General features: G+C 36.4%; 5 protein-coding genes across 10 annotated transcripts in view; 3 read left to right on the top strand and 2 right to left on the bottom strand.

Annotated features, from left to right (window-relative positions):
- Nucleotides 1-7,743: 7,743 nt before the first annotated feature.
- LOC110736836 (dormancy-associated protein homolog 3-like) lies at nucleotides 7,744-9,818 on the top strand. 4 transcript variants are annotated; one of them, XM_021917155.1, is made up of 3 exons: nucleotides 7,744-7,962; nucleotides 8,124-8,325; nucleotides 9,334-9,818. In XM_021917155.1, the coding sequence occupies exons 1-3, from the start codon at nucleotides 7,848-7,850 to the stop codon at nucleotides 9,428-9,430; spliced, it is 414 nt and encodes a 137-aa protein (XP_021772847.1). In that variant the 5' UTR covers nucleotides 7,744-7,847; the 3' UTR covers nucleotides 9,431-9,818. The 4 variants fall into 4 exon arrangements, with proteins under 4 accessions (XP_021772847.1, XP_021772849.1, XP_021772846.1 ...); XM_021917157.1 differs by having other exon boundaries at nucleotides 9,327-9,818; XM_021917154.1 differs by having other exon boundaries at nucleotides 7,746-7,962; nucleotides 8,124-8,309.
- Nucleotides 9,819-12,167: 2,349 nt separating this feature from the next.
- LOC110736834 lies at nucleotides 12,168-28,055 on the top strand. Of its 2 annotated transcripts, none has more exons than XM_021917152.1 (4): nucleotides 12,168-12,434; nucleotides 25,500-25,858; nucleotides 26,109-26,443; nucleotides 27,756-28,055. In XM_021917152.1, exons 1-4 carry the CDS (start codon nucleotides 12,365-12,367, stop codon nucleotides 27,886-27,888), a joined length of 897 nt encoding a protein of 298 aa, XP_021772844.1. In that variant the 5' UTR covers nucleotides 12,168-12,364; the 3' UTR covers nucleotides 27,889-28,055. The 2 variants fall into 2 exon arrangements, with proteins under 2 accessions (XP_021772844.1, XP_021772845.1); XM_021917153.1 differs by having other exon boundaries at nucleotides 12,169-12,434; nucleotides 25,512-25,858.
- A 499-nt stretch (nucleotides 28,056-28,554) lies between these two features.
- On the bottom strand, nucleotides 28,555-31,694 carry LOC110736833 (serine/threonine-protein phosphatase PP1 isozyme 9). Its single transcript, XM_021917151.1, has 4 exons — nucleotides 31,181-31,694; nucleotides 29,802-30,361; nucleotides 29,368-29,553; nucleotides 28,555-29,043 (listed from the first exon to the last, which is right to left on the bottom strand). The coding sequence occupies exons 1-4, from the start codon at nucleotides 31,371-31,373 to the stop codon at nucleotides 29,020-29,022; spliced, it is 963 nt and encodes a 320-aa protein (XP_021772843.1). The 5' UTR covers nucleotides 31,374-31,694; the 3' UTR covers nucleotides 28,555-29,019.
- Nucleotides 31,695-40,307: 8,613 nt separating this feature from the next.
- LOC110736832 (bidirectional sugar transporter SWEET17-like) lies at nucleotides 40,308-43,714 on the bottom strand. Its single transcript, XM_021917150.1, has 6 exons — nucleotides 43,464-43,714; nucleotides 43,312-43,348; nucleotides 42,094-42,304; nucleotides 41,704-41,868; nucleotides 41,010-41,129; nucleotides 40,308-40,618 (listed from the first exon to the last, which is right to left on the bottom strand). Exons 1-6 carry the CDS (start codon nucleotides 43,609-43,611, stop codon nucleotides 40,514-40,516), a joined length of 786 nt encoding a protein of 261 aa, XP_021772842.1. The 5' UTR covers nucleotides 43,612-43,714; the 3' UTR covers nucleotides 40,308-40,513.
- Nucleotides 43,715-58,929: 15,215 nt separating this feature from the next.
- LOC110736830 (malignant T-cell-amplified sequence 1 homolog) overlaps nucleotides 58,930-64,376 on the top strand; it is a 5,873-nt gene continuing 426 nt past the window's right edge. Inside the window, exons 1-7 of one of the 2 annotated variants that reach the window (XM_021917148.1) lie at nucleotides 58,930-59,110; nucleotides 61,672-61,753; nucleotides 61,883-61,950; nucleotides 62,047-62,144; nucleotides 62,784-62,920; nucleotides 63,055-63,122; nucleotides 63,619-63,682. In XM_021917148.1, the coding sequence (XP_021772840.1) occupies nucleotides 59,100-59,110; nucleotides 61,672-61,753; nucleotides 61,883-61,950; nucleotides 62,047-62,144; nucleotides 62,784-62,920; nucleotides 63,055-63,122; nucleotides 63,619-63,682 (528 nt within the window). In that variant the 5' untranslated portion in view covers nucleotides 58,930-59,099. Of the gene's footprint in view, nucleotides 59,111-61,660; nucleotides 61,754-61,882; nucleotides 61,951-62,046; nucleotides 62,145-62,783; nucleotides 62,921-63,054; nucleotides 63,123-63,618; nucleotides 63,683-64,376 lie in introns of those variants that run through there. The other variant, XM_021917149.1, reaches the window with a different exon arrangement.

The raw sequence follows: 64,376 nt of genomic DNA, 5'->3' as shown, positions 1-64,376 counted from the left end.
AAGGGTCGGAACGTTTACTTGCCTAATCTAGTGCAGTCCATTATGCCTAAAAGTACTATGTGGTAATGGGACATATAGAAGTTACGATATATTTATTACACCTGATTTTCACTTAAGTAAATATATTACAATACTATAGATTTTATAGTGTAAATAGAACCTAATTAATTTGAAAATTCAACTTGAATATTCTTTATTAAATTTTATTAGAACTTATTAAAATATATTGAAAAAATGGAAACTAATAATCTCACTTTTAGTGGGTCTTTCCATAAACAGTCCCACATTTTTAAATTCCAGAAACAATTCCACCTTTGACAAGGATCTTCCACTAACGATCCCTTTGACCTACAACCAGTTAAACAGGTTTTTTTTTTTTTCCTTTTTTAACTAAATCTCTTCTCCGACCACCAATCCACCATCATGGCCACCCCATTCTCACCCTTTACCTCCACCACCGAACTCTCCAACCACGCCAGAAAACCCTATAACCACCCCCAAAACCCAACCCCCCAACCACCCAGCCTGAAAACTCAACCCTCAGCCCGCCATGCTCCACCACAGTCCACAACCTAAAAACTCCACCCACAGTCCTGAAAAATCCTCCGTCTCTGAAAACTCAACCCTCGGCCCCAAATACTCCACCCTAATCCCGAAAAACCCCCACCTAGCTGGCTAGCCCTGAAAACTCAACCCATAGACAGAACGACGACGTTTCAAATCAAAATTGGGGTCAAATTATGCTCGCCATTGAAAAGCGACTCCCAGAATCAAAATACAGAAGAATTAACGACTATTTCCACTCGTAAACGACGTCGTACGTTCGGAATCTGCAGTATTTCACCAATACACTTTGAATAACACCGGAATTTCTGTAATTGAAGGTGTCGCCGGGAAGAGGAGAGAGCTTGACGACAATATAGGGCAGTGACGACGGCGGTTTTCTAGAACACCCGGCGGCTATTGTTGTTGGGTTGCCGAGGAGAGGTAGTTGCCAAGGAGAGGTAGTTTACGGGGAAAAGCAAGGCGGGGACGGGGACGGGGACGGGGAGGGGAATGCAGTGGCGGGGCTGGGGGTTTTTTTTTTCTATTTAATTTTTTATTTATTAGTTTTGTATTTTTTAATAATTAAAAATTAGAATAAACCTATTGAATTCCGACACGTGTCTTATAACCTAAGAAATCGGTTACCAAAACAAACCAACCGGCCAGGGATCGTTAATGGAAGATCCATGTCAAAGGTAGGATTGTTTATGGAATTTCAAAAGGTGGGATTGTTTATGGAAGACCCACTAAAGGTAGGATTATAGTTTCCATTTTTTCAAATATATTTTCCTGAAGTTATTAACCCTTATTTCCATTTATTTTCCTAAAATTAGTGAAAGGTAAACAAACCTACCTTAGTTTTAAACTGTTTAACCATAACGCTCCAAATCTCGATCATAAAATAAAATATAACTTTCTTTTTGAATAAATACTCTGCATATATCCTGTGCATTAACATGAATACAATTATACATTTAACAAAAAAAGGGAAATTCTCAATGGTGCTCATCAGTTTTTTATTTTTCTCAATGGTGAACAGCGAAAATTTCGATTATGTTTGGTACTCATATATTATTAGTATATATTAACATAACATTAATAATATATTTTGGTAAATATATTTACTATGATTGGTTTCATTATTATTTTTTAATAATTAAATAATTTTAATTAAAAAGAAAATCACCTCATCCCCACCAGTCACCCCCGCCCTTCTGTATTTTGATTAGCAGTGAAGAAGTGGGAGCTCCAGTTGGGAGTTTTGGGGAAGGGGTTGGGTGGTTATGGGGGAAGGGAGATGCGGCAGGGGGATAGTGGATGGCCGGCGCCGGGGGGGGGAGGGTCGTGAAGGGCGGGGGTAGTTGGTGGGGATGAGGTGGTTTTTTTTTTAATTATTTTAAAATTAATTAATTATTAAAAAATAATAATAAAACCAACCCTAGTTAAATATTTTAATCAAAATATTTATTAATGCTATTGTTAATATATACTAATAATACATAAGTACTAAAGATAATAAAAAAATTTGTTGTTCACCATTGAAAAAATAAAAAATTGATAAGTACCATTGAGAATTTCCCTAAAAAAAGACACTACTAGAAAATAGGCCATTTTCGACGAAAAAATTCCACCGGAAATACCCTGAATTCCGTCGGAAAACCTGTTTCCAACGGAAATTCCGTCGAAACTGGTTGTCGGAAAAGATTTTGTAAGAAAAACGACATTCCGACGAAATTCCTTCGTCGGAAGAGATTTTCCGACCCCGGAAAAGTCTGTCGGAAAATGCTTCAATGAAATTAAAAAACAACACGCCGCACCACCACCGGCACGGCGTATCACCACCTCCAACCCCTAACTAACCCTAACCCCAACATTAGACCACCACCGCCACTACCCCCCACATCAGACCACCACCAACCCCTAACTAACCCTAACCCAAAGCCTAGATCGCCACTCCCCCAAACTAACCCTAAGCCCAGATCTAAACTATACCCACCCTAACCCTAAACCCACCTAAGTCCACAGCCACCACAAACCTGCGCCACCCACCACACGGACACACATCACACACACACACACATTAACCACACCCACCACCACCGAAAATCCTAACCCAGATCCGCACCCACCACAACCCACAACGACCCACAACCCACCTTATTTCACCACCTCATCCCTTCCACCCAACACCAGACCCACCACGACCACAACCCAAATTTTTTTTTAAAAAAACACAACAAAAACAAAAGAAAAAATTAAAAACACGAAAACATACCTTAAAATTGAAATAGGCTACGAATTTAACCTCAATTTGGTTTAATAAGGCCAAATTCGATCATTAAAAGTCTAGATCTAGACTTTTCAAGGTTGAATTTGACCTAAAAACCTTAAAAAAAAAAAAATCAAAATCATGTAGAATCGGGCCGGCATTAAGCGGTAAGGGACTTGTCGGCGTGTTTATCGTCGTCATCGGGGTTAAAATTCGTGGAAACAATGGATCGGAACCCAGGAAGCTCCGTAGAGAGGAACACCGTATCTTTGGGTGTTGGGAAAATCGGCGGAAAAAGAGAAGAGAGGACGAGAAAGAAGAGAATGGGCGAAGGAGAAAAAGAGAAGAAGAAGAAGGAAGAACAGAGGAGGACAGAGAAGGGGAGAAAGGAGAGAGAAGAGAGGAAATGAGGAGAAGAGAGAGAAAGAAGAGATAGTGAAAAGAAGGGGGCGGCTGATACTCTATTAGGGTTTTGTGGGTTTTATTTTATTTTTTTAAAAAATAAAAATTCCGTCAGAAATTATTTATTTTTCGACGGACAAATCCGTAGGAAATTTCCTACGGAATAAAATTTGTCAAAAATTAAGCTTTTTCCGATGGATTTAAATTCCGTCGGAAAATTTCCAACGGAATTTCTAAATTTGTCGGAAATTTCCTACGGATTTTAAATCCGTCGGAAATTTAGTATTTTCCGACGGATTTTCGTGTCCGTCGAAAATTGGCCTATTTCTTGTAGTGAGATATTGTTAATTTTTAGATTTAAAGAGCTAATTTTTAGTAATTGTTTTAAGGGGTAGATGAATCTAGACGATTTGCTGGCCAGCTAAGTAAGTGTAAGAGAATCTAAAACATGGGGCAGATTTTGCAAGATTAGTATATTTATAAGGGGACACGTAAATTAATAATCTATTCCCTTCACAACAGTAGGTTATAACATCTCATAAATCACAATCTTCCTTTATTATTTTATTGTTTTATTTCGGACATTTGATGATCTTACTTTGTAGTTTGTACTAGTCATACATTTTATTTTGTAATTCCCTAGTTCGCCCCCCTCATTACGACATGGACAGTAGTAGTGTCGATTTGATAATTGATTTGATTAGTTTAAATTGTGGAGGTCAATTATTGATTTCAAATCATGGGAAGAACATGCTATAATAAAGGAACAACAAACAAGTGGGTGATAAAGACTCATAAAGAGGATTGAATTGAACTAATGATCGATGTTCTTCATAAAAGGTTTGTCCATTGGGGGTTGTCTTTTCTTTCTTTTTGTTAGAAGTGTTTGAAAGAGTCATAATGTTACTAGGTGGCTTTGTCAACAAAGTTAATTACTACTTCGTATATATCTCTCCTGTTAGTTTCGAGATGTACTGTCATGATAAAATTTTCACCTATCCATTGAACATTTAGTTATCAATTTGAGCTGACGTGGCTCATAAAAGGTGAAAAATATATAAATTGATCACTTATCGGCTTGTATGTATATCATATTAATACGAAGTACGTTATTTACAATAAAAATATTATATTCTAGCTTGTTCAGTTTATTATATTAATTAATTAATAAGGTTTTTTTTTTTAGTAAGCTTATAAATTTTGTCCTATGAAATCATCAATAGAGTTCATGGTAAGCAATTATCACCAATAATTATTGCCCTTGAATCTTTGATTGTCATGTGATTCATGTCAAAGGTGCCACCTTAATTTGGTGCTTTTCTTATTGACCTTTTGTGGGAGTTGTAAATTGCATGGACTATGGAAGGTACACCTACGAATTACGAAAATTCAATTACTTAACATGGAATAATAAACTATTTTACATTGATAAAATAATTTGTATTTTTATCTCATTGGGTAATTGAAGCATAAATTACTATGCAATACCAATCCAAAGACACCAATCAATTACAGTGTATACCCAATAAAAACATATCCTCAATTTCATACGTAAGTAGTATTTTCTTTCATTCTAGCTGTATCCTCATCAAGCCTCTTATCGATCTAGGGTATTTTGGCCTTTTATTAATTAGTGTAATTGGATTTTGTTGGATATTTCACTATCGAAAATTGAGTGAAAAGTCTTCCTTCAAAAATGGAAGATAATGTCTTTTTATGTTTACACGTATATAGCTACATAATACTCGTACACATGCTGTTGATGAATAGGTGACTCGTACTAGTGCAGCCTTCCACTGCTCGATCGGGCATGCCTTGCCCGGTCAGACCGGGCGGTGATAGGTGTGGCACAGGATCTTGCAATCCCCACTGCCCAATCGGACATGCCTGGCTCGGTCAGACCGGGCGGTGAGGGTAAGCATTGTAAAGTGTCTCGTATGGATGTTACTTCTCGCGCCCGACCGGGCATGACATGTCCGGTCTGACCTGGCGGAAGAGGAGTACGATAGAGACGCGTTTTTTGCGGTGGTTTTTAGAGTTATCTTTTATTATTTTGAAGCCCAAGTATCTTTTAATTGGGGATAATATAAAAACTTCCTGATATTAGTGCTAGGGTTACGAGAGACAGAGAGAGAGCCATTCTTGAGAAAGACTTGATTCATCTTTGTAATTCTTTGCAGTTTATAGTGAAATCATTGATCTCGGTGCCCGTGGACGTAGCTATCACATTGATAGTGAACCACGTTAATTCTTGGTGTGTTGCTCTTATTGTTTGCATTGAATTTCTTTGTTGTTTTCTTTATTGTTTTCGATCTTTGCTTCCGCTGTCGCACAACACATGCACTACACAACTCTTCTTTTATGTGTGAAAATGTTTCAAGTCAATTATTGCTTTATTGGTTGTATAAGCATGTAGGGTAGTTAAAGTAATACATACTTTTGTAGTTCCGTTTCATAATACACACAACAATATGATTTGTAACATTTTAAGAAATTTAACAATTCACTTTAAAGAAAAAAGGTAGAAACAAAATGAGTGTAAATTCCATCTTGTGAGTGATATTGCAATTAATTTGGAATGTAACGTAAAAGTAATAGTGCAAGTATTAGATTTATGAGAAAAGAAAGGAAAGATAATTTTGTATTACTTATTTGGGTTACTAAGAGATGACGTGTTGTATTGATCCATTGGTTTGACTAATCGGTACATTAGATGTACAATATGACTACTTGGTTGTATTAGTTGTTTGTAGAAATGCACACTAGAAGGTGACAGTAAACTAAAATGGTAGAAATGTAAGTTATTTTTAAAGAGTAAAACTCCTGTTTTCAAATGATCTTCTTGCTTTGATGGCAGTTCTCTCATCAAAATTAGTTATATATATATATATATATATATATATATATATATATATATATATATATATATATATATATATATATATATTATAAAATTAAAAAAAAAAAAAAAAAAACATTTAGAAATACAGAGATTAGTAACTTCTGGACAAAGTTGGTATTTAGCTAACTTTCATTACCAATTAATGTAAAGGTTAAAATTCCTAATTTTAGACCAGTTAAACACACTTGGCTCATTATCATATACGAGTAGAATTTAAAATAGTGAACATATAGTCATCTTAAATTAGGAGTAGTATCAGGGGCAGAGCTGCAAGGGGGGCTGGCAGGGGCCTGGCCCCGTAGCCTAGCCCCGCGGCCCATAACTTTTTTAACTTGACCCCTGCAGATTTATTGTATATGTATTATTAAGTAAAAATTAATAACACATAAATAGTCTTGCTTTAGTGGTGAAAAGGTGTTACATGATACCACAAGGTCACAAGTTCTATTCTTCTAACTCTCCCACTTTGTTTGTTGTTTTTTTTAATCTTTTATTTATCTTTTTATGATCCCACTTCTTTCTTTCTTTGTTATTTTTTTTTTCTTGTATAAGTTGTTAAATGAAGATTCAATGCTTCAAATTCAAAATACTTTGTCTAATTTTGATTAATTGATGACCATCATGATTTTGCCTTTATATGATGTTGTGACATATATTAAAAAAACGCATAACTTTTTAAAATCTAAATGTTGTATATTGCTAGTTTATCTTTTTTTTTTTTTGTTTTTTGTTCTTTTTTTTTTTTTTTTTTTTAATTTCAAATTATTTGGAGTAGAGTTTGCCTTGATATGATGTCGTGACTAAAACAAAATACATAAGTTTCTACATTTTACATGTTGTATATTATTAGTTTATGTTTCTCTTTATTTTAATTATTTGTTACCGATTTAGAGTAGTTTTTAACTTTTTCTGTGAAGTACTTTATATTTGTCTTGTGATTTGTTATAATATTAAGGTAAAATGATGAACTCTGTAAAAAAAAAAAAAAAAAAAAAAAAGGTAAAATTATTAACTTTGAATTTTGTATAGAAAAATTTTCATTGTTAATGCTAACACGAAAGTATTTTAGCCCTTGAAAAGATAATAGCCTTGGCCCGTTAGCTTTTAATTACTGGCTACACCCCCTGAATAGTATTATGGAGTTTTTTTTTAAAAAACTCTTTTTACCAAACAATCTGCAACTTTAGCACATCACCATATATAGGATTCAGAGACTCTCGAATTTTCCATTACAAGTGTTGTACGATCTATGCCATCACGTTTGTAATATTCTCAAATCCCAATCCTCTGCAAAAAAAAAAAAAATCCCAAAAAAAATCATTCAAAAAGCGGCAAAATTAATCACTGTATAAAAATCTCAACTTCTGACAGTGGCAACCACCGTAATTATCCACAAACCCAACCCCAAAGCAATAAACCCAATCAAATCCAAGGGCAAATCCGTCATTCCACCTCCAACAAACCCGGCCCAAACTCACGTGACTACCACACCAATCCCTCACTCACCCTTTCTCTCTCCTCCAAACCTTATCTACTCATTTCTCTCTCTTACGTCACCATCTCCTAAATCAACGGCCACGATCTTCTCACTCCATCTATAAATACCACTCTTCCCACATCACGATTCTCTTCCCCAATAACAGAGCCACCGTTTCGCACTAACGTTTCGCAAGTCTGGTAATACCGTTTCTTTTCCTATTTCGAAAAAAACGCCGTTTTTTTTAATTAATGGGTCTTTTGGAGAAGCTTTGGGATGACACTCTCGCCGGACCTCAACCGGATTCCGGCCTTGGACGTCTTCGCAAATTCAATACTTTCCATTCCCGCTCCACCCCTTCCAAGGGTATACCCCGACACCCCGTCATTTCGACTATTATCATATATTATTGCAAATCAAGTTCCGCCAAAGCGAAAACATAACTGATGATTAATTTATTAAAAGTACTAATACTCGACTAATCTTGTCCGCCAAAGTAATAATGCTAAATTTTTGTTGATTAACAGAGATGGAGGGAGGGAGTAGTGTTGGAAGATCGTACGGTGGAGAAGTGATATCAGGAGCGGATAATCCGGAAGAAGTGAAAGTTTCAAGGAAAATAATGATAGTGAAGCCACCGGGGTATACTCAGGGAGCTGGATCAGCTCCGGCGAGTCCCGCCGGATCTACGCCGCCGTCTTCGCCGTTTTCCGGTGACTTTTCTTACTCGTACTGATTTTTTACTTAAATACCCTTTGCATGTGTTTTTTTCCAGTAAAGTTGGAAGAGTGACTAGAGTGAACTGTGAAGTGAGGTTGGGATCTGGAAAAGTCTAGGGAGGGTATTTTGGTCATTTTATAATATTTGGTGGTCTGATACTCTGATTATGACTTGTCGTAGAGTGGTTAATTTTTCTTTTTGTTTCATAATTTTATTATTTTGTTATTATATTAGTAGGACCAATTATAGTATTATCCATTGAAAATTCCGCCCATTTTTTGGCTTTATATTATACTGCTTAATTTTTATAATTAATTAAAATATTGATGATTAATAAGGTTGTATTTTTCTGATTTAATTTTGGGTAGATGATGGTACCAAGAAAGTTAGGTAAAGTGTTACTTTCATTTAAAGTCTAAGATCTTTTCCAATACGGCATTAGTCTCATTGACGTTATTAGTAATACATTAATACTAAATCAATTGCTTAAGGTTGGTTATCCTAATTTATGATGTAGACGTTTATATGATCATAATTTCTTAATGCAGAATGTCGCCGATCTTTCAGCTACGAGGTTGAGACTTCGATTTTTGTTTGACGTGTCTAGTCAAATTTAACATACATGTGTTTGATTGTTCATGTAACCCAAAAAAAAAAAAAAAAAAAAAGGGTCGAATTTTTTCATGTTATAGTTATAGATATGTATGACGCTGTAGATTTAAGTGTCAATATATCGAATTAGGTGACCTCTTTATAGTGTTGTAAGAAAGAACAAATCTATCATTGTAGATAGATCAATTATCAATTAATTGGAGAAAATAATGTTAGGTGCTAACTGTCAAGGTAGTTAGAAGTTACAAAGTTATGGCAAGCAATGTGATACTCTTTTCTAGTTAGGCTACTATATTTAGCAGTGTAGCATTCTTTTTTAAGTAATTTTAATCTCTTTGTACTTTGATTGATAATGACCTAGTTAGCTAACAAATTGGCAATTCTAATTGCTTGGTTAGGAAACAGATCAGGAGCGTTCAGGTTTCGGAGGAGATCTACGTCGGACTCGAATGAGAAGGCAACGAACGAGGACAGAACCTGCGGAAGCGCTCCTTCTTCTTAAGATGTCTGATATCTAAGGTCGAAGCAACGATGCTCGACTAATCTCCCACCCGACCCTGCTTTGCTAAGGGTGTCGTTGAGGCTTCACTAATACCAGCCTTATGTCCATGTATCATATAAGTATCACTTGTAAACTGTGACTAGCAGCTTGCTTGTGGTATGTAAATATTTGGTGTATGGACCTTTTGTTCTTAGAGTTTCTTCTAAGCTTTCATGTGAAATATAGTGTTTACACCTTGTAAAATATGCAATGTCAAATAGTTTGTAGTATGAGTCGTGATTATGGTGATGTAACACGACGTTTTCGATCTGCTTTGCAGTTCCGCTCTTCCTTTTGTAATGTTTGCTCTTCCGAATGAAGCAATGATCAGCAGAGTTTCGTTTTTGTACTGCCTTGTCTTGCCTTTGCCTTGTCGCAAATTTGTGCAATATTCTCCTGCCTGAATCAATTCACATCGACATAGTGTACTTTCACTAAGTAATAATACAATTAATTTAGACAGAAACATTCTTTACACTAAGATTTAGAACGACATTGCAAGTCATTTGTGATTTGCCTGATGAATTAACATGGCGAAATTTTATGATTAGTAAGAAACGAATTCTAAGGAGTGGTTTTTTCTTAGGGTATATGGTCCGTACTACACAGTGAGTTAGGTCATATGTCACATTTTTGTTGCAAGATCCAATAAGGTAGTCTAATTAACATTATTATTTGTAATACAAATTGTGGATTACTGCATTTTTGGACATCATCCGATCCTATGCTGTGATGTAGACATACATATGAATATGATAGTAGTGTCCTTCGTCTCCCATTTCCTGTCTAAAGGCAAACACATTCGTGTTGTAGATTAGGTTATTGTCAACTTGTCGTTGAGTTTGTTAGTATTTATAAATTATAATAAGCCCGGAGAATGAATGTAGTTATATAGTTACAACACTTACAAATAGAATTTGATCTAATAATGTAATAAACTGGTTAGATCTCATTACGAAACAAGAATACAAGATGGATTAGAAATATGGTCATTAATAAAATTTATTCAAAGGCTTATTATAAAATTAATAAAGAAAAGCTTTTTTGTATCGAATTAAACTCTTATGTAGTGTAGTAGTCTCTCTTCTGTAAGACCCCTTCGAAGCCTTCTTTGATGCTTGGTCTTCTACTCCTCTAGGCAAACTTTTTCTAGCTTTTAACAAATATACATGCTCAACGTTGTGATTTTGACATCGTTAATTAATACTAGGTATACTTATATCATGATTGCAATCAAGCTATGGACTATCTTTTGTTGTCATACAAATAGACACCAGAATATCGATCCTTTGGCAACGAATTTGCTAATTTCGTTAAATCAGTAAAGTTAGGATAGACCATATTCTATCGATTAATTTTGGAGTGTCTTGACTTAAAATACTCATTCTATTTTTCAAGTCTCGTCAAGGGTTTCATACTTTCCTTCTGTGCTAAGTCATTCCATCTTTACCAAAGATTTCCTGAATAAGTGGTCCTTTGGTTCAATTCCATAGCTAGTTTGGTAGTATTTGTTTGTGTTAAGAACCTTAACAACAAATGGTGGCAAATAAGCTAATACAGATGCTACAAATAATACCAATTACCCCTTCTCCAAAAGCCAAACTAGCCCATATCTTGTCGTTTGGTTGCTTGAAAAGGTAGGTACATTGTTATGAAGAAAATCGGTGAAGAAAATACAATGAGCAAATTCATATTTCAGAATAACTTTGATTAATTTCATGTTTATATTGACATAACTTTGATGATGCCCTCTTAAGCTGCCAATACTCATGCGGTCATGCCCCTTCTCTTTGAGGTTTCTTCAAAGACCAATGTCAAAACCTTGTCTTAGTTTCCTAATGTCTTCTTATTAACTCTGTTTTCCTGGTTTCCTTCCATTTACCCAATTATCTTTGTTATTGTAGTTTCACAACTATAGTTGGCTAAAGCCTCTAGGGTAGTACATTAAACTTGGGATCAAATTATGTCTACATAACATCATTGTCTTTTGTGACTCTCTCTACATAAAATAAAAATAAAAAAAAATCTTGATATTTCGTTCATTAAATTGGTTCTAAACTCACTACTTGAAGCTATTTCTAACCTTCTACTACTTTTATTTACTTATTTTCCACTTGATTCACTCCATTTTCTCATATAAGTAATTCACATAAGTAAACTTACTCCATTTGCCAATGACCGTAAGACGTAAGACGTAACCCCTATAATTTATTATAATAATTAGCTTATATGTGAAATCGTCACATCATGTAACCATATACAAGTAAAAAAATTTGTTAATCTTTACTCCACATTTCTAATTCTTAATTAAAACCAAATAAAAATGGGATGAGTTTAGACAAAAATAAGGAAAAGGGTCTGTTTAGTTCACCTTATTTTTGTTTATCTAATTTGATCTGAATTTTTTTTCTCTGATTTTATCTAAACTTATTTTATTTGATCTGATTAGATTGTCTGATTTGACTCAACTTTGACCTTATTCGTAATAATGAGTATTTTATCAATAAGTAATTTTTATAATTTTTTTTCATTATAAAATTAAAGATACCTACAGAGTAATATAATGTTAAAAAAGGACACACAAAACAAATAAATATGTCTATTTTTTCTGATCTAATTTAAAATATGTAAAAATAAGGTGAACTACCCATAACCTAAATCCAATTCAACTTACACTCGAATTTCGCATACCCGTCTTTAGACGTTACACTTTCGACAATAGACCAATCGAACAAAGTTTTGCCATAGAATTCCCTCTCCTGTTCTTCTACATTACTCAGAAAAGCCCTTCAATCAAAATCCCCAAAATTGGCAAGAAAAGTCTACTGGAATACTGAACATCTAAACATGTCTCCCAAAATTTGACGATTGATTATTCCCCTCAAAGAGTAAAAGATGAAACAAGATCACTTCTTTGTTTTATTACTGCTTCTCCTCTCCAATCTTCTTCTTCAATCTCTCTCTGGTACTTTCTATCTCTCTTTCCATTTAATGGGTTATTATAATTGATGGGTATTATTCATTTTTGGTCAACATTATTAAAATTAGCTTAGTTAATCATCATGGTACTTTTAATTTAGGTAAAATACTTACATTTTCAAACAAATTGATCATATGTTTAGTAATTTCTTGGGTTTTGTTGCTCTATTATATAAAGTTGAATACTTTCATCAGTCTGTATATTCTTCTTGATGATTTAATGATGTATGATAGAAGAAATAATGGATTTGTTATTGTATAATTTGATGACAACCGAGGAACTTCATACATGTCCAAAACATTTGTGGGGTTAGGGATTAGATTATTTTCTATTGTCGAATTCAAAGCATTAGATTGATTTTTGCTAAATGTAGATGTTGCAATTAGTAAGGGATCCATTTGGTTACGAATCGCGTTGAACCCGGGTTATATTATGATCATTGCCATCCTCATAATCAATATGGCTAGACAATTAGAGCTGCTGTTGGATTCAAGTATTATTTCCCCCCTGTAATAGCTTATTGGATGTGGGCATAGGGTCTTTATTGTTGCAAAAATAAGGTTGTATATACGGCCTAGGGAACACGTTCTTTCAAGGCATTGGGATTATGCAATTGCTGTTGTAAACTTGTAATCACATTACCAATTGCCAAGTATAAGCCTACATATTGGATCTAAGAAGTAGTTTTGTTTCCCATTATGCAGTTTATTGGATGTGGGAATAGGTTATTTGCATTCAGAGGGTCGATTAAAACATTGGCTAACAATACGGCCTAAGGAGGAGGTTCTTTTAAGGCATTGGGATTATGTTATTATTGTTGTGATCACAATGCCGATTGCCAAAAATTGCTATTTTTTAGAGGCATTGGTATTATGTTGAGGAACCACAATGTCAATAATCTCTCTTATTCTTAAAATCCTGAGTTGGATCCAATTCCAAAAATGTTGACTGGGAGGGAATAAAAGGCTTAGTATTTGACTAGTTCCAAGTAGATAAAATCTGGCAGCCAATGGTCTCTGAAAAATTATCACCTGTCAAGTTTATTGGTGATCTCTAGTCTGAACTAATGATTAGAAAGTATATTGTAACCCACCTTCTATATTAATGTGCCTTGCTCTCCTCACTTTTCGATATGTGTGTGCGAAGGAGGGGGGGAGGGGTGAGGGGGTTACTTTACTCATGTATTTGGTGGTCTGGCAGTATGTCAATGGTATTGAAAACACCTATGAACCTAGTTAGTTAGCTACTCCTAAATGTTAGAAAATACTATGCAAATTCCCTTTAGAATCAGATTAGTGGGAATAAAAAATATATAGGAATAATACAAATAAATGAACAAATATTTGTGTCTCTAGTTATGCTGCAAAATTTATTGAAAAAAATAAATAATACACAAGTGTTCAGAACACTTATTATAACTCACAACCATATGCACCCCAATCACACCCGAGAATTTTCTCTAAAAAATTCTCTTAAAGCTTCTCTCTCTGCTTTATATTTTCTTTTGTTTTTGGGATGAATATAACAAATCATAACTTAAGTTTATATAGATCCTATATTTCTAAATATGACTTCTTAAATTTAGAAAACTATTTTCTCCTTCACATTTCGTAGGAAATCATTCACGTATTGCTAAGAAATTTTAAGGCTTATATTTGTTTTCCTTTTTTAAATTGTGGTGATCTTAACAATCTCCCACGTGAAGACTAATTTTAATTTGTCTTCACACCTTACTTCATGCAGCTCAACTTTCTCGTATGTTACTTATGTAGGCCAACTAAAGCTGAACACAACTTCAGTTTGTCAATAGTCACCGTCTTTGTTAACATATCTGCCGGATTCTCAGTTCCTTTAATTTTCTCTAGTTTTAACACTTCATCTTCTAATAGAGATCTTATGAAATGATAGCGAAGTCCAATATGCTTAGTTCTAGAATGAAATGCTAAATTCTTTGCCAAGTGTATTGCACTTTGACTGTCACTGTACAATACATTATTCTCTTGCTTGAATCCCAACCCTGAAGCCATATCATCTCCTTACTAGCTTCGGTTACCGCTACATATTCAGCCTCCGTAGTGGATAGAGCAACAATCTTTTGTAGTTGCAACATCCAACTAACCGTTGTATTTCCAACCGTGAATATATATCCTGTGGTGCTTTTACAACGATCGACTTCTCCTCCAAAGTCTGCATCGACATAACCTTGTACTGTTAAATCACCTTTACCAAAGTATTAGCACTTTTCTGTAGTACCTCGTAGATACCTCAAAATCCACTTCACTGCTTCCCAATGTTTTTCGTGGATTTGACATAAACCTGCTAATAACTCCCATTGTGTTGATAAGTATTAGGTGACTCGTACTTCGTAGCTTTGTCCGCCCGATCGGGCGGACATTGCCCGGTCTGACCGGGCGGTGGGGGTTGGATACGTTGAAGCATTCGTATGGAGTTTTCTTCTCGCGCCCGATCGGGCAGACCTTGCCCGGTCTGACCGGGCGGAGAAGGAAAAATGCGGAGACGCGGATTTTACGATTTAAAGTTATCTTTTATGTTATCTTTTTGCCCAAGTATCTTTTATTTTAGGGATTAATATAAAACCTCCCTAATATTAGTATAAGGGTTAAGAGAGAGAGAGTGAGAGCCGTTCTTGAGAAATACAAGAATCATCTTTGTAATCTTTGCAGTTTATAGTGAAATCATTCGATCTCGGTGCCCGTGGACGTAGCTATCACATCGATAGTGAACCACGTAAATTCTTGGTGTTGTTCTTATTGTTTGCATTGAATTTCTTTATTGTTTTCTTGTTTGTTTTCGACCTTTGCTTCCGCTGTCGCACAACAATTGGTATCAAGAGCTCAGGTTCAATCCTTGGAGAGTTTCTTGAAGATAACAATGGCAGGAGATTCAACAATAAGAATTGAGAAGTTTACCGGGAAAAATAGTTTCGGGCTATGGCAAATTAAGATGAAGGCTCTGTTAAAACAACAGCAGATATGGCGTCCGTTGGCTCCAAAGAGTACTACTTCGGAGTCAGAAGATGGACCGACTGACCCGCAGTTAGAAGTTATGGAAGAGAAGGCACACTCTACCATATTACTTAGTCTTGATGATCAAATCATCACGGAGGTGGCTGATCAGGAAACGGCGGCTGGATTGTGGCTGAAGCTGGAGTCATTGTATATGACTAAGTCGTTGACCAACAAATTATTACTGAAACAGCGGTTGTTTAGCCTCCGGATGCAGTCAGGTACTTCCTTACGGGAACATCTAGAAAAACTTAACTCTATTTTGCTTGATTTACGTAATTTAGATGTTAAAATTGATGATGAGGATGCTGCGTTGATTTTACTTGTATCTCTACCGTCTAGCTTTGAGAATTTTGTAGAGTCTTTTGTTGTTGGTAAGGATTCTATAACCTTAGAAGAAGTGAAGGCAGCACTTCATACTAGGGAACTCAGAATGAAAGCTACGAGTGATAATGGGGATAATGGTAGTGGGTTGTTTGTTAAGTCCGGAAAGTCTAAAAAGAATAAGGGGTTTAACAAGGGGAACAATGCTGGGTCGGGTGCTGGAAACGGCAAGGATGGATCTAGTAAAACTACTACTAAAACATGTTATTACTGTAAAGAACCGGGTCACTTTAGGAATAATTGTCCGGTGAGGAAAAACAAGTCCCAGGCTGCTGTAGTTGAAGAGAAACCGAATGAGAGCTATAATTCAGAGGAAGATTTAGCATTAGTCAGTTCTGCTAGGTCTGATGATTTATCTGATAACTGGGTTCTAGATTCGGGGTGTTCGTTCCATATGTGTCCACGTCGAGATTGGTTTGATACATATGAACCTCGCAATGGGGGTATGGTTATAGTCGGTAACAATGCTCCATGTAAGGTCACAGGTATTGGTTCCATGAGGTTGAGGACTGTTGATGGGCGGAGGTTAACTTTGACTAATGTACGGCATGTTCCTGCTTTAGGAAAGAATCTGATTTCATTGGGTACCCTGGATGACTTGGGGTACAATGGTGTGTTTTCAGATGGGGAGTTGTGTATTTTCAGAGGTTCTGAGTTGGTACTTAAGGGTATCAAAAGGAACACCCTCTATGTTTTTGAGGGTGTTACACTGCCTAGTTCTGCGGTTTGCGCATCTGTATCTCACCAGGAGATGACTAAGATTTGGCACATGAGGCTTGGTCATATGGGGGAGAAGGGGATGCAGCTATTGTCCAAGAGGGGTCTTCTATCCGGGGTCAAGGTTGCCAACCTTGAATTTTGTGAGCATTGTGTGTTTGGTAAGAAACACAGGTCAAAGTTCAGCAAGGGTGCTCACATTACTGATGCAGTGCTCGATTACATCCATTCAGATTGCTGGGGTCCATCTAGAGTTGAAGGTATGGGAGGTTACCACTATTTTGTGTCATTTGTTGATGACAAGTCCCGATACACATGGCTTAGGTTGCTTAAGTCAAAGGATGAGGCCTTCAAAGTTTTCAAGCAATGGAAAGCTTTGGTGGAAAATCGACAAGGAAGGAAGATCAAGAAGCTACGAACGGACAATGGGCTAGAGTTTTGCAAAGACGAGTTTAATCAGTTCTGTGCAGATGAGGGTATAGGTCGGCATCATACTGTCAGGAAGACACCACAGCAGAACGGTGTAGCAGAACGGGTTAATCAGACACTGCTAGAGAGAGTTCGATGCATGCTCTCTAATGCAGGGCTTGGGAGGAGGTACTGGAGTGAAGCTGTGTTAACAGCTTGTTATGTCATTAATAGGGGTCCTCATTCTGGAATTGATTCCAAAATTCCGTTTGAGATCTGGAGTGGTAAGTTGCCTAATTTTTCGAATTTGAAGATTTTTGGTTGTGTTGCTTATTATCATGTTATTGAGGGTAAGCTGGATCCACGAGCCAAGAAGGGGTGTTTTGTTGGGTACGGGGATGGTGTGAAGGGGTTTAGAATTTTTTCACCTTCGGAGGGTCGGGTCATTCTTAGTAGGGATGTTACTTTCGATGAAAACACCATGTATTCAATTAAAAATGCAGAGATTTCAGATTTGAGAAGGGAAGGAGACAATTTATTACAGACAGATGGGGTACTTGAGGTACATCAGTCTACCATTGCTGATTTACCTCGGGTACAATATATTGATGATGATGCTGATGTTCCAGTGCCGGGTACTCCTGAATCTGAGATTACTCCTACTCATTCTAACTCTGGGGATGAGGTGGAGCAATCTAATCAGGGGTCATCTAGTCAACCTGACACCATTCTTGAGATGCCTAAACGAGTTATCAAGAAGCCTGTTAGATTGATTGAAGAGATGGAGGGAAGAAATTGCTGTGTTGATGCGATGACAGGTTATGCATTGAGTGTAGCTGATGATGTAGAGTCATTTGAACCTGCCACATATAAACAAGCAATTAGTTGTAGTGAGTCTGCGCAATGGCTTGCCGCAATGGGTGAAGAGATGCAGTCTCTTTACAAGAACAGAGTGTGGGAACTGGTAAAGGTACCGGAAGGGAGGAAGCTTGTGGGTTGTAAATGGATTTACAAGAAGAAAGAAGGGTTGTCGGAAACTGAGCAAATACGTTTTAAGGCTAGGCTAGTTGCTAAGGGGTTCAGTCAGGTAGAAGGGGTTGATTTTGTTGAGATATTCTCACCTGTGGTTCGACATACTTCTATCCGTGTGTTATTGTCAATTGTAGCACATTTTGATCTTGAGCTGGAGCAGTTGGATGTTAAAACGGCTTTCCTTCATGGCGATTTGGAGGAGGAGATTCTGATGAAGCAGCCCGAAGGATTCGAAGTTCCTGGAAAGGAACACTATGCCTGCAGATTGCTAAAGTCATTGTATGGACTTAAGCAATCCCCCCGACAGTGGTACAAAAGGTTTGATTCTTTTATGGTTTCACAAGGTTTTGACAGGAATTCATATGATTGCTGTGTGTATCATAGTAAGCTGGATAATGGTTCCATGATTTATCTTTTGTTATATGTTGATGACATGTTGGTTGCCACAAAGAATAAATCTGATATTGCTAGATTAAAGGAGATGCTTAACTCGGAGTTTGACATGAAAGACTTGGGTGCAGCTAGGAAGATTTTGGGTATGGAGATCTACAGGGATCGGGCTAGAGGTAAGCTTTTCTTGACTCAGAAAAGCTACATTGAAAAGATTTTGTCTCGTTTTGGGATGGAAAAATCGAAGCCTATAAGTACGCCAACTACTGTTAGTTGTAAGTTGTCTTTGTCTATGTCACCTCAATCAGAGGAGGAGTTGTCTTATATGTCTAGAGTTCCATATGCAAACGCGGTTGGTTGTTTGATGTATGCTATGGTCTGTACTAGGCCGGATATTGCGCATGCTGTTAGTGTTGTAAGCAGGTTTATGGCTCGACCTGGGAGGGAACACTGGCAAGGGGTGAAAAGGATTTTTCGCTACCTGAGAGGGACAACTGATATTGGTCTTGTGTACGGGAATGGTAGGGAATGCTTGGTCACTGGGTACAGTGATTCTGATTATGCAGCTGATGTGGATACCAGGAGGTCTGTGACTGGTTATGTGTTCACTTTGGGTGGTTCTGTGGTTAGTTGGAAGTCTACATTGCAGTCATCAGTTACGTTGTCAACTACTGAAGCTGAGTATATGGCTTTAACTTCTGCAGCTAAGGAGTCTATTTGGCTCAAAGGCCTAGTAGGTGAACTGGGTATTGCACAGGATTTTGCTACAGTGTATTGTGATAGTCTAAGTGCGATTTGCTTAGCTAAAGATCAAGTACACCATGATCGGACGAAGCACATTGATGTCAGGTATCATTTCTTGCGTACTGACAAGAGGATTAAGGTGAAGAAGATTGGGACTGCTGACAACCCGGCTGATTTCTTCACTAAGCCTGTTCCGTTTAGCAAGTTTAAACATTGCTTAGACTTGCTAAATATTGATTACTACGTGATGTAGTAGGCCCTGAGGGGCGAAGTTGGGGAGCTCCTGGTGTAGGTGTGTTGGCCTTAAGGTGGAGCTTGCCCGGGGCTTGTGATGCAGGTGGAGCATTATGAGTTGTTATACTTGGAGACGAGTATGTGATGGGTCTTGGTTGAAGACTTATCGGGATGTATGGCTTATGCATGAGTCTTGCATCGGGTTTGGCTTGAGATGTTTTTCCACTATGTCTTGATGGGGTCGTTTGCTGACTACGAGTTCTCGTCAAGGTGGAGATTGTTGATAAGTATTAGGTGACTCGTACTTCGTAGCTTTGTCCGCCCGATCGGGCGGACATTGCCCGGTCTGACCGGGCGGTGGGGGTTGGATACGTTGAAGCATTCGTATGGAGTTTTCTTCTCGCGCCCGATCGGGCAGACCTTGCCCGGTCTGACCGGGCGGAGAAGGAAAAATGCGGAGACGCGGATTTTACGATTTAAAGTTATCTTTTATGTTATCTTTTTGCCCAAGTATCTTTTATTTTAGGGATTAATATAAAACCTCCCTAATATTAGTATAAGGGTTAAGAGAGAGAGAGTGAGAGCCGTTCTTGAGAAATACAAGAATCATCTTTGTAATCTTTGCAGTTTATAGTGAAATCATTCGATCTCGGTGCCCGTGGACGTAGCTATCACATCGATAGTGAACCACGTAAATTCTTGGTGTTGTTCTTATTGTTTGCATTGAATTTCTTTATTGTTTTCTTGTTTGTTTTCGACCTTTGCTTCCGCTGTCGCACAACACATTGCATGTCCAATATCCGGTCTTGTATAAACCATTGCATACATCAAACTACCAATGGCCGAGGCATATGGAACCTTAGCCATATAATCTTTATCTACTCCATTTGAGGAAATTGATCCTTGGATAATCGAAAGTGACTTGCCAAGGGTGTACTAACTGGCTTGGCATCACTCATATTAAATCTCTGTAAAACACGTTTGATGTATTCTGATTGAGATAATTGCAAAGTACCTTTATGCTTATCCCTTGTAATTTGCATTCCAAGAATTTTCTTTGCTTGACCCAAGTCCTTCATGTCAAATTCCTTTGACAATTGCTCCTTTAGCCTTCTTATATCATCCATATTTGAACCTGCTACTAACATATCATCGACATAAAGTAGTAGAATGATATAACTGGATTGATATCTCTTGATGTAGCAACAGTGATCAGCATTGCACTTCTGGAAATCTTCCTTATGCATAAAGTTATCAAACTTTTTGTACCACTGTCTCGGGGCTTGTTTTAGGCCATACAAACTTTTCTTAAGTTTGCACACCATATTTTTTTTTCCCACTTTCTAAGAAACCTTCTGGTTCATGCATGTAAATCTCCTCATCTAGATCTCCACGAAGAAATACAGTCTTCACATCTAAGTGCTCAAGATGAAGATTTTCAAGGCAACAATACTAAAACACTGTTCTAATGGTATTAAGTTTCACAACAGGTGCAAAAATCTCATTATAGTCAACTCCTTCTTTTTGTTGGAATCCTTTAACTACTAATTGAGCTTTGTATCTCTTAGAACCATCATGCTTCTTTTTCACTCGATATACCCATTTGTTGTGAAGTGCCTTTTTACCCAAAAAGAATTCATCTCATCTTTCATTGCAAGCTCCCACTTCCTAGCATCACTTACCTGTCATGCTTCATTATAGCATTATAGCATTCAGGTTCCCCTTCATCAGTCAATAACAGATAATTCACGTATTTTGTTTGGTACATGTGGACGAGTAGTCCTTCTCAATACTGGTGCTAGACTAGAAGTTTGTGGCATGTTGGACTGTGGTGTAAGGATTTGTCCAACAGATTCTTCTTGTTGAGGTTCTCTTACAGGTGAGTCTTTCACCATACTATCGAGGATATAATCTTCATCTACAAAGGCCCACTCTGCATTGAGTCGCTAGTTTCAATTTTGTGTCTATCCTTGTACATGACTCTTTCATTGAAAATCACATCTCAAGTACGGATCACCTTTCTATTTCAATCATCCCATACGCGGTATCTAAACTCATCCCCGCCATAGCCTAGAAAGTACATTTCTTAGATTAAGGATCAAGCTTATTCCTGCCTTGATCACTAATATTACGCAACCAAAAACCTTTAACTGAGACAAATATATATCTTTTTCAATCCATACCTCCTCTAGTATTTTATAGTCTAATGAAGTCGATGGTCCTCGGTTGATCAAGTAAGTTGCTATGTTGACTGCTTCCGCCCAGAATTGCTTCGGTAAATTTGACTGTATACGAGTGCTTCTAGCTCTTTCTGTCAACATTCGGTTCATACGCTCAGCTACACCATTATGTTGTGGTGTACCCGGCACTGTTCTCTCCATCTTGATCCCATGCTTGTAGCAAAACTTCTTGAATGTGGTGTCTTCATATTCACCACCATTGTCGGTTCTGAACTTTTTAATCTTAAGACCTGTTTCATTTTCCACCATAGCTTTCCATCGCTTGAAAGTTTCAACACTTCAGATTTTTGTTTTAGGAAGTAAACCCATACCTTCCGAGAGATCATCAATAAAAGTGACAAAGTAGTGTTTTCCAATGAAGTAGTTGTTGGACCCCAAACATCGGAGTGAACAAGCTCCAACTTTTTCCTTCTTTGGGGTTCTACCACTAGTTTGAAAGCTTACCCTCTTCAGCTTTCCAAGTATGCATTCTTCACACATGTCCATATCAATAGATTCAAGACTTAGGAATTTCCCTTTAGAATGCATTAGTTTCATCCCTTTCTCACTCATGTGGCCAAGTCTTTGGTGCCACAATTTGGAATTTTCATTTCCTACTGCAACTGAAATTGAACAACACGCCCCTGATGTCATGTAAAGAGTACCACTCTTATTACCATGAGCAATTGTCATTGCTCCATTTCAAATCTTCCAATTGTCATCTTGGAAGTTTGTAGTGTAGCCTTCGGTGGCCAACTGCCCTACTGAAATCAAGTTCTTTCTTAGGTCGGGAATATGCCTAACATTCTTCAGCTCCCAAACTGACCCATTTAACTTTATAATATCACATGGTCATCTCCAAGGTATACTTTTCTAAGGTTTCCATAGACATACTTTTCAAAGAATTCTTTCTTTGAAGTAGCGTGGAATGATGCTCCAAAATCTAACACCCAAGATTCTTCCTTGCTCTCTAAAGAGCATATCAATGCATCATCTCTTTCTACGGTAGAAGTAACGTTTGCCTCTGCCTTTACTTCTTGGTTTTTTGGTGTACTCCTGCACTGATTTTTATAATGCATTGTCTTCCCACAATTCTAACACTCAATAGACTTCGAGTTCTGGGAATTATTGGGAGTCCTTGATTTTGATCTCCTATCTCTGGATTTACCTCGATAGCTTGATCTTCCACGTTCGTTTCTTTTGGTTGAATTTCTTCCTCTTAACTCTGTATGTAAAACTGAAGAGGTTTATGATTCACCCGAGTCTCTCTGTCGGATCTCTTCACTAAGAACCAGGTCATGAACATCGTCAAATTTCAATTTATTGCTTCCTAACGAGCTACTCACAGCTGTGACTGTAGCATTCCAGTTATCTGGTAATGAAGACAAATGTATCAACGCTCGAACTTCATCTTCAAAATCAATTTTGACTGAACTCAATTGGGTTGTGATTGAATTGAGTTCATTAAGATGTTGAGCTACCGACCCGCCATCTGTCATCCGCAAATTGAATAACCGCCTCAGTAAATAAACTTTATTAGAAGTCGATGGCTTCTCATACATACTAGAGAGAGCTTTCATCAAACCTGTCGTGGTCTTTTCCTTTGCTATATTAAAAGCAACATTGCGTGATAAAGTTAGCCGAATAACTCCAAGGGCTTGTCTATCTAGAAGATTCCAATCTTCATCTTTCATATCCTTTGGCTTTTTTCCAAAAGAGGTTCATAAAGCTTATTCTGGTATAAATAATCTTCAATCTGCATCTTCCAAAACCCGAAATCTGCACCATCGAATTTTTCGAGTCTTACCTTTCCGTCGTTTGCAGCCATTGCTCCCACTCAAATCTGACTTCTTAGGATCGTTTCTAACGATTTCTATCTAAATGACAGAATATCAACTCGGCTCTGATACCAGTTGTTAGGAAATACTATGCAAATTCCCTTTAGAATCAGATTAGTGGGAATAAAAAATATATATGAATAATACATATAAATGAACAAATATTTGTATCTCTAATTAAGCTGCAAAATTTATTGAAAAAGATAAATAATACACAAGTGTTCACAACACTTATTATAACTCACAACCATATGCACCCCAATCACATCCGAGAATTTTCTCTAAAAAATTCTCTTAAAACTTCTCTCTCTGCTTTATGTTTTCTTTTGTTTTTGAGATGAATATAACAAATCATAACTTAAGTTTATATAGATCCTATATTTCTAAATATTACTTCTTAAATTTAGAAAACTATTTTCTCCTTCACATTTCGTAGGAAATCATTCACGTATTGCTAAGTAATTCTAAGGCTTATATGTCCTTTTTTAAATTGTGGTGATCTTAACACTAAATTGTCTATTTGGTAGGAATAGAACCTTAATTGGGGGCTTGGGATTGGATTAGCCTACTACTGCTGACATCAATGGAGTATTCACAAACTCGTGATTCAAACATAAGCTGCTGCAGATAGCCTCGAGCATGTAGAAGCTACTGTAGTACTTCATTTATGATTAATAGATATTGATGTGAAGCCTCATGCTCATTACTTGGTTAACTTGGATCAGTATCTATAAAATTGTAGTCTCTGAGGAGCTAGCTATGCCCTGGATCAATGTACTTTTTCCGTTCTTTTATGTTTGCCTCATAGCATATATTTCACTTTTTCAAAGGGTTGGGCAAATGCTGTACAAGTGGGGTAGTGGTTTTGTTCTTTTCCTACATTATTTAATACTTACTTGAGTACAATGGAAAAATAAGTGGAAACAACATACCTAAAGTATTATGCGGCAAACCAAAAGGGAAACCAGGGCAAACATAAAGAGACGGAGGGGGTATGTACCTAACTTCGGGAAATTCATGATAAGTTTATAGTTTCATACATTGTAGGAATCTTGTGACTCACTTTGAACTGTCTGCCCTTGGCAAGGAACCATATACTATTAAGTTATTTAGAGTTATTCTGATACCCTGTCAGGCATCTCTACAAATAGAATTACATATAGACTAGGAAGTGGTATTCGTGCTGGTTGATGGTGAAAGGTATCCAACTTCATATGCATTGTTGATTGTACTAGAAAGAAGCCTCAGACACTGCAAAGGTTGAAAAAAAGCCAAGAGTTTTCTATTGCAGATGTGCAGGTGCAGAGCATTTGCCAATTTAATTTAACTCACATCCTTCTCACAAAAGAACATGAGGTTCGATAAACTCGTGAGTAGCAAGCCATGGGAATTAAGAAATTCCGGCTCATTCAGGTTTTACTGTTTCAATATATAGACAACAGATCTGGAAAATAAGTTAGTAAAGACTGTCTATATATTCTACCAAAAAAAAAAGACTGTCTATATTAGTTTAATGGATGCATAAAAAATCATATTAGAAGTTTCCTTGGGACTTCATAAGGCTAGTAATGTGAACTTATGAAGGGCTGGGGTTGAATTCATGATGGAGTTTGACATGTTTGAAGCTACTTAGTAATTTGTATTTTGGATGGATCTCAGGCAGGTGTATATTAAATTTTCTGTGGATTCCTATGGTGCCTAACTTTATAAGAAGATGAATCAATGTGCTTTAGGATAAGTTGTATCAAATAGTAAGCTATAATTTTTTAGTAATCCATGACCATCAAGTTTAAAAGATCTCTGTTAAGGGATACAAGCTTTGTTTGTCCTCTTCTTCCTAAGAAGGAAAAAGTTTCTGGTTCATTCAAAGTAGCCACAACTTAAGTAATGTCTTATTACTCTTATATAGCTATGCGAATAGAACGTCTTGTTTGAAATTTGGGTGATAAATTATGTTATTCAGGCAAGATTACAAGTAAATGCATTGTAGTTTTAGTTGCAACACTTTTTATTGAATTTTCTTACTCACTCCTGTGGCTTAGTTCTAACTGATTTTAGTTATTAATGTAGAAAAATCAAATGGGGTCTGTGTTTCTCCTGGAGGTCGTTTCCGCCCATTCTCATCAGAAGGGAAACCTCCTAGAAGCTTTAGAGATTTAACACTATGCAGAATGTTTCGAAGAAACACCTGCTGTGATGCGACGCACACACATTCTGCTTTTATCTCTATACGGAAGTTGGCAACAACAGGGGAAGCAAACCAAGAGTGCTTGCACTTATGGGAGATGCTGGAGTGCTCTCTTTGTGATCCAGATGTTGGTGTTAATCCGGGTCCTCCTTTGATATGTGCCTCTTTTTGTGAAAAACTGTTCCAGGCTTGTTCTGATGCATATCTCTCTATGGATGCTATAACACAGGTTTGTTCTTTAGATTGATTGATTTTGGATAGGAACAATAGTTATAAATAGTCATAGCGTGAAAAACTTTAAAATGGTTTTTCCTTTTATATGTAGTAGGTTAAGACCTATTTCTTTCAATTTGTTAAACCTGTAACTAGTTTATGTGTATTACATTGTATATGCTGACAGATTCGTTGTGCGTGATATTGATTCATACAGTATGCTTTAAAGTTTTTCTGGAGTTTCCTGATCAGTCATTTTGTCCCAGGTTCTTGCACCCTGTGGAGTAGGAGACTTTGTATGTGGTAGGGCCTCTGAGTGGATCTCTAATGGTACAGAACTTTGCCGTGCAGCAGGTTTTGCTGTCACGCCATTGAGTGATTCAGGCCTTACTGTTGAGGAAACATCTTGCTATGGTGGGAAAGCAAGTCTAGACTCCATTGCAGAGTCGTGGAAGAGGCCACAAACCAGCAACTTTCAGAAAGATGGGCACAATGGATTGTTTGAAGATTTCCAGCAGTGGATGAAAGAAATGCCATTTGCTGAACGAGTTTCCTGGGCAGTGGGAGGGTTGGTGCTTACTGCTGGACTCTTTTTTATGAGGTCGGTCTTTTTCAATAAGTAACTCCTACCTGCCTAACTTTATTAATTTAATCTTTCTATTTTATGATGTGTAATTTGATCTCTTATTTTCTTTTTTGGGGTTAGGTCATCTTGAGATTAGATGCTTTCTTGTGCATTACATCCTTAGACCATTTACATTCTCTTGACCGAAATGGACCTATTCTTGAAATTAGTCGTAATTTGTTGATGCTAAAGGTTGATGTGTGTGTATCTTTGCGTGTGTGTCTTGTGTGTTAAAACATCTGATACACTGTTTTTCTTAAAGTTTTTAACAAATTATTTGTGTACACTGAGGATTTCTTTATAGCAATTAGGATTTAGGACTTTCTTCACTAAGCCTGCATTGTTTGGTTGGTATGGTCTTCAGATAAGACTACTACCTTTGTTTCCTGATGAGATCAAAATAAATCTAGCAGTTGTACAGTAACATACTTATTTAAGCCATTCCTGCTATGTCCTGTATCCTGGCACCTGCCTATTTACAAAGATGTGTCACATTCTTGCTTCTGGTGATTGGGAAGAATCATTTTCCCTTTGCTGCTAATGTCCCGATTATAAAATTGACAAGAAAACAAACAGAAACCTAGCTGTTTGAAATGTTTTGGCCTTATATATATTAATGGATGAGTTGGGGTTTAGGCTAGAAAAGAGTTGATGCATGTTATCAGCTCAAAGTCTTAAAATGACACATTTTGTTAAAGTCTTGGCAAGCTACGTTACTCTTACTGATGTCAGACACTGGCATGTTATTATCAGCAAGAAACTTGTGCATCAATATGTTGAAAAAAAGAAATGTATGTATTGCTCGTCTGTTAAGCAGTCTTAATTCCAAACACAAAAGAAGCAGACACTTATTTCGTTTTATCATTTATACTTATTTGACTTTGTTCACTCTTTGCAACACTAAAGGCCTCGTTCTTTTACTTGATAACCCTTATCTAAATTTTTCTGGACTTTATGAAATGAACAAAATTTATACTCTCAAGCTTTTCTGAACTTTTTTGAAATGAAATAAAATTATTAGCCCTTATATGAAGTTGCTTGAGCACATCTGTACGTGTTCCTTGAAACTAATTATATCCAAATGTGGAACAAGGCCGTAAGTCCCGCAAAATTTTATGGAAGTATTAATGCCAAAGTTCCTGTAACATAGCAACCATTATTTGATATTGAAGGCGTTTTAATGCAGCTATCTTGGTAAAAAAAATGATTGGTATTTATGCTAGCTTTGCTGTTTTTATCTGCTAATTCTCCGATATGCTTTTAGCCTTACATTTTGCATGCAATGCAGTAAGAGGAAGAGCTACAGCCAACAGCAGAAGCATGCTGCAATTATTCGTGCTGCTAGGATTAGGCACTTGGAATCCAAAGCAGGCCAAAGACCATCGACCACCCAGGGTAGTAGGAAGACTGCTGTAAGATAGGATTTAGCCCTCCCAGATTTCTGGCCCAATTTCTTCCTTTGTAAAATAGTATTGTTGATTTGCAGTCATTCTTGTAATCCTCGGTTTTGTTCCACTCTCTTTTGGCTTGTGTGGTTCACAACATAGAATTAATTATATGAAGAAATTTTGGAACATTTTTAAATATCCTCGCTACACTTTGCATTGTTCAGAACTGCCCTGCAATTCTTTATAGAATGCATGTATAAGTCATTGACTTAGATACGGAAGAAATACTACTGTAATATCTTGATACCCCTCTATAGAACAATACTTATGCCTTCCACCAGGAGATATAAGCCGGATTCTCCATCGTGAAGCACCAAACGGAGCGTGTGTCCCTGTGGGAGCACCATTATAATTTATAAGCACGTTCAAGATCAAACAGTGAAGATATAAATTAATCTGTAGGTTAATAACTTCATGATCGTGTCTGCAGATGAGTTTAATATTAGGCCTACAACTGGACTATCTTTTTCAATCATATTCAATAATTTATAGCCTGCTTTTATTTTTTATGTAGTATTTTCTGGATCTAATAATCTCACCAACTTAGAAAAGTTGGTCGAAATATAAGATTTCAAATCCCGTTGATCATGCCTACAAGTCACTTGATGGCCGTCATCAAAGTTGGCCAACGTCAAAATATGCAACCTTCAATTTCTTAGTCCCTTTGAATTGATATTGCTCTTCATTAGAAGAAATACAATATTTCACACTAACACGATTGATACACAAACTATGTTTATAATCTTAATTAGTCAGACTTCGAGAACAAATCATGCGACGTAACTTGATACACAAAACGGTCTAAAGGACAAAGGATAACCTAAAATACTTCATTATCTGCCTACAAAATGCACCAACACATACAAGAAAACAGAGAAGGGTATAGCCTAAAAGAATGATGGATGGTGTTTGATTTACAGGTTTTGTCAGATGAACTTCTCATTCCAGTAACTGCAAGGCATGCCATGAGTTTGTGAATTTTCAAACTTAGTCAGTGATGATTTTCACTCTCTCACGGACCATATCACTACGAGAGATCTGAACTCAGGAGGATACTTGAAAGTTTCAACTGTGCGATCTTCATTTACAATTACACATTTTGCATTAGATTCCTCCGGCTTTAGGAACCTATTCAAGCAAAATAAGATAAAACAAGTCAAGCCACTTGGATAACTTAAAATGGCAAGCTCCATTTTAGTATGGAGAACGTATAGTCTTGCAAGAAAAGGCTCACGACAATGTTCAAGTGAACATTTCTCCACCTCTAAGTATGTGTGTTTGTAAGGAATCATTACCACTCATAATGATAATGAGTGGGTAATGTAAAAGTAAACACATACTTGAGTTCTTGGGGATAAAGTTCCATCAGACTTTCCTTACAAAACATACAAGTCAATTTATATTATATCCCTAAGCATACGTAATGACTAGATGACAAGCTCTGAAAATTACCTTCTTAAGTTGAACGTTGGAACTACTTCCTTGGTCGCGTGGCTTCAGTATCTCAAAAGAACATACTAGGGATTCATCAACACTTAAAAGGGCTCCAGCATTGTCAAACTCTCCGCCATAATTTGGAGCTGAGAATATAGTCACTAGTCTTCGCTTGGCAAAAAATTCATAGCCATCTTCAACAACCTGCAGTTTAATAAGGGACAATCTTGGTCAAGGATTGCTACCCAATGTAACAAATATGCAATAATAGTTTTCATTCTTTTCACTGCATGAGATGAATTGCTTTATGCTCGACAAAAAAAGAAGAGATGAAGCAAAAGTTACGAGTTAATGACAGCCTACATCTGGAATATGAGACCTAGATTATCTGAAGATCTTAACATGTATGATGATTTTAAAGTATATCATTCAAAAAGTAGAGTTTCTTCTACCTGATGACCGCGGCATATCAGATCAAGATCATTCTTATCTAAAAACTCAGCAACCACATCAGACCCAAATGTACATGAAACACCTCTGTCACTATCTGTCCAGCCTTCATTCCTAGCATCTGGATCAGACCAGAGAAGGTCACAGAGGAGACCATTATCTGGTATCTCTGTTGGTCTCTGAATTTCGTCTATTTGTTTCAAATTCTGTAGATCTGGAGACAGGCCACCGTGCATGCAAAGAATCTTTTCGTCAATAAGTGCAGCAACCGGCAAACAATTGAAGCAGTCTGTGAAAATCTTCCATAGACGAACATTAAATCTTCTTTTGCACTCATCATAAAATCCATAAATACGATTAATTTTTGCATCTTCATGGTTTCCTCGTAAAAGGTAAATCTTATCACGATATCTTATTTTGTATGCTAAAAGCAAACAAATTGTCTCTAAGCTTTGCTTGCCGCGATCTACATAATCTCCAAGGAAGAGGTAATTCGCAGCTGGGGGATAACCCCCATATTCAAAAAGCCTTAGGAGATCCTGATATTGTCCATGAATATCACCTGCGAGGTAGTCTTTATGTGAGTGATACTAGTGGCAAATATGAGCAAATGAGCAGATGCAATAAACCGTGAATATCCGGGTTTTCAATGGTTGTGTATATAACTATATATACTCCGTACATTAATACATGTCATTATTGAAAGAGCATATGTCGATAAACCATTACAGTAATGCAAGCTTAAATAAATTATCGATTAGTCACACTCACAAAACCGATGTTTAAAGTCTTCTCCCTTACAAGTTATTCAATGTTGCACAAAAGTCACAATTTTCCACGACTGTTAAATCGGTTTCAATGACCATACTACTTGAGTCATATTCTCATCATACACATTTTCCTGTGCCATTGCACATTGGATTAGCAAAACGCAAAACACAACTATAATACCAATTCATAACTAAAATCATACAGAGTAGTTTATTTATTTTCTGTAAAAATTGTTTCAAGAATCTCAATGTTTCCTCTTGCTACAAAACAAAATACATGCACAAATTATTAAAAAAGAGAGAGAGAGAAACCCCAAGAAAATGCAATTTTCCATAAGCCAATTCATCAAAATTCCCCAAAAAAACCAAAATGATTTCACAAAGATATTCAATTATTTAAGTCCATTCACTTACAAGGTTAGGATTGGTACCAAGACCCAATATCAAATCCCGTCTACATCATTATCCTTCCATGACAACCCCAATTAATCCAATTAATTGATCCAATCCCATTTCAGATATATTAAACAACATACCAAATAAACAAAAAATTTCTAAAAATTACTAGTTTAAAAACTGCAGTTAATTATGAATTAGGAAAGAAAAGTTACCGCAGATCCTAATTGGGGCACGAAGTTGAAGAAGATTTGGCTGAGATAGAAAGATATTACGAGCGTTGACACAAAGTTGGCGGATCTCACCTTCAGATAATTGCACCTGTTTTCCTCCTTTTCCTTCTAATAATCTCCTAATTATATCATCTAATACATTTTCATCCATTGTTCCCTCCATTGTCATCATCATTTTTCCCCTAAATTTAAAATTAATTCTGACCCTAATCCAAAAAATTACCCAAACCCCAATAAAATTCAACGAAAACCCAGAAAAAAGAAGAAATCTTTTTGGCAGAAGAGTGAGTAAGAGAGGAAATGGAGGAGAGAGAAAGAGGAAGAAGGTATATTAATGGAGGAAATGTTAGAGAGATATAAAAGGTTGAAAATTTATTCAAAGAAAAAAGATTAATAAAATTGAGGTGGGCAAATAATCTGAAATCAGAAATCGCGTTTTTAGTCTTTATACATTGTCATTGTCAACTTATACGTGCTCTCCTCGTCTGTCGTCTCTTCCCCCATTTCTCTCTCTTTCCTTTGTCTCTCTATTTATAAGAAAATAAAATTAATTTAATTAAAGTTGTCAAATATTTTAATTTATTATTTTAAGTGCATTGAATTATTTCCATTCAAATGTTTTATTTTGAGTTGGATGGATCATGTTTGATAATAAATTCTATTGCTTGACAAGTGGCATAAATTTGGACTTTTGTTAAGAAGTTTTGCCGGCGTAACAGGCGAAATAGATTTAGGGTGAGTTCTTTTCACCTGAATTTATCTAAACTTAATCTATTTAATTAGATTGATTTTGATTTTCATGTTATTTGTACATATGCTTGTATCATATTAGCGCTAATTAAGCTTAATTAACACTAAAACTTATTTTTTAAGCTAAATAGAACCCATCTTTAATGGATTTCATACCATAACTAATCTTAACTTGTATAAAATCTTTTAATGTAACCTTCTTACATGAACGGAGAAAGTAACAATTAGGTAGGTGACATAAAAAAAATTCCAAAAAATGCTTTAATAGACTTAGTGCACTATACATGAATTGTACTTCATTTTAAGAGCATAGGAAATTGAAGAGGAGTAACTTCTTTGACTCCACACCACACGGGAACATTTGATGTGTAACTATGGACCCAAAAAACCAATTGTCTTTAATTAAATAAAAATAAAAGTTGCTCTCAAAAAAAAAAATCATTTTAATTAATTTAATTCAATAACTTTAATAACAAGGCAAAAGCTAACGAGCGCTCCCGAGACGTTATATAAGAGAACTTAAATAATCTCATTTTAGTACAAATCATGTATATTAACATGATCTTAGTTAGGCAATAAATAAAACATATGATCAATCAATAACTATATACTAAAAGACACACCAGCAATGACACGTGTCATTTTCTGGTGTGTCTCTTATTTTAATTTTCTTTTTTTAAATAATCTTTAGAAAACAAATCTTATACATAAGTAAAAAGATAGCAAAATAAACATAAAATATTTGACAAATCTTATACATAAATGAAAAAGATCGCAAAATAATACATAAATAAAAGATTTGATATGTCTTTCCATAATATATACATTGACAACTATTTTTTTTTTTTTGAGAAAAATATAAAATTAAGTAAAAAGAAATAAATATTAAATTAGATTTTTAACATAATTGTGCTAGAATGTTATGTACTACCTATTATAACAATAATTTTATTTTTTTTAATTTAATCATGAGTTAAAAACCTCTAAGAAAGTAATTTGAATTTCAAATATTAAAAAAGTAGTTAATATAAAAGATTTGATATATCCTTCTACAAATAAATACTAACAAGTAACAACTACTACCTCCGATTTTTTTTATGTGCAACTTTTGCCATTTTAGTCCGCTCACTATTATGTGCAACTTTCTTTTCTCTTTCTATTTTTAGTAAAAAAAAACTAGTCAAATGTCAATTTTACCCTCATTTAAAAAATTAAAACACAATTTATTAACTATAACCGGATTTTATTACTCACTAATTCTTACCCAATTTTCACCCCAACCAACCCAATCTAATTCATGAACTCTTCATCTTCAATTCAAGAAACCCAAAACCATCCCCATTCATCTTCCCCCGTATTTTCTCTCTCCTCTTCAAAACCATCTTCATCTTCATCTTCCCCCGTATTTTCTCTCTCCTCTGTCATGAGGGTGGTGGTCGTGGGGTTGTTAGTCATGGTCGTGGGTTTTCATGAGGGTGGTGGTCGTGGGGTTGGTAATGGTGGTACTGGTAGTGGTGAAGGGCCCGCGTTGAAGGCGACAATGGTGTTGGTTCGGTGAAGGGGGTGTGGGTCGTGGTTTTGGGTTCGAGTTGGGGGTTTAGTTTCGTGGTTCCGTTGAATTGGGTTCTGGTGTTGGTACAGTGGTGTTAGTACGGTGCAGGCGGTGGGTGGCCGCGGATCTGGGTTCTGGTGGGTGGGTTTTGGTGGTTCCATCGGTGGGTTTGGTGGGTGGTCGTTGTTCTGGGTTTTGGTGTGTTCGTGGAGGTGGTGGTTCCGTCGGTGGATTTTCGTGAGGGTGGGGTTGGTTGTGGTGGTGGTTTCGTGGGGGTGGTAGTGGTGGTGTTGGTGAAGCAGACGGTGGTGTTGGTGAAGGCGGCGGTGGTGTTGGCTGGTTTTGGTGGTGGTAGTGGGTGGTTGATTAATTTTCATAACATTCTCTCTCCACCTTAATTACATACCACTATAATACATTAATTACCATTATCATCTTTTGCTTCGTGAACCGCAAAAAGCCTCAAAGTTGTACATAAAAAAAACCAGAGGTAGTACTAGGTTAGGTCCCGTGCCATGCACGGTAATTCTTAATAACTATTTTTAACATTAATAATGAATTTTTCTAAAATATTATACGGAGTAATGAATTTATTATAAAAGAGCCTATAATGCATTTAGTTATTATAAAAGAGTTTATTAGCTAGATAACTATTTTTAAAATACATTTGACAATATGTGTTGTTCATATATTTTTCATCAACAAATTGGTACAGTTTTCTTGTTGTTAACCAAATGAATTTCTTAAAAACGTTGTACATTGCACTCTGTAGTCCATATGTATGTCACAAATTATGTAAAAAACCTGCTTTTTCCCTTAAATTTATTCATAGTATATGAAATAAGTCACTTTTTATCATTTTATGGTGTCTCTCGGGAGCTAGACTATATGTACATAACATGCTATATTGATATGAATGTAATTTGAACTTAATAGTCTTCATGGATATGACCAAAAATTAAAGGAATATACATTATTAACAGTGTCAATGAACATAGGTTGAATATGAATATTGATCCTTCCATCACTATTACCACTTAATAAATTTCTTTCCAATCCTCGTCCCATCACCCAGCGCATTACAAAAGTTGTCCCCAATCTTGCTCTACTACAAACCTAAATTTATCGCTATTCCATTACCCACTTAGGTCCTGTTCAGTTCACCTTAAAAAAAAAAAATATTCAGCAAAAAGAATTTTAGTTCAGTAAAAATTAGTAACTCTAAAGAAGAAATATAATAGAGAATCAATAAAAATAATTTCGGTTCAGTAAAAATAATTTCAATTCAGTAAAAATAATTTAAGTTCAGCAAAAATAATTTCAGATCAGTAAAAATAAGGTGAGGTGAACGGGACCTAGTCATTTACGTACATCCTCACACCCCGTCTAATAACTACCTTACCCATGACCCACGCACTATCTATTTTATCTTATGTAATTGTAAAAGATATTATACACTTATAAAAGTCTCATTTATCATTTTTTCACAAGTGTTTAGGAACCAAAATAAAATTCTCCCTTAATTTTTCTAAATGTTACAGGTGGACCCTTTTGATATTCACATAACGATTTTAACTAAATTCTTTTACTAATGTATAGAAGAAAAAAAAAATGTTATTTATAATATATTATTAGACTATTCACATTTTAACCTTTCCTAATACAAATTTTGAAAAAAATTTATTATTAAAATTCTTCCTCATTCTTGTTGAGAATTGTTGCAGGCTTGCAGCCCTAGAAAAAAGCACTATTGCAAGTTATCCCATAGTAATTAAGTAAAACTGTAAAAGCATATAGGTTGAGAGTTGGGACAAATTGTGTCCCTGGCCTAATCGACTAATCATATTTGGGTAGCTTGAGTTTATTGTTTGCACTTTTCTCCACTTATTACTTTATTAGATTGTTGAAGGATTTTTTTTAAAAAAAATAAATAATATTATTATACAAATATTTGTTGCATATTTCTTTTGTTTATGGAGTGTTATAAAAGATATTAATATAAATGATATTCAACCTCAGATTTCAAACAAACACTTTCAAAACCTTATCAACTGAACTAAAAAGTACGTTTATGATATATATCATCTCGAATTCTCCATAGATTATTAAGATCTAGTAAAGAATGATTGCCCTCGAACTATTCTAATTGTCAACTCATCTTCCTAAATTAAAGTCTCATTAGTAGACTATTGCCGAAATTGACTCCACCCTGTAACTAAAAACCTTACACATATTCAGTGGTGGATCCAGGATTTGAGTAATAGGTTGTCCCATCATCGTCTATTGACCGTATATAATATTAAAAAATAGTCAAAGCTTATATGATTAGCAAAAAAAATACATAAAAAAAGCAGGTTACTTGACACGTGTCTGCATGTGAATGGTCTATTTTTTTCTAAAAAAAATTAATTAAACAATTCCCCACCCAGCCCAACACCACTTCCCAGCCCAGCCCCAACAACCACCCCCTCCTCCTACACCACCACCAAAACCACCCTCCTGCATGTGAATGGTCAGCAAGAAACCCTTGAAGAGCACTAGCCCTTGAGTATATCGAACTAGGATCTCCTTTCCAGATAATTTTAACCATAGCTAACTATGTCAAGTGCCGCACCGGCCTCCGCCCACCCAAAACCAGCAGCGAAAACAATGCATCTTCACATTTTCTTTGCCATAACATAAATACATAATAGGTTCCTAATTCAATCCATATCAAGCCCATTCATAGTTTAAGCAAGAATTCCCAATCAAAACTTAATAATTCTCTAAAACAATCCAAATGCCAGTATAATTTGCAACTAGAATTCTCAAAATTCAACTTAAACAACCTAAAAATAATTAAATTGATTGCAATACAAACTTAAACATGCAGAAATTCCATGATTTTGAACAATTAGCAGCAACATAGATCTAATCAAGTAGAAAAAAGATAAAAAGGAGAAAAAAATTAAGAAATGGAACCTTAGGTTCGTCATTAATGGCGGAAATGAGATCGGAGAGAAGATCAAAACAGAGAAGGTCAAATATCCGGCCATAACTCACATTCACAAATCACAAATTCACAACATTCAAGCTCTAATCAAGTGACGATAATCAAGTCATAACATTCAAGCTTTTATAAAGTCATACAAATAATCAAGCACTAATCAAATCAAGAAATTTCACCCAAAAAAAAAAAAAAAAAAAACTCATACACTGATATAGTGATATTAAACATACTGATAATTTTGATTTAAACATTTAAATTGATGATTTCATATAGAAATATAGAATCTAATCTCTATAATCTTATTGCAATGTAATTATATAAATTAAAAGTTTAAAACTAACCTCAAAAAAATCGAATTTGGGGAGCCACTGCACGAGCACGACGCTAACAAACTCACAGACGGATTGACGATTTGACGGACGCCTCACTCATACTTGACGGAGAAGCACGAAAAGGCTGCCGGGCTGCCGGCGAGGCGGCGATACGGTGAACGGCGACGGGGCTTGGGTAATTGGGTGACTTTGAGACTTAGGGTTTCAATTTGGGGGAATTGGGGATTTGGGGATATTTTAAATCGTGAAATTGTGAAAATGAGGTTGTAAAGCCCAAATAAAAAAAAAAAAAAGTTTGAGAGTAATGGGAGTCGTACCCGTATCTCATATGTGGTAGGATGGGGAACAAACCACCAGACTACAAGCTAAAACTCTTGATACTTAGTTTTTTTTTATAGAAAATAATAGGTTGTCCGCGGACCCACTATGACTACACGTGGGTCCGCCACTGCACATATTAAACATTTTTTTTTTCTATTATTTGAAAGACGCACCCAACAAACCATTGCTACTACGCTGAAACTATAAATATTAAATTCCATTCCTTAAAAAAATGTAAATACCATTTTGACGCATACCAACTTCAAAGGTTTTTTTTTTTTTGTAAAAGGAACTTCAAAGGTACTTTAAAATAATAATATAAAAATTTATACTAGATTACTAGTACAAAATAGATGCATGCATACCAATAACAAAGGTTTTGTGCTCATTGCATGACAATTTTCAATTGATATGATGAAGATTAATTACAAAAAAAAAGCATACCTAAATAATTATTTTATTATTAGTGACTGGATTAGGCTCTAACTCTAAATATTGACTTGGCCAAGTCCAACAAAAACATGGTAGCATGACTATAGAAAATTATAATATTTGATGTTTTAACATCACTTTTCTACTTCCAATTGATATACTCATATACAAGTAGATTATATATGAACCCGCATTATTTATGATGTATGTTGAGCCGCCGACGGATATAGGATATTAAGTTTGGAGGGGCACTTAGTAAATAATTTTGCAGACATAGCCTTTAACATCATCAATATAACTGAATTTAAACCAAAAAAATAAAGAAATTAAAATATTTTTAGTGGGGCCCGTGCCACCCAGGCACCAACCTAGGTCGGCCATTGGCCGTAGTCTCATATTTTATGTGTTTATACCAATCTCATATAATATGTGTATATACATGTAAGTTCACTAAGTTGTCCTACATTAGGGGGGGGGGGAAATCAAGCTTCTAGATGACTATGACAAGTTAGCTCCTCCATTACTACTAGATTATTTTCAGACGAAAGTGATACTTTGTAGAATATAAAATCAATGTTAAAACTCTAATTAAATCATGATTGGAGCTCAGATTGTCTTTATATTCTATCACGTCCAATTTTATATTTTATCTAAAAGCTCAAAGCTTTAGTCTTATAGAAATTAGTCCAAATCAACTTGATCATTACATAATATATTGTCATTAAATTAGTGGTAAAGATTAATGAGTTGAAGTGAACGTTTACTTTTCTTAAGTTCGATATTAAAGACAAAGATACGGATTTATCCCGAAAGTGCATGAATGACATGATCTATTGGTGCACGAAGACATGGGGAAAGATATGATAAGTAGAAGTAAAGTCAAAGTCTAATTAATTGTGATGGCTGATCTCTTTTTTTTCGAGTGGATTATTACTTTGTGGTACAAGAAGTTGTTTAAAATGATGTTATGATACATTAATACTCTTTTACATTTTGAAGCATCGCATCTACTTTAGTGAAAAGTTAGTAAGTTACTTGAGATGCAAATTATGGTCTACATCACTTATCACAACATGTCCCATTAGGTAGTGAAGAGTTGCATATAATATTGCATTATATGATGTTCAAAATTTTTTGTCATTTTTACTTTTTAAAAAGTTTAAAATAACTTTTATAGTTAGTACGTGTTTGATCAATTATACTCTCTATAATGTTTATTTACTTATATGTCCTTATGAATGTTAATTTTCTTTTTGTTAATTTGTAATATTAGTGCGAGGACATTTATACCCCTAAAACATATTTGTCTTACATGTTTTCCCTCATTAATGCTACAAATAACTAAATATATGTGACATAAGGACAAACCAGAAGAGCTTCCTAAACATGCCCAACTATAGCTCGCATTAGACGCCCTATTATTTTTAAAAGTAGTATAATAGTGGTTTATCATGATATGTTATATCATTATTATATCAATATTATGACTGGGAAATTAAAAATATAAGAGTGATCGAGCTATTAAACATTTGAGTAATTTAAAATATACGATTTATATTAGAGGATCAACTCAACTAAAAGCTTAAGCTGATGGTTGAGTTAGTCTTTTAACATGGTATCAGAGCCAGCGTGATACAAAGGTTACGGGTTCGAATCTAATCCACCTCTCCTTTCAAAGTGGAATATTAAGTGCATGGTATGAGAAGGGCTCATGTTCCATCCACACTTCAAGCCAATAGGCTTTCGTGTGAGAGGGCGTGATAGAATATAAAATAAGGTGACCATTGATAACCATCTTGTAAACTGTGAAAAATTAAATTTTTATTGAAGTTAAAAAGTCATTAAATAGATTTTTTTTCATTTATTAAAAAAGAAAATTCATTAAAAGGCACGTTCTTAGAAATTGTTTTATGGACCTGAATCCTACTCCATTGAAGCTTATGACGAGCCTCTTAAAGTCTTGAATGACTGTTAGTTTTAGTTATAGCATGATCAGCTGATCACTGTTCTGTCCAAAAGAGTGGGCTAGTGCTATATTTAGTCATGGAGGCCCAGTGGGCTTATTTCCTCCTACTCGAATATTTTAGATAAAGCCCAATAAAAAAGAACTACAATTTCATTTTCAAGGAACCCTTTTTTTTTCCAAGGTAAAGACAATTTTGGTTGCTCAACAGTACTACTCATCCAGTGGATTTACTCAAATATCTGGCGTTGACTTATAAGTACGTAGTATGTTGTATAATCCTTCTTCTCATCAGATATCACTTGATTTAAGGCAATTGTGAATTTGTGATATCAAATTATAAACTACTCCGCACTACTGCTCTGTTCTTAAATAATAAACCACAATTTTTATTTTGGATCATTCTAACAAAGTAGTCTACTGTATTATCCAGTTTTGAAAAATTACAACTTGTCCATGTTACCCTTAACAAGAAACTTGAAGACCTATAATCTCGTAAGAGTCGTGTCATAATGTCGACGTACACACAAAAAAAAACTGTGAAATATATCCATTTTAAAATACTGCGAAGTATATGTGACTATTAATCTTAGTAGTGGAATATATTCATTCGTTACTTCTTTCAATGTCACATACTCACATGGTTGCTTCGCCTCTTCTAGCACTCTATTAAAACAGTATAAATAAGTTTTACTCATTGACATCATTATCCAGCAAAGTTTTGGAGTAAATTTATATACAAAGGTTTTGATTCCTTTATTTCGTACTAGTATACAAATAGATGGAGTAACAAATGCTCCGTATGACAATCATATTATACACAATTTTTGTAAATTTCAAGTTACATAAATTAATATACAAGCAGCAGAAATCAAAGAATCAACTATACATTGGAGTAAATTTATACACAAGTATACAAATATAAAATCTAAAAATGATTGATTGATATGAAATTGCGTAATTTGCTGATTTTCCATTAAATGAGAGGCTCGTTATATTGTTGATCATTGTTTAGATTACTATAACGAGCATAGACTACTAATTGAATCGTTCCGAGAATAAATCCAACTGCATTTGGTACCTGTTTCATGGCATTATATACTGAACGTAAAATTAAGGCTAAAACTATAGGTGACGAACAACATGGTAAGAAGTGCCTGAAAATTTGACAAGTAAATTGAGACGAAAGGAATACACTTATATTGTCTTATTTCTCCATTCATATTTAGTCCTTAAATGAATAATTCATACAAAGTAGTTAATATCAACCATCAAATAATCAAACCACACAAGTGACAAAAGATCTAATAATATATTTTGGGATAAATTCATAAATTAGTCATTGATTGATCTTAATCCTATTTTAATTCTTAACAAATTAAATAAAATCCAATGAGATTAAATCATGTAACATGACTAACATCATTAGATTCATAATTAAAAAATGGATTAAGAGATGATAAGACACGTACCAAAAGGAAGAGATCTTTGACAAGAACAGCATAGATAGTCCAAACTCCTCCGTTCAAAAATGAGCACAATGATAGCAAGAAAGGCATATATTCCACGCTTCTTGTTTCCATCACCGCTCTCTACAAAAATGCTTAATTTATTAATCATAAAAAACTATTTAATTAATTAGATAAACAGCTAGCTAATATGGGGACGGAACGAATTGCCTCATTCAAGACTTTGCCTTGGAGAACTAATTAGTGATACTATGATATATTTACGTATTATTTTGTCAATTTATTTTAAAAAACAATGTATTAGAACATGTACATCAAGTGCATAATGCGCATGGTGTAAAATGCATTATCTAACAATTTATAGTCAGTTATTTATTTTTTTATTTTAAGTAATAAGGAGAATGGACCCTAAGTTCCTAATGAACTGGCACAATAAATCATAGATCAATCAGTCCTGCTATATAGGTTAACACTTGAGAGTAGTGAGAAGGTAAAGAAAGCCCCTACTCTCAAGTTAATGTAGGTAATGGAGCTCAAACTTTTGACTTTAAAATCACAAGGTGAGTTTCCCTCCTACACCAAGCATGCTTGGTTTATTTTGTGGTCAAACTATACATGCAAAAGACAAAAAAGACGATAAAAGCAAGCTAAGAGAAAGAAGCGAGGTTTAATACGGAAGAAGAGTGTGATTACATACCAGGGCAGCAAGAGGAGAGCCATACATGAGGATGTTGACAAAAGCACCAAGAGTCCCTATCATATTAATCCTCATTTCATCATCCAATAGCATATACTTTGATACCAACATTACTGCTCCTAAAAATCCCAAGTCCAATATCACGGCTAGTTTGGCTGTTTTTGCCTATTCAAATTTAACCATAATCCATGTATGTCAAACACATAATTACCTTAAAATCACTAATTCCATTCAATCCACCCAGATTTAATTGTCACGTTGATGGATTATAATACATTGTTCATGTCATAAATCTCATAACAACGTGACAACTAATATCTCAGAAGGGAAAAAGTTTGTAATTGATTGTTAAGTAACTTAAATTAGTTAAAACTTATGTATACAACGTACCCTCATTTCCGGAGGAGCAAAGATGAGGAATAGTGTTACGAAAACAAGCTCGACAACAGCTCCAAACCCATTGACGGTGGCAACAAGCAAAGCCCCAGGCTTAATAAGTCCATAGTAGGTCCATAAAGATGTAGCCAAAAATGTGCATATATATGGGATGCTTTCAAATTCTCCTGTTGATCCCTTACTTACTATTTGAATGAAAGTCTTTCTGCATTCAATTAATGCAATATAAATAACAATTAGATTTAGCTTTTGATATAATTTAATACATATACTCCAGGTATATGCTCTCAATATAGTAATATAGATACGTATTATTTTCATTACATTAATTATATGACATGAGTATGATTAAACTATGATAATGTTGAATTACTCTATCTGTTTAGCTACTAATTATTTGTATTATACGTGGCCGACTTCTAAAATTTCAAGTAATATCGTCATTATATTAACTTATTAAGTAATATGGTTTACATAGCAGACCACCTTCTTGCCACATTCATCAAGTAGTTTTCTTAATCTAACCGCAAACTTCTTGCAACAAATTTTGTTGAAGTGATATAACTTTATACTGTAAGTTACTCTATGACATTATATATATTGACTCAAACTTAGGTCATTTATATATATTTGACTATAACAAAAAAAAAAAAAAAAAAAAATACAAAGTTTCTCACTTTCTCTACGTAACCAAAAACATGACCATTGGTAATACTTCGTATACTGGACCGAATTGAGGTATGAGGTTTAATTTTTGCCAGTGTAGTTGTTATTAGGTGTAGAGAACGGTAACATTATGTTGTTTTTATCATAGAAGCAAGCGTATAGTATATTAGCGGTTACTTGTAATTTCAACTATAACTAGTTAATTAGACTTTTTTATGGTGAAAACGTAGCTTGAAAAGTTGAAATTTGTTTGCATAAACAAGGGCACAATCTTAATTAAGCTAGCATTCATGTGTTCATTTATGTAAATATAAAGACGTAGCTAGTAAAAGGTGATCATACGAGCAAATTAAAAGCAAATTAAAGTATAAATGCAAAATATTTATACAAGTACAAGTATAAAAATATGCAGAATACCCCAAATTTCCTAATATTGTAAAGAACATATACTGATATACATGCATATTCTATCATCATATGATTATTATTAGCAAACAATTACAAAATTTACAAGTATTCATAATATTTAGACAATAAAAAACTTACATAGGAGACAGGAAAAGAAGCACTGATATAATATTTCCTGGAAAAAAAAAACATATTTAAAAAACTTCAAATATCATGAACAAAAAAGCTAGGAGATCATATTTCTTCATGAATTCCAAAACTAATTAGTGTATTTATTACAAGAAAATTACCTAGTATCCCAAATATGAAACTCAAGCCGACAACGTCGGCCATGAATGAGTTGATATGTAGCTTCTTCAAAGCTTCCTTCCTGATGCTTTGGAGACACTGGATAAAATTACATATATATGAGTTTATATATACACATACATGTGTCATATATATTGTTCAAATATTATGAAAATGATTTTTCTCTCGTTTTCTGTATTTATAAAATAAGTTGCGTGTAGCATGCATTGCTATTTTTCTGAAAGAGTTGATATTTTTTTTGGTAGACGAATTTGATAAGTAAGCTAGCTTAGCTTAGGTTTGCAACTTAATTAAATTATATGCCAACTCAATTTTATTTTGCTTGGACTGCTTATTATACAGTATATGTAATCGCGGCCCGCCAATGTGTCAACTCATGTGGGTGTTTACTTGTTCACAAATATTTTAATATTTTGGTATTTTTCTTAAATAGTACGTAGTGATAATTTGTCCTTATATTGAATTTTTATACACACACTCGGTTTTTATTATACTTGTAATTATTATTGCATGCACTGTTTTAAATTTTACCTACATTATTAATGTACAATTTTGACCATTAATATAAATCTATTACTATTAAAATAAATTATTAGTTGATTTTATAAAATATAATATATTGATATTAATTATTCCAACAATTTCTTTAATACATGATACCACTTATATATTAATTTCTACGTACATATTAGTTTTAACTTAAAAGTTAGATTTCGACATAAATCTTAAAAAATGGAGGAATATTATACTTGAAGAGTTGAAGAACACATACAAGTATGTAGCTTTAAGAAATATTTAGCTTTAATTGGGAATTGACAGGTAATTTGAAAGCTACATACTTATTGAGGATAGATGTTAAACTATTAGAATAGTTGTCAACTATATGTTCAAGGATTATGTCAAACCATGTGGAATTTTTTTTGGCAATAAATTAAAATTTCATCAATTGACGTACTTGAAGAGTTGAAGGTAATTGAAAACATATCTAGTTTCTTCTTTTATGTTTCATACTTTGTATATAAAGGAGTTTGATCAGTTCTACTATATAACTAACTTTAGTTATCAGCAAATAAAAATGTAATCATAGATATTGTTAACATATTATGTACATACCGTGTATGGAGGTATGGTTGACTTTGAATTAGTGATTGTATGATTTGTATCTTAATATTGTTAATATAAATGGTTCATATCTTAATCTTTTAGTGCCAATTTTCTATAAGAGATATACTGGGAGTTTGGGATATACGAAGTATAGTATATATTGTGAAGCTAGCTTGTACTAATCTATACTTGAATAGTAGAATAGCATTGAAACTCCGATCCCTAGTTTGATTAACATTTCGAGATATAAATGTTTATTTTTCCTTAATCAGGGTTTCCTAATAATATAAATTACTGATTCTTTTGTACAAAATGTATAACATATATATGTAACCATGATTTACTAAGGAGATAGGCTGAGGTTGAGGTGATGGAGTAGTGACATCTCTCCCACCTCGTATTCCTGAGGTCTAGGGATCAAACCTCATAAGACTCATTTGAGGGATTTCCCTTATCCCCCCAAAATGAGCCCTCAAATGATCTACTATGGAGATAGGCTAAGTAATTAAGAATGTTGTGGATCTTTCCAAATACAATATTATTTTGATTAAAGTAATTTAACTCCAATATGACTAGGCGACTAGCCCCAAACATAATTAACAAATATGATTAGTACAAGCTAGCTTCACAATACTATATATCCCAAACTCCCAATATCTCTTTATGGAAAATTGACACTAAAAGATTAAGATGTGAACTGTTTATATTAACCATTTTAAGATACAAATTATACTATCACTAATTCAAAGTCAACCATACACAGTATTTACATAATATATTAACAATATCTATGATTACATTTTTATTTCCTGATAACTATAGTTAATTATATAGTAAAAGTGATCCAAACTCGTTTAATTTATCCAAATATATACTCTGTATATCCACAAAATTGAACATATTTCATCAATTCCAACTCATAGAATTAAAGCCAAGTCATGCCTACCCTAATACTATATATGCCCCTAATATAAAATAATGCCTAAAAAATTATGATGGGTTAGACTGATTAGTCCCTAAGTATTGGGGACTCCAAATCTCCAAGGGTTAAAAAAAATAAAATGGTTCAAATCTTCATCTTTTATATAGTCAGTTTTCTAATTAAATATAGTTTTTGGGTTTACATAGTATTGTGAAGCTAGCTAGCTTGTACAAATATAGTAATATTCTTCATTCATTTTTACCAATTCCGAGGAAATTTTCCTCCCGGAAAAAAAAAAACAAATTAGAAAAAAATTAAGAATGTCGTTGTAGGATCTTACCAAATAGATATTTGGTTTAATTATAGTAATAAAACTCCAATGTATGTGACTTTTCCTGAACCAAAAAAAAAAAAAAAAAACAAGACCTCCAATATAACTAGCTCCCAAACATATATAATATAATATAAGAAGATCATTAATAATACAAACGTTCATTACATTTTAATTATCTTTTTTTTTTTTTTTTTTTTTTTTTTGACAAAAGCAAATTATATTGATAAATTAGAGTTTACAACATACGAAATAAAAACTAAAGCTTACTACTACAAGGCTTTTAACATTTAAGCCTTTCCAACTTTCGACACTAAAAACCAAAATATATAACTGGAGTTGGCCGGAAAAGTTGCGAAACAAGACCTCTTTATAGGCCAAAGAGCGGATACCTACTTCAAAACATAAAGAGAGCATAGAGTATCGAAACTGTTTGATCATGGCTAGTTTAACCTTCCCTAGTGGGATCAACTTATCACCACGTAGGGCCTTCAAACCGATCACATGGACACGTGACCTTTCATTCATAAGCTGTTCTTGTTGGCAAGAAAGCTTTGACAACGTCGAGACTCGAGAAACCCCAAAACAAAGTTTGGGCGCCTGCTTCGGATAGAAAAAATCAAGAGTGTTGATCACAATGATCACTCCGATGAAAAAAGCAGAATGACGACCATAGTCATTCCACCATAAATCACACCACACCCTAGCCATGGCCAACTTCTTGTTCGTCCCCCAAACAACGGCAACCCAAGTTACCTCTCTCAACACAACAACAAAACCAAATTCCTTGACAAAGTATCCAAACTCCTTCCTCACACAACCATCCAATAAACTATAGCCAAAACAACCAGAAAAAAGGACAACAACCAAGAAAGGCTAAAATAAACCATACATAAATTTAAGAAATAAAGTAAACTCTGAATAACAAGAAGAAAGAAGATACTTAAGTAAGACGACCAAATCAGAGAGCCCCACTCGGACCCAAAATCCGAAACCATAATAGCAAAGAACCTCAAAGCCCTAACCCTAACTTCACCGTTTCTGTCACGAACCACTCCTGACGGCGGCGTTAGGCCTAACCCTCTAGCGCAAGGACCCATGAAACCCTAACCCTAACTTTACCGTTTTCGTCACGGTCAAAATTACCAATGACCTTTATGATGGCGGCGTTAGGCTTAGTCCTTAGACCTCTTGTTTCGCCGGCGAAATCCTTTGACCGTGAACCTCCCTCTCAGAGGTGGGTAATAAGGGGCTACTCTAAGACGTCTTAGCCGTGGAAAAGGGCACAACAACGCCTTCAAGACTGTGATTAAAAGGGGATAAGAGAAGAAAAGAGGGTGACGACTGAGAAGAGAAGAAGAGGAGGGCGGAGCCTCGCCGGCGATCTTCATCGATTAGAGGAAAGGGAAGCTGACAGGGGAGGGCGGAGACTCGCCGGCTTAGAGGGAGCGAAAAAAGAGGAAACTCGCCAGAGAAACGGCTGCGGCGCCGGATCTTCGGCGAGCACCTAGGTTTACGGGGAAGTGGATCTGCTATTAGGGGAGAGAGAAGAGAGCGTTTTTTGTGTTTACTTGTTATAAATTGATATCATTTTAATTATCTCAAGCTAGAAGCAAACATAAACTATTGGGTGCGGACCCCCGCACCCAATGTTTCGTGCGGCGGAGGAGACGACGATGATGATGAAGACGACAATGGTTGTGGATGACAACAATGGTGGATGACGACGATGTCCTCAGCTTTCATTTATTTGCAAAACAATCTCTAGGCACACATTTTTAGGAGGTGATTAGAGAAGGTAAATGGACAAATTTATCAAAATATATAGCTTAAACATAGGAAATAACTAGATAAGAAATGATTGTATACTTGAGTATAATTTAAATTATTTTGGGGAATTCTACATGGTAGCCTCATGAATTTAACTTTTCTACGTGAAAGACGAACTTTTTTCCAACTCTCTTCAGTGGCACCAAGGTTTAGAAAAATTGACCATAGTGACATTTTTTAGGTTTATGGCTAGCTTTTTTTAGTTAAAATGGTTAACCTTTGATTTTTTTTTATTAAAAAATTATTTAAATTATATTTTAAAATAATAAAATTTACAAAAAAAACAAAAAAAAAAACCAAAAAAATTCCCAGCCACCCCGCAAACCCTAACCTTGCCGGAATCTGGCCACCCTTGACCACCAAAACCACCTTCCAGCCCAACCCCCGACCACTGAAACCACCAAAACTTGGCGGTCGGCTTTCCACAACCCCACCTGACGTAGCCCCGACCCCCAAAACCGCCACCCCGATCCCCAAAACAACTACGAAGTCCAACGAAACCACAGCCACCCCCACCGCGAAACCCTAAATTCGACAAAAATTGGCCGGCCGCACCCCTTGACCACCAAAACTCGCCGGCCTGCCTTTTAAAAGGTCAACTAACCTAGCCCCGACCCCCGTAACCGCCTACCCAGCCACCCCGATCCCAAAAACCACCAACAAGTCCGACGAGCGTGCGCGGTGACTTTAGGTGGTTTTGGGGGTCAAGGTTGGCTGGGTTGGTGGTTTTGGAGGTCGGGGATGGGTTAAAGGTGGTGTACAGATCCAACCGTTCGGTTTCGATGGGTAAGAGGGGTGGTTGGCCGGTTACCGGCAAGGCTAGGGGTGGGGTTAGGGTTTGTCGGGGGATAGGTGGGTGGGAAATTTTTTTGTTTTTTTTTATTCTTTTTAAATTTTATTATTTTAAAATATAATTTAAATAATTTTTTAATAAAAAAAATCAAAGGTTAACCATTTTAACTAAAAGGTTAGCCATAAACCTAAAAAAGGTCACTATGGTCATTTTTCTAAACCCTGGTGCCACTAAAGAGAGTTGGAAAAAAGTTCGTCTCCACGTAGAAAAGTTAAATTCATGAGGCCACCATGTAGAATTTCCCAATTATTTTTGATCAATTTATTTGTTTACATTAATTATTTATTTAATCTATTTCTCAAAATGTGTTTTGTAAGGTTGTGTTACAAATAAAAGAAAGTGGAGGAATAAAGTATATATATATCAACAACATGGAACCTAATTTATCAATTCGATCTCATTAATTAGAGTCAATAGCAAAATAATCATGCCTAACATATAATGTATGTCCTTATATAAAATGCCTATAAGGTTCTGATGGTTTAAAGTTTAAACAGACAATTAGCCCCTAATTATTAATAACTCAAAGAATTCTGCTCATTTTACTATGTTGTTATGATTAAATATGTTTGTTGATGGTTTCCTAATGGACTTACAATGCAAAAACTTCAAATTAATCTTTATTGATGATTAGAAACAGCAATTGTTAATCTGAACGCCTTTGCATCAAGGATCGATCATCGATGTGTGAAGAAACATTGAAAGAATTTAGGGATATATATATATATATATATATATATATATATATTCTAACATTGAAAGAATTAGTAATTTCCAACTGTCCAGTTTCAATTCAAAAATAAAGCCAATCAAATTCAATAAACTTCTAAAACCACATTTTGATTATGCTGAGTAATTTAGGTACTGTGATTGGCAATTGAATTGAGTCCTTTGATAAATAATTGATTCAATCATGAATAAACTATACCTATTAAAATATAGCGTTTGTAAATTTATTTATGATTTTTGATAAAAATGTGATTTAAAATTATTCGTAATTTTTTATAGGATCATGATTTAAAATTATTTATGATTTTTGTAGAAGAGGCTCAATTGCTTTTATTCCTTGAGCCTTGAGATGGACATACATGGGACAAATCGACATGAGGATCGGTTAGAGTGTTAGACACAACACGAAAATGGCCCCGACTTGGCATGTAAGCTTGTAACAAGCCCAACACGACAAAAGAGCATGCGCAGGGCCGACCATGAGTTGTGCATAGATATCATTTTCAAAATTTGACACGAATTCGACACGAGTATGACGAGCTGTCTCTATATTGACCAACTTATTTTGACCAATTTAACAAAAAGTTTAAAATAATTAAGAAGATCCAATTACATAGCACGACATGCGAGCCGGGACGATGTATTGACTTGAGTCAAGCATGACACATATTTTTTGGGTTCGTTTGGACATGACTCGGGCCCTATTCTTTTAAGCTTCTGGGCAGAGCAGAGCAGAGCAGGAGTCAGCAGAGTAGAGCAAGACTCAACAGAGCAGAGCAGATTTCATTATTATTATTATTATTATTATTATTATTATTATTATTATTCTCAAAAACAAAGAAAGTCATACAACCTACAATAAATTAGTGGGAAGCCGAGATACAATCTGGGCCCCCACTATCCCGGACAACATTATGCCGATGTTTAATATCGACAATACCAGCACACGACACCGCATGATCACCGAAAAAATCCCCAGTAAAAACCCGAAAACAAGCAGAGCATGGCGCAGAGATAGAAAACAATGGAACACCCATCCGGTAGCACAACACACATCGGAAGGTCTTTGCGGTCATCGTCTAATCCAAACCAGAAATAGGGACTGCCCGAAGCCAAGAAGAGGAGTGATCTCCATGTTGCGATTTCCACAATGCCGATTGCCGAGAAGACAAAGAAAAGGTGGATTTTGTAGAAGTGGTAACCTTTGTGAAATATATATCTGCCAATTTCTTCATGAGTTTAGGGGTAGCGATCTCACTAGAATTACTCAAAATGTCAGACTCCACTATTCCATTAAACAGACTCAACGCATCTCCAAAGGCTCGTCCAAGACCAACATTGCCAGCATGTCGTAAAAGCTGTGTCTGCAACCCAGCAGACTGTAACTGAGAAGCAAGAAAAGTGTTTCGGGGTTTTCTGATGTCCTGCGGGAGAGTTACAATTCCGAGACTGGATCCGTGCGCCTGTACCTGCAAAACAAACGGAGACTCCTTGTGGTAGGAGCTCCGCCTCCGACGATCAAGTTAGTACTTGCTTGAGGAGTGAATAGTGCGGAAAAGTAAAGGTGGGAGATCTGATTCCTCTAGGGGAGGAGTGATCAATGTGTTTTGGTTTTCTCTAGGTGAGAGTCGTCAATTGCTGAATCCCCTTTAATGAGGATTAATTATGTATTTATAGTCTTGAGAAGCGTGCCAATTTTAGGTTTAGGTTAACCAGGGCAAATTGGGCTTCTCTCGGACTTTGGGCCTTGGTGGCCATTTTGCCTATTTGGCATATGGGAGGCCACGTGGCGTGGCCTGATTAGTCCATGTTGGACCTCTTAGGGTGACAAGTGGCGGACGCTGATTGGCCCACGTGGTGGACACGTGGCAGGTCCGGATTGGTCCATTTGTCATGGGTAATTTTACCCTAAACATTTGCCCTTCGGAAGGAGTTATTTCTCTTTCCAGGAGGGATTGCTCCTTTCGAAAGTTAGACCCTCGAAGCTTTGCTAGGTCGGCATCTTGTCTAGTTCTAATGGGAGATGGACTTGATTAACTTAGAAAATTTTGATACCTTGGGCGGTATGACATTTTCAAAGTTAATCAATCATAATAATGATTGCCGCCGAACTAGACAGATGCCGATTCTTTGCCCTACTATGCAAATAGCCCCTGATTAGGTGGACTATCAACTATTGCACAAGGGGTAAGCGTTTTAGCATTATTCGGTCGTTGGCCTCTTTTGATTCAATATACTAAGTTCGGTACTTAGTTTATTTCGTTGGGGGATGGCTGGTCGTCTACTTTGGTGGCTGCATAGAAGCAGGCGTCAGATAGGACGTCCAACCAAAGTAGCTACATTTTTTGGGTTACAGACGACAGCTTTAAGTATATCCAACCTAGTAAGAATAGTGGTCGAGTACCTCTGTTTACCAAAAAACAGGCGGACTCCTCATACCTTTTAGGTTCCGTACTAAGGAGGGCGACTGGTTAACCTTGCGGTTAGTCAATCACTGCCTATTTTGTTTGAGTGGTAGGGAGACCAGGCGGCGGGGGCCGGATAGTCCCCTTAATTCGCCAAGTTTTTCTTGGCTATTAACTCAAAGGCTGTTAACCTAGCAGGAGTAGTGGTTGAGAGCCCCTGTTTGCTAAAAACAGGCGGGCGACTCATACTTTTTAGGCTCCATACTAAGTTTGAGGAAGTGACTATAAGTTAACATAGGAGTTACTTAGTCTCCGTCACACTCTAGCTTGAGTAGTAGAGGTACCAGGCGGCGGAGGCCGGCTGATCCCCTTGATTCGCCAATGTTTGTTGGCTATTAACCCAAGGAGTGGTTACCTAGTAGGAATAGGGGTTTGAGTGCCCCTGTTTGCCAAAAAACAGGCGGTCTACTCAAACCTTTTAGGTTCCATACCAAGTTTGAGGGAGTGACTATGAGTTAACGTTGGTGTTACTCAGTCGCCGTCACTCTTGCTTGAGAAGTAGAGGTACCAGGCGGCGAAGGCCGGCTAGACCCCTTGATTCGCCAATGTTTGTTGGCTATTAACTCAAGAGGTACCCCCTGCATTTATCCCAAGTAATACAGGCGGTCATCTGACTCAGATGTCAACTGCTACCACTGGTTTGGTTAGTGATAGAGTTATCCTTGTCTCAAAAACGGCTATGTGGTTTCCCTTGGGGACAGTCGTATAGGTGCCGTGTAATTAGTTTATAGAGCAATGTTCCACCCAAAAGGGAGCTGCTCTCTGCGACGAATTTCATCCGGAGGGATGCCGCCGGACGCCTGCTATGATGTTGGGACAAGTCGTATTAGTTTAAAGATTGGATCAGTTGGCTTGGCGCCTGGACTGATCATTCGGCTTGTGGCCTTGGTTAGTTCTTGGTGAACGTAGGTGCTAAGTAAGAGGAGGGTAGCCGCCTGTTTAGGCACAGGGTCGGCCAAGCCCTGATCATTTTTTAGCTAAGTATAGGGGGGGTGGTTGTAGCCAACTGTATGTCCAGACGGCATGCCCCTATGGTGATAGAGTAAAATATTCAATGGAGAGTAGCCAACTGTAGAGGTACAGCGGCATGCCCCTCTGATGATAGAGTGAAATACTCAATGGAGAGTAGCCGACTGTAAAGGTACAGGCGACATGCCCCTCTGAATTAGTATCAAGTATTGAAATAATTTCAAGTGTTAGAGTAGATAGATCACTTAGCTCCCTTCCATGGAGGACTTAGCTCCCTTCCATGGAGGATTGGTGACTCTACTTTCTTCTAATGGGAACAGTTGTTTTAATGTGGTTTGCGACCTTGCTGTTCGGCCCACACATTTTCCGCCGGTCTTTAGCCCCTTAGTGAAATTAATGAGGGTCGACTGCTTTCATAGCTTCGAGACTTCGTCGTATAGGGGGCCGATACTATTCATGCCGCCTCTCTTGCTTGATAGATTGTCACACAAATAAGTGGAGGACGGTCTTCAGTAAGGTGTCGCCTAAACAGAAGGGAGACGGTCTTCAATAGGGTGCCGCCTAAACAGCCGGTTTTACTAACCTTAGGCAATTTTATTTTTTTTACTTGCAATCATAATAATGATAATGTGCTTATGGTGAAAACTCACACATAAGATGAGACTTCCTGAACAATCATGCGGCAGGTTTTATACGATATGCAAGGCGTCAAGCCCCACACATGCTTGCAATGAACAAGCAATCGACTACTCTTTGGGTTTTGAGGCCGGCTGCTTGAGCTACGACGCTTTACATGCCGCCTGCTCAAGCTTCACATCGGCCAAGCATGGTGCCGGTCTCCTTTGGTGGTTGATCAAAGAGAGTTGGCTCTCTCATAGCACCAAGATACGAGGGGGTGTTTTCAATAATCATTTGGCATGCCGCCTGTTGTATGATGTCGATTGCCGAGCCACTTGTATATAGCTTGCATATTCACAGGTGGCTTATTATGCCGCTTGTGTTTCTAATTCATCTTCAGTTTTCCACTCAGCAAGGAGTCTATCAAACATACGGCTTTCGCCCCTTGCTTGTGCTACTGCCGGATGCTTTAATCATAGGTGCCCATGCTCCACCTTGTACTTTGTCAATGATTTCAAAGGCCGACTGGTTCTGCCGTGATGTGCCGGTTGGAGTTTGAGCTGCCGCCTGCTAGCCTATTTGTGAGGACCAATGAAGGTGCCATCGAAGTGCCAGCTACCCAAGCTGAAGCGTCCACGAGAAGTTGCTAGATTTTATTGCGCATCCGTTCACTAAAATAAGAGCAATAAAGGTTCTGACTTAGCAAGAAATTGCCGGTTGTTCTCATGATGATTTGCTTGATGATCTCGGCCATCCATGCTTATTATGGCTTGTCTAACAAAATACGAAGGTTGCTCTGTTTTTCTCATATCCAACCAATAAGGGCTGCCCACTTTAGTTAACCACTGACTTTTAAGTGAGCATGTGCCACTTGCTTTGTAACATTGCTAGCTCCATTGCCGGTTAGTGGCTTTCTTGCTTTCCTTGCTTAGCCAAGTTCGAAGGTTAACCACCTTACCGCCTGTTTACATGTGAACAAAGGTGTCGTTTAATCATGGCTTTGTTCATTGCATCACAATACAATAAGCCATAATGTAAATGCCGGCTGAAGCTAGGTGACTAGCGCATGATGCTGGTTGCATGCTATTTACGTGCTTGGCATTATTTAGACAAAAATGATCATAAGACTCGGCCCCTATTTAAAAAGTATGAAGACCCACTTTTGCTCATGCCCTTTCAACCAAGTGCCGGTTGTTTAAGGCGAGTCTAGCTGGGACTGGGCTTGAGTCTTGAAGAGCACTTGTGGCCGCCTGTTTTCATTAACAAGGGTGGCCGACTATTTGATTTTATTGAGCGTCTGAGCACTGAATGCCGGCTGAAATAAGAGCAATGAGGATTCCCTAACTTAGCAAGTTGAGTTATATACTCTTGGGCTCATAAATTTGGCTTGGATGATCACTTCATGCGGCTCTTCAAACACATGGATACACACTTGGTTGGACGAATGGATAGCTTAGCATCTACTTGGCATGTACTCGTACCCAACATCAACGTCAAATCTCAGCATGATATTTGAACTTAGCACGATAATTGTGTTTCATGTGCCGCATGTTTTACTATGGCTAGCTTCTTTGGTTGCAAGTGCCCCCTGCTAGCTTGAGCTACGACACCTAGATGCCGCCTGCTCTCGAATGCTTCGACCATCTGAACTCAGCCAAGCCGGATGTGTTTTAGAGCCGCCTCCTTGCTGTGTTGCTAGGACTAGGCCGGCTGTCTATAGACATACAAGGGACTTGCTGTTGCGTGCATACACATGGTGGCTGTTTCTTTACAAACAATAGCAATGTGTCGTTTGATTCTTGATGTTTACCCATGATACTATGAAATTTCAAAAGGCACTCATTTTGAGCTTACATGGTGCTTTGGTAAGGATGCCGAGCTGCTCTTCTCAATGGAGCTAACTTTCAAAATTTTATTCGGCCACATGATGCCGTATGATCAGCTTGCCGCTTGTTTTAATTATGTTTCGATCGTGTTGGGCATTATTTAGACCAAAGTGATTCAAGACTCGGCCCTCATTACAAAACATGAAGACCCATATCACCTCACGCATTGCTTGATGCGTTCGCTGTGGATGCCGCCTGCTTTCATGAAAGACAAGTGGTTTGTTGGATTTACTTGATGGCTAAACAGCCGGTTTCAATGCTTCCCATACATAAATACAGCTGCCTAGCTGCCTATTTTTTACATACACACGAACTCATTCGTCTCGGCCTTTTGAGTTGCTTGTTCTTGAAGTGATCAATCCGGCTGTTTGGTGGCTCGGATTGGGCTGGCTGTTTAGGTGTCGCCTACATTAGCATGGCTAGCTGATTTGTCATGCTTTGTGGCTAGGACTAGGCCGGCTGTCATCTGGCCGCCTGCTTCCTTGGGCGAGACGCCAATGCCCAGCTTTCACAATAAGAGACTAGCACATGAACAAGTTAAAGCATTCACTCTCATGGCCAATTATATTACTACGAGCCAAGCGCTACTCCTCTCGGCAGGCCGAGAGATTTTTATATGTGCGAGTATTTTGGCTGTTTGCTTTTGGAAGAACAAGCTGGAACCAAACTCATTTGTATCAAGTATACTTGGCATTATATTTTGAGCAAAAACCTTGCGACTGTACCTTGATAAAACATCATATAGAGCCGGCTGTTTATGCGAGAATGAGGGCTGCTCTTATGGTTGCCGCCTAAAAGCTCAAAGGCTCGACGTTGGCATGCCACTACTGCAATCACAGTCGGGCCTTTATCAAAGGAAAAACAGCAGGCTTCCTAGACATGTAGAACAACCGACCGAGGAAGCTGTTCGTGACAAGCATCATGGGAGCCGGCTATGTATATAGCGATGTGGGCTGGTAGTTATGATACTACTTATGCCACTTGATAATATCAAATGCTAAGATTAACTTTGTAGTAGGTTGCCACCTAAGGCTCTTAGGTGGAGCTTTGCCATACAAAATCAGTAAGTTAGGCGTATGTGGCCGTATGATAATGATTTGAAGCAAGACGACGCCAAAATGTTTCGGCTATTTTAGAGCTAGTAGGCCGACTGCTGTGTGGCTGAGTTGGAGCCGATTGCCGCCTACTAGCTTTGAAGAACGAATCCTGGGTGTCGGTTTGTTCAAGAAGCATAAGGGCCATTACTCCACCTAGAATTTGCGAATCGTTTCAAAAGCTGAGTGTTTAGTGGGCGACGGTTATGATCATGTAAGTCTTGTTTGGTCTCCATGTTATACGACACATGCCTTGGTTTATATACCCTTGGTATTCTGCCTTGTCACTTGAAGAGTCGTCTCCTTGTTATGATCACATGGGACTTTGCCACCTAGTTGGTCTAAGTGACGTGTGGCTAGCAATGTGCTTCTCACGTAATGATATGAAGTAGTCAGCGCTTGATTCCATGTTTACCTACGTTGTATACATATACAAGGTGGTATTAGGCGGCCTAACTTTGCATACCTTCTTTTATTTTTTATTTTTTTGTAAAATCATAATAATGATTTAATAATTATACCAGCCTACAAGCTTGACCATCCGACTCCCAACATTTGTTCGTATGACGCATGCAGTACTTGGCCGCCTAGCCGGATGCTCGGAGGCTGGTCTTCTACCGGCTATACCCATTGAGTGTCATGCTAGGCGCATGTAACTTTAATCGGGGTTGGTTAGACCTGGCCGACTGCTTATATTGCCGCCTGGTCTATTAATTTAGCATGGGCAAGAACTATGTCGGCTGTACCCTGTGAGTGTTAGCACACTTTTGTGAGGGTGAGTGCCGCCTGTCTGACTCTCATGGTTAGATTTTGAATACCTCATGGAGGTATTGTGGAGACTGTCTTGAAAATCAGACGTAGAGGCCGACTCTGATAGTCGGTCATTCTTCTTCTGCTCCAGCAACATTCGAGCATCAGAGAATGTTCTCTTTGACTCGTCCGGTTGAACATAACGGATGGGCTTTCTCTTCCCTTGTGAAGGGAAGTGATACTTCGTTTAGTCGATCACTGGCGACTGCCTTACCCCAGGCTTTGGCTAGGGGGTCGCCACACGATCCTTAACAAGTCTAGTTCTCCCGGGGTGGGAGGACGTTCTGGCCGACTGTTCCTTTGCGGGAACAGGCGTTCTCTTTTTGATTAGCTCCTGGATTTCTCCCTTGAAACCTCTCATGAAAGACATGAGTTCGTTCCTGGTAACAGGAGCAGACCCCTCGATCGCCTGTTGATGCTCAGGCGGTGGGACGGGTACGTCGAGCTCTAAGGGACCCGTCGGGGGTCGTGTGAGTCTCGACATCGATTTCATTGTCGGTGTCCTGGTCCGACTGAACCAGGGGGTCGTCCATGGGACGCTTGTCACTTAGAATCGGTACAGACTGTGATGCCATCTCGAAAGTACTCTCCCCACAGACGGCGCCAAAATGTTTCGGGGTTTTCTGATGTCCTGCGGGAGAGTTACAATTCCGAGACTGGATCCGTGCGCCTGTACCTGCAAAACAAACGGAAACTCCTTGTGGTAGGAGCTCCGCCTCCGACGATCAAGTTAGTACTTGCTTGAGGAGTGAATAGTGCGGAAAAGTAAAGGTGGGAGATCTGATTCCTCTAGGGGAGGAGTGATCAATGTGTTTTGGTTTTCTCTAGGTGAGAGTCGTCAATTGCTGAATCCCCTTTAATGAGGATTAATTATGTATTTATAGTCTTGAGAAGCGTGCCAATTTTAGGTTTAGGTTAACCAGGGCAAATTGGGCTTCTCTCGGACTTTGGGCCTTGGTGGCCATTTTGCCTATTTGGCATATGGGAGGCCACGTGGCGTGGCCTGATTAGTCCATGTTGGACCTCTTAGGGTGACAAGTGGCGGACGCTGATTGGCCCACGTGGTGGACACGTGGCAGGTCCGGATTGGTCCATTTATCATGGGTAATTTTACCTTAAACAAAAAGCATAATGACGAACATCACCTGCCGAATATACCCCAAGCCCTCCAAACGCAAATGGTAAGGTGGCAAGTCGCCATTGCCAATCACCAAACCCAGGCCCTGAAGCAGTAACAATACGCTCCACGGAGGATCGAAGAGCCCCGTCAAAAGTGCGCTGAGTTGTCTCAAAAGTACTAGGAGGACAAGTACGCAATGCAAAGTAGAGTTTAGAAACTCTGGTACATGCTCTAAGTAACAATAACTCACACTGAGGGTCATCAAGCATAACAACCTTATCCATAAGCGTAATTATTATTATTATTATAATTATTAAATATTATTATTAAATATTAATTATTATAATAATAATAAATATTATTATTATTAAATATTATTTATTATTATTATTAAAAATTACAAAATTATTATCTTTAACTATTGGTTATTATCTTTAAAATATTAATTTTTATTATAAAAAATCAATTTTTATTATTATTTTTATTTTTATTAATAATAATAATAATTATTAACATTGTTATTATTATTAGGTATTAATTATTATTATAATTATTAATATTAAATATTAATTATTATTATAATAATTCAATATTAATTATTATTTTTAAGTAGAGCTGGACTCAGCAGAGCACAACAGCTCTAAAGAACAAGGCCTCGCTTGAGTATGAGGCACATTAGCAACGACACGGCCGATCTTTACTTAAAAAACTCCGTAAAGTAGGAGAGCTGCTTGGTAGACACGCACAGCAACTTCAGAACACTCGGTCTCACCTCTCCCCGTCCTTTTGCACCAGTTGGTGTTTCTCGCAATCACAGTCCCAATTAATCGGGAATTCCTCTGCAACACCTTAAGTTTTACATCTTCTCTCTCCTCCGCAATCTCAAATGTTCAAAAAGTACTTTCTCTCTCCTCCTCTTTAACTCGTTTTATTTTATTGCGCGTTTAATCTTTCTAGGTTTTAAGCTGCTTTTAATTTGTCAATTATTCATATCTCTGATTCATATATGATGTGATTTGGTTGATAATTTATTCATCTTTGTTGCAGTAGTTGTTTTGATTTTGTGCAGTGGAAATATAAATTCTTTCTGGTTTAATGTTTTTTAAAATTGTATAGAAGTTATTCATTTATGAAACCTAAATTCAAATTAGGGGTTTTGCGATTATTATTGATTTGGTTTGTGGAGGAAATTCATGATTATTGGATAACATTTTGTAGTTAACATATTTGATTGTGTGTTTTCTGGTATCTTTATCTGCTGTATGCGGTAGTGACTAGGGACTTAGGGAGTAATATAAATTCATCATCTAGTTTGAGAATAGCAATCGTTTTGGAGAAATATTGGGTGCTTTGCAGTTTTTATAGTGCTATAGCACAAATTTGAACATCTCTAGGTGAATGCTTGATGTGGTTTTGAGGTTAGAAATGCTAAAACCGAATATAGTCGAATACTAGAGTTTTGAGAGTGATAAAAACTAATCACTCATTGCTGTGTCGTTGTTTTGTAATTCGTCCAAAACAGTATAATCATGGAAGTCTATGGATGAAGAGGGTTTTAAAAGCCTGGTACTTTAGATGGATGAGCTTACTTTAAAGGGTGTGTTCTATTTACCTTATTTTCACTTATTTGAGCGTATTTAATCTTATTTGAACTTCTTAGATCTCATTAAAAATATTGTAATTATAATTTAAACTTGAGTATCCCTTATCAACCCTTATAAATAAGGCGAACAAAATAGTAAATGCAAGTTTTCAGTAGTTTTATGAGTTTATTGGGAGTCGGAAGCTCTAATTCTGTATGGGTTCTTTTCACTAATTTCTTTTGAAATAATTAAGATTGTTTATCTGGGGCAGGGTGTTGACTTAAGAATGTTGTGGTAAAACTCTTTCATGAATTTCTCCTCTTCTCTGGATAATTTATTTTGGCAATGCCATGTTCCTCTATAGAACTGTAGCAAAGTCAGATAATGTATTAGCCATTTCCTAGCCATTTGCGCCTTTGCTGCAACAAGTTTGAACATAGGCTGATTCATCTGTCAGTTCCTATTGGCATCGAATTTGAAATAGACTTAGAATTAGGTGTGAACAGCCACTTATATATAACAAAGCAGTTTCTAGTTCATTTGGTGAGTCCAATCAATACACCTGGAAGTAGTTTCAACAAGTATACTTTAGAGGCTATAATTGAACATTAACTAGGTGATACACTGCCCAGAACTTTCTGTTCTAATAACTATGTTTTTAATGATATTAACGTATAGAGCGAGTTGGCATTTTTTTTGCCTAACTTTGGGAAAACGAAAGTTGGGCATAGTAGAGAGTATTTATATGCATATCTGCATGATAGAAAGATGATGCAGTGAGGTTCATTGTATATATTACTTGAAACTAGGACACTACTAAATCTGTAAAGACATAGGCATATATCTAAGTCTAAAATTTGGAAGAAAAGTTTCATTTTCTACTCCAAATTGAAGTGTGAATTCTCCGCACCCATGTCAAGGTGTTTCCATGGATTATTGAGTTGAAATGAAGATATTCTGTAACATAGCTTATGCCTTTGTGGTCTATTGAACAGGACTCCAAATGTAATCACAGAGTTTTGGTTCTGAATGTTGTAAAATACAATTGTATGCATATTTGCATGATAAATAATGAAGAAAATTCGGTCTATGCAAGGTTTTAAATGTAATTATTGAGACAGGTTTGAGCTGCTCAGAACTTTGTAATAATGTTATGCATAAAAGCAAGATAATTCATAGAAATGTTTAAGTTTGTGGTCCACTGCTGGAATTTCATTGAAATGATAGTCCTATATCTCCCATTGACATATCACATTCAGTGAGTATTTTCCACAATTATAACCCCTCTGCCCATAAAATCATAATTGTAGCATAGCCACAAGCCCATGAGAAGATAATGTACTATAAACTGGGCCAGCTGGCAATTGCTCTAGTTGACCATGCTGACTATAGAGACCATTTCATGTGATGGTGGAGATTGGAGCTACTCCATACTAAATAGACCATTTCATGTGATGGTGGAGATTGAAATGGTCTATAATAATGAACAAGATATAATTATCTTCTCGTTGCTTGAACGTTGATCTAAAAGGATCCTTCTGCTTGTTCAAATTTAAATTCCTACCTTTGGTGTGGCATAAACTTTACGATAACTTAGGCTAGTATGAACACGGATGACAATTAATATATTATTACTATTTTCCCTGTATATTTAGAGGTTGGACATTAATTATTGACCAGCGCAAAGTATACAGTAATATGTGATCAGTTTTTGTTTAAGCTAATGAATTCCAGGGTTATACAAAAAATCTGGTTGATGTTCACTGAAGACATATACATGAATCAGCTTGATTTTTGTATAGTCGTGCATCAATTACCTTCCCATATTATTTGCTCTCAAATTTGGTAAATGACCTCTACCTTTATGTATATCAGGTTCACTTCTGAAGATGTCTCAGCCCAAAATCAAGTCAAGGCATCTGTGCAAAGGAGAATTCGTCAAAGTATAGCTGATGAGGTTGGTGCAAAGCTCTTGCTGTATTTCATAAAACATCCCTGTGATAAGGATGTTCTGTCCATGAAACTCAAGAACACTAATTGCCTCATTTACTTTTAGTGTAACTGATATTGCTCTCTTTTTTGACAGTATCCTGGACTTGAACCGGTTTTGGAAGATTTGCTGCCAAAGAAGTCACCCCTTGTAGTTGTGAAATGGTTCTGATGTTCTTGTCCATCTCTGTTGTTCATTTCTGTTTAGCTTGTTTAGTTAGTTATTTTCTTATCTGACTATATTCTTTTGCTTTTTTGCAGTCAGAATCATTTAAATCTTGTTGTAGTCAATAATGTCCCATTGTTCTTCAATATCCGTGATGGACCTTATATGCCAACTCTACGACTTCTTCATCAATGTAAGCTTGGATTTAGAAATTTGCTTTATATTGTGAAGTTTATTTCTTATATAATTCATGGTTGTAGTCTAGGTGACATATTTCCATTTTACTATTTTCGTGTCTTGTCAAAAATTACTTTTATTGGCCCCTTATCTGTACTGTGGTTAACCGTTAATGCTGTTTTATTCCTGTGGCATTGTTCTATAGATATACTACCTCCGTTTTTTTTTAGTTGACACGTTTTGACTTTAGCACTATTCACTCACTTCCCTTTGACCGTGTTTTGTGCTTTATACCTAATGAAAAATATAGTCATGTGAGATCTTGTTAGATTCGTTACGATATATATTTTCAAATATCAACTTTTCATAATCTTTGTTTATCGGTAATTAGAGATATTAATGGTTGAAGTTGTGCATTGGCAAATGTGTCAACTAAAAAGAAACGGAGGAAGTATGTGGTTTGAAACTTTGAATGTATATACCATACCAAGATTTCTCCTTTTTTTTTTCCTTTTTCATTTCTATATGGGTTGGTCAGCTGGTGCTGATAGGCTCGAGAAGGTCCCTCTGAATTTTGGGTCATTTGTGTAGACCAGACATTTTAAATAATCAATCTTAAAGATTTTAATGGTTTGGCAATTTTATTCTGCTGCAGATCCTAATATAATGAAGAAGTTTCAAGTAGATAGGGGCGCTATTAAATTTGTTTTTTCTGGTGCTAATATCATGTGTCCTGGTCTTACGTCACCTGGTGGTGTGCTGGATGAAGAAGTTGGGAGCGAGAGGCCTGTGGTATGTCTCCTCATGCTTGAAATCCAGTAATGCACATTTGAGTGATTTATTCATGAAGCTCCATACATTAGATAATGTTTGAATATTGTATACTCCATCTTATGTGATTTTAATTCTTGAAATTAATATTTTAGGCCATAATGGCTGAAGGAAAGCAGCATGCTCTTGCTATTGGCTTCACAAAAATGTCCTCAAAAGATATGTAAGTTTCATCCTATGATCATTTCTTAGAGTACTGCTGGTTTGTGAAATTGTATCTTGGAAGTGGGGCTAAATAAAGCAATGAGGCCTATGACCATGTCATTGATTTCCAAGTTTTTATTGATATGGATGTTGTGATCTTAGATTTTATGTTCATAATCAAAACCAATATCGGCACAACTTAGTAAAAGTCTAATATATTTGTGAGAGTTAAGTGTTTATGCTTTCTTTCTATGCATGTGATGATTTTCAATTTTTTGCTTCATTTTTCATCTGAATATTATACTCTGTGGTTATTGTGTATTGTCTCCCCAGTGTAAAACTTTGTCACATCCCATGACATGAGCCAAAATGATTGACTTAGTTTCCTTCTGTTGCTGTCTATTTTATATCCTTGTCAGAGTTACGACACATGTAGAAAAAAATAGTACATGGCATATATCATCAGTATAATTTTCCCATATGCAACTTGCTTAGAGCTTACCTTCTTGATGCAGAAAAACTATCAACAAGGGCATTGGTGTAGACAACTTGCATTATCTCAATGACGGCCTATGGAAGGTATTCTACTTACGTCTTCCTCTGTCCCTCCCATCGCCTACTTTCTCTGAACGCAGATATCATCTCATTTTATAACCTCTATCGTTTGATACTTTCATCATAACCCATAACTATTTACTGTATAATTGAGCTTTAATTACCGTCGCTGTAGAATGGTAAATTCCACTGGTTCAGTAATGTTATTTGGAGCTGAAATTGCATAGTTGCATGGTTTCATATGAACTTCATTTGCCCTTTTTAATGAGCGTCATTTGATTGGGGGTCTTTTTTTAGTATTGAATTGAACCACAAGACTATAACTATCCTTCTCTCTTACCTACCATGTGTTCATGCCTCTGGCAGTCATTCATTACACTATGTTTAAATAGAGAGAAATGGAGGGAAAGGAGGAGAAGAGAAAAGAAAGGATGCATCATCTATTGTAAGGAGAGAAGGGAAGGGAATTGGAAGGTTCCATTTTCCTTCCCCTTTTAATAAACCAAATCCTTCCATTGTTGGAGAGATTTGGAGGGAAAATGGAAAGTCACCTCCTCCCTCCCCTCACCTCCCTTTCCCCTCCCTCTTTTTCCTTCCCCTTCATTAGTGTTATCCAAACATAGTGTTGGAGTTTTTAGCAAAAAGGTAGTGTAATATGTGCAAGTAAAATCTTAAAGTTTAACTGACTCTATTTGGGAAGTGATTATCATTATGGGAT

Source organism: Chenopodium quinoa, unplaced genomic scaffold, assembly GCF_001683475.1.
Source record: "Chenopodium quinoa cultivar QQ74 unplaced genomic scaffold, ASM168347v1, whole genome shotgun sequence".
In the NCBI taxonomy this organism is placed as follows: domain Eukaryota; kingdom Viridiplantae; phylum Streptophyta; class Magnoliopsida; order Caryophyllales; family Amaranthaceae; genus Chenopodium; species Chenopodium quinoa.
The sequence above is the reverse complement of the archived record's forward strand: the minus strand, read 5'-3'. Positions and strand labels throughout refer to the sequence as shown.

Bases quoted from the DNA above. Each gene is read 5' to 3' on its own strand.
- LOC110736834 (XM_021917152.1), top strand. From the start codon at position 12,365: ATGAAACAAGATCACTTCTTTGTTTTATTACTGCTTCTCCTCTCCAAT. The intron at 12,435-25,499 runs GTACTTTCTATC...AACTGATTTTAG, and splicing joins TCTTCTTCAATCTCTCTCTG to TTATTAATGTAGAAAAATCA. The intron at 26,444-27,755 runs GTCGGTCTTTTT...CATGCAATGCAG, and splicing joins GCTGGACTCTTTTTTATGAG to TAAGAGGAAGAGCTACAGCC.
- LOC110736833 (XM_021917151.1), bottom strand. From the start codon at position 31,373: ATGATGATGACAATGGAGGGAACAATGGATGAAAATGTATTAGATGAT. The intron at 30,362-31,180 runs GTAACTTTTCTT...ACTACCTCGCAG, and splicing joins TGCCCCAATTAGGATCTGCG to GTGATATTCATGGACAATAT. The intron at 29,044-29,367 runs GTAATTTTCAGA...TTGCTTGAATAG, and splicing joins CCAACGTTCAACTTAAGAAG to GTTCCTAAAGCCGGAGGAAT.
- LOC110736832 (XM_021917150.1), bottom strand. From the start codon at position 43,611: ATGACACATGTATGTGTATATATAAACTCATATATATGTAATTTTATC. The intron at 42,305-43,311 runs GTAAGTTTTTTA...AATTGAATGCAG, and splicing joins CTTCTTTTCCTGTCTCCTAT to AAAGACTTTCATTCAAATAG. The intron at 41,130-41,703 runs GTATGTAATCAC...GCATTTTTGTAG, and splicing joins GCTCTCCTCTTGCTGCCCTG to AGAGCGGTGATGGAAACAAG.
- LOC110736836 (XM_021917155.1), top strand. From the start codon at position 7,848: ATGGGTCTTTTGGAGAAGCTTTGGGATGACACTCTCGCCGGACCTCAA. The intron at 7,963-8,123 runs GTATACCCCGAC...GTTGATTAACAG, and splicing joins CCGCTCCACCCCTTCCAAGG to AGATGGAGGGAGGGAGTAGT. The intron at 8,326-9,333 runs GTACTGATTTTT...GTTAGGAAACAG, and splicing joins TCCGGTGACTTTTCTTACTC to ATCAGGAGCGTTCAGGTTTC.